Source organism: Microcaecilia unicolor, chromosome 8 (assembly GCF_901765095.1).
Source record: "Microcaecilia unicolor chromosome 8, aMicUni1.1, whole genome shotgun sequence".
In the NCBI taxonomy this organism is placed as follows: Eukaryota; Metazoa; Chordata; class Amphibia; order Gymnophiona; family Siphonopidae; genus Microcaecilia; species Microcaecilia unicolor.
The window spans coordinates 226,281,358-226,352,531 of NC_044038.1; the positions used below are offsets into that span (position 1 = coordinate 226,281,358).

The 71,174-nt window shown below is 46.2% G+C and overlaps 1 protein-coding gene and 1 non-coding gene across 4 annotated transcripts; one reads left to right on the forward strand and one right to left on the reverse strand.

Moving 5' to 3' along the window:
• Positions 1–11,506: 11,506 nt before the first annotated feature.
• On the reverse strand, positions 11,507–36,558 carry SNX21 (sorting nexin family member 21). 3 transcript variants are annotated; one of them, XM_030213616.1, is made up of 4 exons: positions 36,490–36,558; positions 29,411–29,728; positions 22,812–22,966; positions 11,507–13,017 (listed from the first exon to the last, which is right to left on the reverse strand). In XM_030213616.1, the coding sequence occupies exons 2-4, from the start codon at positions 29,709–29,711 to the stop codon at positions 12,343–12,345; spliced, it is 1,131 nt and encodes a 376-aa protein (XP_030069476.1). In that variant the 5' UTR covers positions 29,712–29,728; positions 36,490–36,558; the 3' UTR covers positions 11,507–12,342. The 3 variants fall into 3 exon arrangements, with proteins under 3 accessions (XP_030069476.1, XP_030069477.1, XP_030069475.1); XM_030213617.1 differs by lacking the exon at positions 36,490–36,558 and adding an exon at positions 36,445–36,468; XM_030213615.1 differs by lacking the exon at positions 36,490–36,558 and adding an exon at positions 36,346–36,427.
• Positions 16,942–17,014, forward strand: TRNAK-UUU. Its single transcript has one exon. It is a non-coding gene; the product is annotated as a tRNA-Lys (tRNA).
• Positions 36,559–71,174: the final 34,616 nt, after the last annotated feature.

Below are 71,174 nucleotides of genomic sequence, written 5' to 3' on the forward strand. Positions count from 1 at the left end.
ATATACTTTTCTGTGGTTTTTGAAACTAGATTCAAGGCAGTTTACATAGTATATACAGGTACTTATTTGTACCTGCGGCAACAGAGGATTAAATGACTTGCCACAGGGAGCTGCAGTGGGAATCAATCCCAGTTCCCCAGGATCAAAGTCCACTGCACTAACCACTAGGCTACTCCTCCACTAGGAAGTGGCCTCAAAGGATTCAAACAGGGAGGTTTACTATTTCTGGTTTGGCAATGGGCATACTATAAAATCATCTCCAATGGATGTTACACCTTACCTCTGTAATGGAATTTAAAAGATTGTTTTTCAACCCTGTCTTGAACAACCAGTGCACTCGGGGTCTGTATTGTTGATTAGAAGTAATTCTGTTTAAAAATTATTGTTTAAGTGTTACCTTAAAGGATTGCTTTTCAACCCTGCTTTTGTCCGATAATACACTCTGAAATCTTGTCTTTTACTGAAAGTAACTTTTCTTGTATGCAAAGGGGTGGATGGCACTTATTTCCCAAGCCCAGCTTGGCCACCTGGACTTGGGAAAGCATTCTGTAATTTTCCTTAGCTCTGGACATGAGCTCAGAGCCTATAAAAGGGAGGGCTTGTCACAGTAAGGTGGGGTTCATCTGTGAGTAACGTATGGACTGTGCAGAAGGCTTGTTCCTGGTCCAACGCTCCTAGCTCTCGCTGTGTGAACCGGCCCCCCCCACCCCCAGCTGATGTTAAGAACCTGGTTGATGGAGACCAGTGATGATTGTATATATGTATATTATTGCTTCCTTTCCTGTTCTAAAGAACTCTTTGCATTGCTTAGATGTAGAGACCAGTGATGTAATAATTGTTTATACAGCTAATCATTGTGTGTGTATATATATATATATATATATATATATATATATATTAATCATTGTAGAATTTAGCTTCCCTAATAAAGGTTTCATTTACTTATTACGAATCCAAAAGAATCCACGGTAATTATTGAGCAGTCTGTGTTAGTGAAACAGGCTGTAAATCTGCAGCGTTACAACCTCCCATTTTTAAATTAAAATAATAAAAACAATGTAGTTTCTTTAGTACAAGAACAAGAGAAAGAACCCCTGGATATTTCTACAATTTTAGAACAATCACTATCAGATATAAAGACTAGAAGTTCTGTCCTGGTTTCATTTGTCTTCGAACAGGACTTGAATTCCCTGATGAAAATGTACTTTAAAAATGCTTTGACCTTTTTTTGTGGGGCCAGGATATGGATATATCCTGATGTGACCAAAACAACCCAGGACAGACGAAAATTATTTTTGGCTTTAAGAGAAAAGACTAAAGCTATGGGAGCAAAGTTCATGTTGACATATCCTTGCAAATGTATTGTATATTATATGAATAACAAGTATGTCTTCCTCGAGCCTGATCAGCTCAAATTTTTCCTGGATCAGAAAAGTTTAACCAAATAAATTTCCATCGTAAGTTGTATTAATGAGAAACGATGTGCAATTGACCAGGCCATATTTCTTATAAATAAATGCTTCTTTTGTTCTCCTATTATTTTCACAGCCCTCTACTCTAATTGTGGTCTGAGGCTGAGCTACATTTACTTTAAGTAATACCTGTAATAATTTAGGAAATTCTTTATATTAATTTCTTTCTTTAATTTGTCTAAATAATTATGATTGTAAAAATATTAGCTCGATATTGCTTGATTCAAGTGTATGCTTGTAAAACTGTAAATTCAATAAAAAAAAAAAAAAAAAAAATAATAAAAACTACATCACTGCTATCAATTGGTTTTTAATTGTTGCCCTTTCACTTGGTAAGCCATAGTGAGTTCCATGTAACAAATAAAATTGTTATAATATTCATGCTCTTAAGCTTGAGTAAAACAGGAAGCAATTCAAGGATGACAACAGTGCGGTAGGACTTGACCATTCACAGAAAATGACAGCAAATAAGGGCCACTGCCCATCCACAATCCCTTTGAGAGCACAAGGATCATTTGTGGAAGATACAGCAAGTTAACACTTTAAAAAGGACCTTCAAACCCTTCATCTGTACCTCTAATGTGGTGAAGGCAGTTAGCTTGGCAGAGTTTAAAAAGGGGTTAGACGGTTTCCTAAAGGACAAGTCCATAAACCGCTACTAAATGGACTTGGGAAAAATCCACAATTCCAGGACTAACATGTATAGAATGTTTGTACGTTTGGGAAGCTTGCCAGGTGCCCTTGGCCTGGATTGGCCGCTGTCGTAGACAGGATGCTGGGCTCGATGGACCCTTGGTCTTTTCCCAGTGTGGCATTACTTATGTACTTATCTCAACCAACCTATGATGACGTGAATTGTCACTTTTCATCTCAGCAATTTGGATATCAGTATTCAGCAGGGGAATATGAGGCTTATATCTCACCAACAGTTGCATTTGACCAGGGTTTTTTTCTCACTCCGTTCTCAAGAGCCACAACCATGTCAGTTTTCAGGGTAAGCAAGCTACCTATACTCATAGTAACATAGTAGATGACGGCAGAAAAAGACCTGCATGGTCCAGCCAGTCTGGCCAACAAGATAACTCATATTTGCTGCTTTTTGTGTATACCCTACTTTGATTTGTACCTGTGCTCTTCAGGGCACAGACCGTATAAGTCTGCCCAGCACTATCCCCGCCTCCCAACCACCTGCCCCTCCTCCCAACCACCGGCTCTGGCACAGACCGTATAAGTCTGCCCAGCACTATCCTTACCTCCCAACCACCAGCCCTGCCTCCCAACCACCGGCTCTGGCACAGACCATACAAGTCTGTCCAGCACTATCCCCGCCTCCCAACCACCAGCCCCGCCTCCCACCACCGGCTCTGGCACAGACCGTATAAGTCTGCCCAGCACTATCCCCGCCTCCCAACCTCCAGTCCTGCCTCCTACCACCGGCTCTGGCACAGAGCTTATAAGTCTGCCCAGCACTATCCCCGCCTCCCACCACCGGCTCTGGCACAGACCGTATAAGTCTGCCCAGCACTATCCTCACCTCCCAACCACCAGCCCTGCCTCCCAACCACCAGCTCTGGCACAGACCGTACGTCTGTCCAGCACTATCTCCGCCTCCCAACCACCAGTCCCGCTTCCCACCACCGGCTCTGGCACAGACCGTATAAGTCTGCCCAGCACTATCCCCGCCTCCCAACCACCGGCTCTGGCACAGACCGTATAAGTCTGCCCAGCACTATCCCCGCCTCCCAACCACCAGCCCCGCCTCCCAACCACCAGCCCCGCCTCCCGATCTTGAAAATATATCTGATGAACAGTCATTATAGTTCTAGCTGTCCTAAAAATACAATCCTCTTTTCTTCCTAAAATCTCCTGCTACTGCTTTTACCATCTATGAACCTCATAGCAGTGCTCAAGTTGAGGTACACGCATTTGTCCTAATCCGGCAATTTCTTCCTATTTCCATGGGCTTCCAGCTTGGTCAGAATCTGTGTGGGGATCCTGGGGCCATGAACATTCATTTACAGCAACTGAGGAATTTTTCTCCTATTTAATATCCCCGGCCTAAATTTAGGGGTGTGTTTACTAGGGAGTATTGTGTCTTCACTTAAGGGAGTCATCATCTTTACGCTGATGACTCCCAGATCTACCTCTCCACACCAGAAATCTCAGCCGAAATCCAGGCCAAAGTATCAGCCTGCCTGTCTGACGTTGCTGCCTGGATGTCTCAGCACCATCTGAAACTACACATGACCAAAACTGAGCTTCTCATCTTTCCCCCTAAACCAACCTCTCCTCCTCCCCCATTCTCTAGTTCTGTGGATAACACTCTCATCCTTCCTGTCTCATCAGCTCCTAACCTTGGGGTCATCTTTGACTCCTCCCTCTCTGCACATATTCAGCAGACTGCTAAAACCTGTCGTTTCTTTCTCTATAATATCACCAAAATTTGCCCTTTCCTTTCTGAGCACACTACCAGAACCCTCATCCACACTCTTATCAGATTAACTGGCTGTGCTGCAGCTCTGTCTGTACATTTTAGACTTAGCAGCTCTGTCTCTGAATCTCCCCCACAAATTCAAACTTAGTGGGTGTGACCTGATTCTCTGTTAGAGGGGCAGCCTTCTATACCAGTTTTTCTTGAGAAATCCACCTTTTTTACAGATTAACTGGCTGTGCTGCAGCTCTGTCTGTACATTTTAGACTTAGATCCCTGCCACCCACCCCTAGGGTGATAGTTCTTATATACCCTCCCAAGCAACCTAATCTGCCTGCAGATAACTGCTCTGTCTCTGTGTTCAGGCTCTTCACCTCCTTTCCTCCCACATTTTTCAAACATAGTGGGTGTGACTTGTTCTTACTGGGCAGTGCCTACCTGCCTGCTGCCTACCATTCCAGTTTTAAGCCTCTAATCCAGCTCTGCCGTTCTATCTATCGCTTAACACCTCAGTCACTACATATATACCCGTAACACCTCAGTTACTACTTATGGCCCCTTTACACATTCTCTTCCTTGCCCTGTCCCTTCCTAATCTTTTTCCCCTCCCCCTACCGCTGTCTACCACTGGAACTCACTGCCCACCCATGTCCTCTCCCATCTTGCTCACTACTGCAATACCCTACTCACCCCCGTCCCTCACCACCTCACCATCTCTCCTGTCCCCCTCCTCCTTCCTAGCTCTCAACCTTCAACACTTCCTTCCTGCCATTAACCCATCCCCATTCCTCCTAAGCGCATCCCGCCTTCGTCGCCTTCGTCGCCCTACCTCCCCCACCCTCCTCCGCACTCTCTTGCTCCTCCTCCTGCTATCCGCAGGAGACATCAATCCCAATCCAGGTCCCCCACACCTGTCCTCGTCCTATCCATGCAAACGTTTCCGGGATGTCTCCAATCTCATATCTATTCCCCTCCTCCCCCCCTCTTCCCTCCCCTTCTCATGTGCACTGTGGAATGCCCACTCGGTCTGCAACAAACTTCCCTTCACCCACGATCTCTTCATCTCTCATTCCCTTCACCTGCTTGCCCTAACTGAAACCTGGCTCTCCCCTGACGACTCTGCCTCAGTTGCGGCTCTATGCCATGGAGGCTATCTCTTCTCCCATACTCCCCGCCTAGTTGGCCGTGGAGGAGGCGTCGGGTTACTACTCTCGCCCTCCTGTAGCTTCCAACCCCTCCTCCTACCACAGTCTCACTGCTTCTCATCCTTTGAAGTCCACTCCATCCGTCTATTCTACCCGTTGCCACTCAGAGTGGCAGTCATTTACCGCCCCCCTGATAAATCCCTCCCTTCCTTCCTCACCGACTTCGATGCCTGGCTTTCTGTTTTTATTGAACCCTCATCTCCATCCCTCATTCTCGGAGACTTCAACATACACGTTGATGACCTGTCCAACTCTCACGCTTCTCAGTTCCTCACTCTAACATCCTCCTTCAACCTCCAGCTATGTTCCACCACCCCTACTCACCGTGATGGCCATTGCCTTGACCTCGTCCTCTCCTCTTCCGGCTCACCCTCCAATTTCCACACCTCAGCTCTTCCTGTCTCTGATCATCACCTGATCACCTTCACACTTCTTCACCCTCCCCCTCAGCCCCGCCCAACATTAACCACTACTTCCAGGAATCTCCAGATTATTGACCCTCCCACCTTATCATCTAGTATTTCTAATCTCCTCCCCTCCATCATGTCCTCTGAGTCTGTTGACGAGGCTGTCTCCGCTTACAATGCCACTCTCTCCTCTGCTCTGGACACCCTTGCACCATCCACCTCCCGTCCCACAAGGCGTACTAATCCCCAGCCCTGGCTGACCCCTTGCATCCGTTACCTTCGCTCCTGCGCCCGATCTGCTGAACGCCTCTGGAGGAAATCTCGCACCCATTCAGATTTCCTTCACTACAAATTCATGCTATCCTCCTTCCAGTCCTCACTATTCCTTGCCAAACAGGACTATTACACCCAATTGACTAATTCTCTCAGCTCTAACCCTCGTCGTCTCTTCGCCACCCTTAACTCCCTCCTCAAAGTGCCCTCCGCTCCCACCCCCCCGTCACTCTCTCCTCAATCACTGGCTGACTACTTCCGCGACAAGGTGCAAAAGATCAACCTTGAGTTCACTACCAAGCCACCTCCTCCTCTTCACCCTTCAACCCTCTCCCTCAACCAACCAACCCAGACCTCCTTCTCCTCCTTTCCTGATATCTCCGAGGAGGAAACCGCCCACCTTCTTTCCTCCTCAAAATGCACCACTTGTTCCTCTGATCCCATCCCCACCAACTTACTTAACACCATCTCTCCTACTATCACCCCCTCCATCTGTCATATCCTCAACCTCTCTCTCTCCACTGCAACTGTCCCCGACACCTTCAAGCATGCTGTAGTCACGCCACTCCTCAAAAAACCATCACTAGACCCTACCTGTCCCTCCAACTACCGCCCCATCTCCCTCCTACCCTTCCTCTCCAAGACACTTGAGCGCGCAGTCCACAGCCGCTGCCTTGATTTTCTCTCCTCTCATGCCATCCTTGATCCGCTTCAATCCGGTTTTCGCCCTCTTCACTCGACAGAAACAGCACTTTCTAAAGTCTGTAATGACCTGTTCCTTGCCAAATCCAGAGGCCACTACTCCATCCTCATCCTCCTGGATCTATCCGCCGCTTTTGACACTGTCAATCATGACTTACTTCTTGCCACACTGTCCTCATTTGGGTTCCAGGGCTCTGTCCTCTCCTGGTTCTCCTCCTATCTCTCCCACCGCACCTTCAAAGTTCACTCTCATGGATCTTCCTCCACCCCCATCCCCTTATCTGTTGGTGTTCCCCAGGGATCGGTCCTTGGACCCCTTCTCTTCTCAATCTACACCTCTTCCCTGGGCTCCCTGATCTCATCTCATGGTTTCCAGTATCATCTCTATGCTGATGACACCCAACTGTATCTCTCCACACCAGACATCACCGCGGAGACCCAGGCAAAGGTATCGGCCTGCTTATCCGACATTGCTGCCTGGATGTCCAACCGCCACCTGAAACTGAACATGTCCAAGACCGAGCTTATCGTCTTTCCACCAAAACCCACTTCTCCTCTTCCTCCACTTTCTATCTCAGTTGATAACACCCTCATCCTCCCCGTCTCATCTGCCCGCAACCTCGGAGTCATCTTTGACTCCTCTCTCTCCTTCTCTGCGCATATTCAGCAGATAGCCAAGACCTGTCGCTTCTTCCTCTTTAACATCAGCAAAATTCGCCCTTTCCTCTCTGAACACACCACCCGAACTCTCGTCCACGCTCTCATTACCTCTCGCCTGGACTACTGCAACTTACTCCTCACCGGCCTCCCACTTAGCCATCTATCCCCCCTTCAGTCTGTTCAGAACTCTGCTGCACGTCTCATATTCCGCCAGAACCGATATACTCATATCACCCCTCTCCTCAGGTCACTTCACTGGCTTCCGATCAGATACCGCATTCAAATCAAGCTTCTCCTTCTTACCTACAAATGCACTCAGTCTGCTGCCCCTCACTACCTCTCTACCCTCATCTCCCCTTACGTTCCCGCCCGTAACCTCCGTTCACAGGATAAATCCCTCCTCTCAGTACCCTTCTCCACCACCGCCAACTCCAGGCTCCGCTCATTCTGCCTCGCCTCACCCTATGCTTGGAACAACCTTCCTGAACCCTTACGCCAAGCCCCCTCCCTGCCCGTCTTCAAGTCTTTGCTTAAAGCCCACCTCTTCAATGCTGCGTTCGGCACCTAACCCTTACCGTTCAGTGAATCCAGAATGCCCCAATTTGACTGCCCCTATCGGACCGACCGTTCACTTGTCTATTAGATTGTAAGCTCTTTGAGCAGGGACTGTCTCTCTTTGTTAAATTGTACAGCGCTGCGTAACCCTAGTAGCGCTCTAGAAATGTTAAGTAGTAGTAGTAGTAGTAGTTATCACCTTTCGCTTAGACTATTGCAACTTGCTTCTCACAGGTCTCCCACTTAGCCATCTCTCTCCTCTTCAATCTGTTCAAACTTCTGCTGCACGACTAATATTCCGCCAGTGTCGTTATGCTCATATTAGCCCTCTCCTCAAGTCACTTCACTGGCTTCCTATCCGTTCCCGCATACAGTTCAAACTCCTCTTATTGACCTATAAGTGCATTCACTCTGCAGCTCCTCAGTACCTCTCCACTCTCATCTCTCCCTACATTTCTCCCCGGGAACTCCGTTCACTGGATAAATCTCTCTTATCTGCACCCTTCTCCTCCACTGGTAACTCCAGACTCTGTTCCTTTTATCTTGCTGCACCATATGCCTGGAATCGACTTCCTGAGCCGGTACATCAAGCTCCATCTATGGCCGTCTTCAAATCTAAGCTAAAAGCCCACCTTTTTGATGCAGCTTTTAACTCCTAACCCTTATTCACTTGTTCAGAACTCTTATTATTTGTTTTTTTATAATTCTCGTTTATTAATAAAGATCAATAGGTTCAGAACATTTACAAAACAATTCTTCACCTAATGTACAGTAAAGGTAGTTCATAATTTTATCATCCTCACTTTAATATTCCCTTATCTCTTGTTTGTCCTGTTTGTCTGTCCTAATTAGACTGTAAACTCTGTCGAGCAGTGGCGTAGCCAGAAGTAAATTTTTGGGTGGGCCAACAGGTTGGATGGGTGGGCACTAGACAGTGGTTTGCTGGTAAATGTTTAACAACAGGCTCTCTCCCCGGTCCACCTCTGCGCCCCCCCCCCCCTCAAAATTGCAGAGCTGGCTATAGCCGGGGAGAGAGCCTCGGGGGGGGGGGGGGGGGGGGAGGCAATGCATTACTCTCTCCAGGAAAAAAAAAATTAAATGATCCCAGGTTCCAATCTAATTCATGTTTAATGTGGGATAATATGCCATAAATAAGTAAATAAGTAAATAAATAAATATAAACTTTTAATGTTGAGCACCTGATTCTCAAAGTGGACATATTCCAAACACTATAATGAAAATAAAATGATTTTTTTCTACCTTTGTTGTCTGGTGACTTTCTTTTTCTGATCGTGCTGGCCCAGTATCCGATTCTGCTGCTATCTGTCCTCTTAACTCCGTTTCCAGGCCTTCCTTTCCATTTATTTCTTTACTTTCTGCCTTTCTTCTTCATTTCTTGCCCTACATCTGTAAGTAAAAGCTGGGTCCTCCGCAGACTTGACTGTCCAGTGGATCCAGCTTCTGCCTATTTTCTCCATCCATGAGCTGTTTTTCTCCTCTCTTCCTTTTCCCTCATATATCCTTCCTCTCTCTTCTCTCCCCTCCATCCATGTCAGCATTTCTTCTCTCTCCCTTTCCCTCCATCCATGTGCATCTCCTTCCTCTGTCTTCCCTTCCCTCCATCCATGTCCAGAATTTCTTCTCTCCCCTCCATCCATGTGCATCTCCTTCCTGTCTTCCCTTCCTTCTCCTCTATCCATGTCCAACAATTCTCTCCCTGCCCTCCCCTCCATCCACCTATGTCCAGCAACCATCCTCTCCCCACTGCCCTTCCTTCCATCCATGTCCAGCAACTCTCTTCTACCCTCCCCTCCATCCACCTATGTCCAACAACTCTCCTCTCCCCTGCCCTCCCCTCTATCCACCCATGTCCAGCAACTCCCCTGCCCTCCATTCATCTATCCATCCATATCCAACAATTCTCCTCTCTCCCCTGCCCCCCTCCATCCATCCATACCCAGAAATTCTCCTCTCTCCCCTGCCCTCCCCTCCATGTCCAGCAATTTCTCCTCTCTCCCTGGTCCTTGTCCTCCCATCCATGTCCATCGATGCTCCTCTCTCCCCTTTGACCATCTCCCTCTCATTCCCTCTCCAGCACTCCCATTCCCCCCTCTGTCTCTCCCTTACCCAGTCTCCTAAATTCCTCCCCCATCTTTCACCCACTTCATTAGTCCCCCATTCCCCATACTCTGTACTTACCACCCCTCCCAGTCCCATCCTTCCCTCTGCTCACCACCCTCTGCTGAATAAAGAAGACAACGTGGATGCAGGCAGTGCAGGAGAGTAGAAACAGAGATTATAAATCAATGGCTTCCTTCTGTAGTCGCAGCGGCGAACTGGCAGGCGGCGGCAATAAAAGCATAAAGCAGCGAAGCTCTTCGATTCTGTCCTTCGCTTTCCGTTTCCTGCCCTCTCAGCGTCCCGCCTTCCTTTGATGTCATTTCCTTTCGGGCGGGCGGGACGCTGAGAGGGCAGGAAACGGAAAGCGAAGGACGGAATCGAAGAGCTTCGCTGCTTTATGCTTTTATTGTCGCCGCCCGCCAGTTCGCCGCTGCTGCCAGTCTGCAGAGATCAGCTGGGTGGGCGGGCCTGAGCTGAAATTGGGTGGGCCTGGGCCCACCCAGGCCCACCCATAGCTACGCCCCTGCTGTCGAGTAGGGACTGTCTCTTCATGTTCAAGTGTACACCGCTGCATACGTCTAGTAGCGCTATAGAAATGATAAGTAGTAGTAGTAGTCTTTGGGATTCCGGAATCTTGCTATTATTTGGGTTCCGGAATCTTGCTACTCTTTGGGACTCTGCACAAAAGCTTGCTACTCTTTGGGATTCCAGAATCTTGCTACCCTTTGTCCTTATCCCTTATTTGTCCTGTTTGTCTGTCCTAATTAGATTGTAAGCTCTGTCAAGCAGGGACTGTCTCTTCATGTTCAACTGTACAGCGCTGCGCACGTCTAGTAGCGCTTTAGAAATGATAAGTAGTAGTAATACTACTTATGGCTGCTAACCCACGTTAAGTGCACAGGCTGTGGTTACTGCTGGGGATGTGTCCAGCTTGCCCCCTGCATAGACAAGTTCTTTAATACACATTAACTTCAGCCGCTATGAGCACGGATGTACCTAATGAAACCTGAGGTGGCATTAGATAAACCCTGGTTTCCGACCATGTGCTGACTGCAGTATACAGTCTCCACCCCATCCCGATAAACAGTTAGCGCCAGACTTTTACTGCATCAGTTAATGTGCATTAAGTATTAGTCCAGGCTAGTGCTTTCAGTTACCGCGCACTAAAATCTGCACGAACTGCTTTTACCACCCCACAAGAAACGTGTCCCAAAGTCCGTTCATCGTGGCAGAAATCCTCAGCTTGGACTCATGCACCAGGGCTCTGCCACCCTAGGCCCTAAGTCTGACTTGCCAGGTGCCGCTAGACTTCCTTCCCTCCATCTGGGTCTATGAATGCTGCCTCCGAGACATATCCAACCCTAGTTGACCCCCTGAAATCAGGAATCAAATCCAGCACCCTGCAGCTGGCAGTGCACAAGACCGAGCCAGAAGGTCTGTTTGCGCAGTTGGCAAAAGATGATGATGTGAGTCACTCGATGCACTATTGAGCAATCTTAAAAATTTCCCCACCCATGTGCTAAAGGACACTGACAGGGTTGTGCTCAATTCTGTAGTACAGCTGCCTTCTACAAACATACCTGCTGTAAGGAACATCCATTCGGGCAGTTCTCGTTTTTATCAGCTCAAGTTTGAGAGTGATGTAACCCACGAAAGCACAATTCCATCTATAGCAATTAGGTTCGTTATTTTATTAATATCTCATTTCATAAGAAAACAAAACAAAAAAAAAAGAATCAAACTACATCCTGTCCCTTTTCCCTGCATCATCTCTCAGATCTTGGCAATTCTACACTTCATTTAAAATCTCTGTAAAGAATATGCCCATGATAAAAAAAAAAACCCAATCCTTTTGCAAGATAAAACTATAAATACTTTAACAATTGTTACACATAAAATCAGTTAAGGGTAGAAGGGAAAGGAGAGTAGCTTATATACTACATAGGTGATCATGAAAGGGAGCAGACCCTTCTGTTCTTCGTTGGCTTCTCAGCTACTGATAGGGAGACTGTTCCACTACCTAAACTCAAGTGCCAGGTCTGTACTTAGCCATAACACTTGCATTCGAGGAAACGTCCAGTTTGGGGGCTGTTGAATTACATAGGCATCTCAACCCAACAGCCCTGCCTTCCCAGCCAGTTTCTTGGCATTTGAGTTTTTTGCCTCCAGGGAGGGAGGATGACATTCTCTGTCGAGTCTCATTTACCAATCGACGTCATAACACCAAGGAGCGCAGTTCTTGCGTTACCCTACTGCACTGTGGTTTGTACAAAAAAGCAGGGAGGATACGTCGCCCCATATCAAGGTGCGGATGAGCACTACAGAGGTGGCTGCACAGCAGACAGGTAGTGTGTGTTAAGTGAAAAGCAGCACCAAACAGCCCAGCAAATTAAAAAATAAATTCCCTTTGCAAAGATTCTGGGAGGTAGGTACCAGGTTTGTCTGTCCCAAGGAAAAAAAAATATTCACCCTGCTGCAGTCAAAGCTATTAAGTGCCTTTAGGAGACAAGACAATCTCAGGTGAAAGTTTCTTTGATCAAGCACTCTTTGAGGGAAGGAAACTGCTGGATGTCGATTCTGGCCTCCTGTAGCCGTTGAAGGTGAGCCTCAGACTGGCGCTTGTCCTTACCCACTTTCCAGGACAGGTGGATGTGGGCTTGGAGAAATGGTATTAGCAAAGGGTGAGAGTCCTGCGTTTCCAGCAGCCGGACGGCCTGGTCGCAGTAAAGCTGGGCCTCTTCTAATTTATCCAGCTCCTGGTGACAAACTGTCAATCCTGCCAGTGTCAACAAAGCATGTTTCCCACTGCTACCAGGGTGCAGCTTAGACTGCAATAGCCAGGCGTTGTTCCACATGGCGACGGCATCCTGATAGAGCCCGCTGCAAGTCAGCTGCTGTGCCCCCTGCAGGTCCTGCAGATAGAAAAACTCTAGGAATTCCCGGCACCGCCGGATCTCGGGAAAGGAGTGCACGTGGGACAGGAACTGCTCGAAGGCTCGGCTGCGTTTGGCAATTGTGTCAGCTGTGAAGTTCCTGCGCAGTTTCTTGCGAGGGAAGGAAACGCCATGCATGTCGTAGCGAAAGAGCCTTCGCAGGTGCCGGTTCAGCTTCTCAAAGTCCGAATAGCGGCGGGAAATGATCCCTGGTGTCTTGTCGAACAGGCCGGATTTTATCAGGTAGATGGTATATAACTGTGGGGACAGAAAAATTCAATATGAAGAATTGTTAAAGAAAGCGGTGCAATGTAGCAATGTTTTATTGATCACCCGCAAAGCTGTTTTTCTATGGCTCAATGCTGTAAATCACGTAAGGGAAGGTGACCAGGAGCAGTGGCGTAGGAAGGGGGGGGGGGCGGTGGGGCGGTCCGCCCCGGGTGCACGCCACTGGGGGGGGGGGGGGGTGTCGGCTCGCTGGTTCCCTGCTCTTTCTGCCCCGGAACAGGTTACTTCCTGTTCCGGGGCAGAGAAAGCAGGGAAGCAGCAGAGCCGACGCAGCTCCCAGTGACGTGCACTGGGGGCGGATCGGCCCTCCCGCCTGCCCCCCGCTGCAAAGTAAGGGTGCGTTTCGGGGGAGGGTGCGCTCCAGAGGGGGGGGGGGGTGCGCCGTGCCCGTGCTGCACCGGGGGGGGGGGGGGGAGTGCGCAGCGGCGACCCGCCCCAGGTGTCAGGCACCCTCACTATGGCACTGACCAGGAGAGAGCCACATGGGCACAGTTGGCAGGAAGGTGGTAGGGATGAGGAGGGGACAGGAACAGATATACACACAGAGTCAGAGGTGAGAGGAAGGAAAATAAAGATAAACGATACAGAAACGATTGCTTTAGTCTTACAGCTGTTATAAAAAGAAGCTATAGAAGCATGAACAAAGGTTATAATCTACGATAATAAAACGCACCCTCAACGTTCTGAGGACACTGACGTCACTGCAGGCACTCAGACACCGGTTCGTAAGTTCATGGTGGTGAAGCCAGAACACTCACCATGTCTCCATGCCCCGCCCTCGCGTCACACGTGATGATGTCGAGGGCGGAACATGTACACAACCACGCAAATGAACGAACGGGGAGGAGTACGCGTGTTTCCCTACTCCTCCCCTTCCAACGAATCGCAGCCGCCGAGGACGTGCCCATCACCCCGCCCTTTTTGTGCCATCGCCCCACCCCTTTAACGCTAGCACCCCGCCCCCGGTCGCCCCCTCTTCCCCCCCATCACCTCCCCTCCCCTTACGCTACTATCCCTGGTGGTCTAGAGGTACCTGTTCGCTCGGGGCAGGAAAGAAAGAGCCCCCCGCTTTCCTGCCCGGAGCGCTGCTGCTAGCTGCCCTGCTGCATTCTCTGTGAGTTGGGCTCTTGGCGTTTCAAAATGGCCGCCGAGAGTTGAAGCAGCCTCGAGAGACTTCAACTCTCAGCGGCCATTTTGAAACGCCGAGAGCCGGACTCGCACAGGATGCAGCAGAGCAGCTACCAGCAGCGCTACGGGCAGGAAAGCGGGGGGCTCTTTCTTTCCTGCCCCGAGCGAACAGGTACCTCTACACCACCAGGGATACTAGCGTAAGGGGAGGGGAAGGGAGTCCCGTGCCCGCTAGCGCCCGTTTCATGACAGGCAGAAATGGGCCTTTTTTTTACTAGTAGAATATATTCAGAGGAGCAATTATGTTTGTCATAGCAAACACACCACAGAGGCTGGAGGCAAATTATAGGCCTCGTTTATGATCCCGACTCAAAAGATTTTATTTATCCTTTCACAAGTTCATGTTTTTCTTTTGAACTGGGTCAGGACCTTTTCTTGGTCCAATGAAACCAACAAAAATGTACAACATCCACATTTTAAATAGTCTCTCCAGCAGGGGCGTATCTGAGGGGGGGGGCAGGGGCTAGAGTGAGGGGGCACATTATAACCACCCCCCCCACCGCCGTTAACCCTCCCCCGGAGTCTGACGTCGCAGCACGTTGACGTCCTGCAAGTACAACGTGCTGCGACGTCAAACTTCGTCCAACTGGAAGGATGCATTGCAGGAACAGCACGAGGATGAAGAAGTTAAAGAAGACCTCGGCTGGGCTGGCGGGGGTTGGGGTCCCCCGCCAGCTGAAGTAATATTTTAAAAAACCGGCAGGAGCGGACCTCGGGGGTAGGTGACCGCGGTAGGTGGGGGAGGGTTAACGGCGGTAGGGGGGGGGTCCAGGGCGAAATCTGCGGGGGCCCAGGCCCCTGTGGCCCCACGCAGATACGCCCCTGCTCTCCAGTGGACTGGGGCAGTAGCAGCACTTCAGATTAAAAGGAGAACTGTTCAGAAAGAACCTTGAAATGTTACCTGAGAAAGTTCCTCTGAGGCAGCGAAAGGTGAAGAGAGAGAAAAAGGTCAGAAGATCCAGGCCCTGATGTTCCAGAAGTATCACAGGTATTACAGACTATCTTATAAAGCTTTATCCGTCTGTCAACCTGTTCTACAAGTGGAAAAGGTACAACAAAATCGCACAACCGCATACATATGTGAAAAGTACATGCACAGGAAGCGCGTACCTACTTCGAAGAAATCAGCATAGGAGCATTTCTAGGGGCAGAGCGGAGGTGAAGCAGCAATGTGTGCACCTATTTTATAAAATACACTGGTACATCCACAAATTTACAACTTCAAATCTGTGTATCTCCCCCAGCAACAGCGTTAACCCAAATATATGCCCACATGCTAACCCCTGATGCAGGCGTGGGTAGAGCGTTATAGCTCCAATTCAAAGAAGAGAAACTGTGCCAGACCCTCTATTAATTGAAAAATCAGTATTCTGCATTTACATCGAAAGAAGTAAAATCAGAAGTCCAAGTCTAAGTGGGCCTATATTGATAAGCTCCCCTCCCTGAAACAGAAGTATATCAGGGCATCCCAAACCTGTCCTGCACCCCCACACAAGTCAGTGTTTTGGGATAAATAAGCTTGAGGTAAATCTGCATATATCAAATTTCAAAGCATTAAAATATATTTCTTTTATATTCATTTTAAAATATTTATAAACCACTGGTCCAACTGAACAGTCGCATACAACAATCAATACAAAACCCAAAGACAACTGCAAAACCACCTATACATACTCTAAAAAACTAGAATCTTAAAACTGAATTCACCAACCTATATGTAAGAAGGTGCAACTTACACAATACAGAGCTCTATCTAGCCAACACAATCCCATGTCCGACCAAAACTTCATATGTGACCAAAATATATACCCAATAGAATCACAACTTACAATACTGGCAATAATTCTTGACAAACATAGTAACATAGTAGATGACGGCAGAAAAAGACCTGCACGGTATATACCCTACTTTGATTTGTACCTGTGCTCTTCAGGGCACAGACCATATAAGTCTACCCAGCACTATCCCCGCCTCCCAACCACTGGCTCTGGCACAGACCGTAAAAGTCTGCCCAGCTCTATCCTCGCCTCCCAACCACCAGCCCCACCTCCCAACCACTGGCTCTGGCACAGACCGTACAAGTCTGCCCAGCACTATCCCCGCCTCCCAACCACCAGTCCCGCTTCCCACCACCGGCTCTGGCACAGACCGTAAAAGTCTTCCCCGCACTATCCCCGCCTCCCTACCACCAGCTCCGCCTCCCGATCTTGACAAAGCTCCTGAGGATCCATTCCTTCGGCACAGGATTCCTTTATGCTTATCCCGCGCGTGTTTGAATTCCGTTACTGTTTTCAACACCTATCTCTAGAAAATCAAGTCTCAGCAGTCACAGAGGAAAAACTTTAAAACCCTAAGGAAACTAAGAAGGATCAGAGAATTACTTCCCTAGACGATCCTTCCGTCTAATAGTACAATCAACGATTTTGTCTCAACTAGACTACTGCAATGCGGCATACGTAGGATGCACAGAAAACCTACTAAGATCGCTGCAGACCATCCAGAACACAGCAGCAAAACTGATACTAAAAAATCAAAATATGGAAGAGCTACACCACTGCTTACAACACTACACTGGCTCCCAATTAGGACCACACTGTTTTTCAAAACCAGCACTATCATCTTCACGATATTATTTGGAATGCCTCCTGATTATATGCTAGACTGGATAGAATTATCGAATTATCACCGAGAAATGCGCATCCAGAAGCCCGGATAGCTCAGTTGGTAGAGCATCAGACTTTTAATCTGAGGGTCCAGGGTTCAAGTCCCTGTTCGGGCGCACCTGCTTCTTTGTGGAGGAGTGGCCTAGTGGTTAGGGTGGTGGACTTTGGTCCTGAGGAACTGAGTTGGATTCCCACTTCAGGCACAGGCAGCTCCTTGTGACTCTGGGCAAGTCACTTAACCCTCCATTGCCCCATGCCGCATAGAGCCTGCCATGAGTGGGAAAGCGCGGGGTACAAATGTAACAAAAATAAAATAAATAAAATACTTCACCTGCCCAACTGCAAAAACATGACCTACAAATCAATCTGGATTTAGCTACCTGGGCTCTAAATGGGGGAACTCAACCCCCCAGGCCATAAGAAGCATTAATGAGTACCTAATGTTTAGGAAAGGCCTAAAAACCTATATCTCCTCAAGAAATTTTATGGCTAACTACTCATGATGCAAATATCAAACACTGATTGTAATGTAATGATAATCTCAAAAGAATGTAACATCTTCTAACTGATAATTGTAAGCCACCTTGAACCAAAACTTTGTTTTTGGATAATGTGGGATACAAGAACAAATAAATAAATAAATAACACAGTAAAGTCATTGTACTCGGGCTGCCACAAGTCAAACCATTTGTAAGGGTTTTCACAATGTATTAGGCAGCCCAAGATATTAATTAAAAAAAAAAAAAACAAGGGGCCCCTTTTACCAAGCACGCTAAAAGATTGCTTGCGGTAGCCCAAACACAGGCCTTTCCCGTGTGCAAGGCCACGTAACGCTGCCGGTAAAAAGCAGATTGCTCTATTTTTCCCCCGATAATGACCACACACTAAATTTCCCCGTCACCTATTTTTGTAAGGCGGTTAAGAGCTCACGCACTAACCCTGTGCGATCAGCGCAGCAATGCCCGTGCACTAACCGATTAGCATAGCTGCGCCTGCTCTGCCCCCCAAACATGCCCCAATGCACGCTGATCCTGAAACTACCACAGGACACCTGAGCATGCCCCACATTAATGCTTGCCCCAGCTTAGTAAAAGGACCCTAAGGTTCCAGTAATCAACTGCTGGAAGAATTATTGTTCTAGGTTGTATCTAGACTGTATCATCGTTCTAGAATCATAGGGGTTAAGCAGCAGGAGTGTATAAAATGACATTTTATGTTTAAACATTTTTTATTGAGATTTCAGCATTATACATGTCACGCTTCTCACGGAAACACTGGGTTTGTGAGCCCTTGAGCCACTGCCGAGGAGCGGCAGTGGCAGGCAAAACCACCCCACACAGGGATAAGGCAGAACTCTGACAGGGCCAGCTTCACTTCACCTGCACTTGACCACTGTTCCTCAGGAGTTGAGCCCCTGAGTGCAGGTGGCCGGCAGGACTTACCGGACAGGGCAGGAACTGGAAACCAGCCGGATACACACAGGGTCTAGAATATACAGGGAGGCTATGCAGAATACTAGACTAGGACTCTCAGACAGACAAGGGACAGAACTGAAAGCTGCAAGCAGCCACTGAAACAGGGAACACACACAGACAGACAAGAGACAGAACTGAAAGCTGCCAGGCAGCCACTGAACAAGAAACACAGACAACCTGGAACTAGACAAAGCCATACAAACAAGAAACAAGACTGGGAAACAAGCAATAAAGTACAAGAAGCTACACAAAGACTAAACTAGAATCAGGCAAGAATACAGACTATAAATTGGACTAGGCAGAAGTGCAGCAAGCACCAAGCACCAACAAACCAGGGCCTTAGGCGATGCAAAGGCAAAGCAGAGAGTTTCCAAATGGCTAAATAAGCCCAGCAGCTGAGATTCAAGCTGCAGCAATCACCAGGCAGCTACAGGTGTTGTTCAGGCACAAACAAGAAAAGCAAGTCTGGCAGCCTGGAAGATCCGGACCGGACTCGGCTGAAGTCTGGAACGTGTGACAGTTCATAGCAGCCACCGGTTCTGGCCACCAGAGGGCGAGGTGAGCACAGACAAGGAAACAGTCAAAAACGTGACAATACATCTGTTCAAAACATTGCACTGTATATATATATATATATATATATATATATATATATATATATATATATATATATATATATATATATTCCACAAACAAACCATGCTGTATGCCAACACTTAACATGAATCAACAGCCAAAAGTTTTTTTAACATTTTCTCCCCTATCCTTCCACTAACCCTCCCTCCCCCCCACCCACTCCTAATGTCATTTATGTTTGTTTTATTGATGGTACAATGCATATAACAATTCAAAGTCTTCATGTACAGTCCTTCTAGTCAAAAGAACACAAACTAGTCCATAACGAGAAATGCCGTTCTCCCTCCCCCACCCATCTCTACATCCATAGTACTACTTATATCCTCCTTCTCCACTATATTCCCCTCCTGCCTTCCCCCCCCCCCCCCCCCCTTACCATACTCACCCACCTTCTAGTTCTGCATGCTTGCCCATACTCCTTGCTACCTATATTACCCCACGGTAGCCTATTCAAGACTTGGCTGCGAGCTCGTGGAGATAATAAAATGACATTTTAATGTCTGCCTTTATGTGTGCTTCCATCAAAGTGTGAACCCAAATAGGGCTGGAGCTGGGCGGGGTGACTGGGGTGTTCCTTCGAGTACTCTTATTTTGTAGGGTGCTTCTGGCGCTGCACTGTGAGGAAGGAATGCGTCACGTGGTTACATTTACTGCAGCGATACCCTGGGTGGAACAACAGTTCCAATGCTATGCTCAAATACACACAGAGTTTCCCAAGGGGAGAATTTGCTTGTTAAGTGCAAAGCTAGATTTAGAAAAAGCATTGGGGATACCAGGAAGATAAAAAATCACCATAGTTTCAGTTTTCCCCAAAATGAGGGCTAAGTCATCCACCGAAATATCATTGTGCACTGAGCAGCAAATACTAATTCAGCACGTCCATCTGCAGTGGCGTAGCGAGGGCGGCTGCCACCGGGGCGGTTCGCCGCTGCGCACCCCCCCCCCCCCCGGCGCTTCAACCTTCCCCCCTCGGGGGTGGGGGGGGCGTGTCGGTTCCACTGGTTCCCTGCTCCCTCTGCCCCAGAACAGGAAGTAACCTGTTCCGGGGCAGAGGGAGCAGGGAACCAGCGGAGCAGACACCCACCCAGCGGCGTGCACCCGGGGCGGACCGCCCCCACCGCACTGCCCTTGCTACGCCACTGTCCATCTGCACAACTGAAAAACTGAGTATGATCTACTTGAAGAAGATATTCAAGGACTGCACAACAACACAAAAAGGTTGCAGACAGGTATTTCTATTTCACATTTTTATTTATTTATTTATTTGTTACATTTGTATCCCACATTTTCCCACCTATTTGCAGGCTCAATGTGGCTTACATAGTACCGTAAAGGCGTTCGCCATCTCCGGTAGAGAAACAAATACAATGTGATGTTGAGGTCGAATAAGGTTCATGTGTTATAGACATATTGGGGAATCGTGGAGAGGAAGAGTTATGCAGTGTCCAGGGGGCTCAAAGTGGTCCTACAATTCCAAAAATACAGTCAACATATCAGACCCTAAAGCAAAAAAATTCAAGATGGCATAAATAGTAAATGACTCCATTAAACTGTGCAAATGTCTTCTGGATTTTTACTTGGCCTAACTAAATAACGTTGAGCCTAATATTTAAAGGATTTATGCTCCTAAATTATTCCCTGAAATTTTACTAGGACTGTGTGGATAACTTTATACTGAACATTTTCACTATTAAGTCCTAAATTTAAGAACATACAAAGTGAGTGGGTAACAGGGACAGAATTCAGAAGGGGGAAAATAGTTAGAAGCTTAGATTGTAAGCTCTTTGAGCAGGGACTGTCTTTCTTCTATGTTTGTGCAGCGCTGCGTACGCCTTGTAGCGCTATAGAAATGCTAAATAGTAGTAGTAGTAATCTCAAGGAGTATCAACATTCCATGTAGAACCCCAAAGAATAGCAAGATTCTGGAATCCTAAAGAGTGACAAGATTCCATGCAGAATCTCAAAGAGTAGCAACATTCCATGTAGAACCCCAAAGAACAGCAAGATTCTGGAATCCTAAAGAGTGACAAGATTCCATGCAGAATCTCAAAGAGTAGCAACATTCCATGTAGAACCCCAAAGAACAGCAAGATTCTGGAATCGTAAAGAGTGACAAGATTCCATGCAAGTTTCGTAACCACTTGTAACCACTCGCCTCCACCTACCCTTCTCTCCTCCTTCCTGTACACATTAATTGATTTGATTACTTTATTTTTTGTCTATTAGATTGTAAGCTCTTTGAGCAGGGACTGTCTTTCTTCTATGTTTGTGCAGCGCTGGGTATGCCTTGTAGTGCTATAGAAATGCTAAATAGTAGTGGTAGTAGTCTCTTGTAACCAAAGCTAATATTGTGATGTCATAATGCCTCAGGCCACCAATAAGAGCCAACCTCATCAGTGATGTCACAATGGCTTGATTGCCCTATACTTGGCTTACTTTTATTACATAGCTCTTTGAGCAGGGACTGTCTTTCTTCTATGTTTGTGCAGCGCTGCGTATGCCTTGTAGTGCTATAGAAGTGATAAATAGTAGTAGTAGTAGTCTCTTGTAACCAGAGCTAATATTGTGATGTCATAATGCCTCAGGCCACCAATAAGAGCCAACCTCATCAGTGATGTCACAATGGCTTGATTGTCCTATACTTGGCTTACTTTTATTACATAGCTCTTTGAGCAGGGACTGTCTTTCTTCTATGTTTGTGCAGCGCTGCTTACGCCTTGTAGCGCTATAGAAATGCTAAATAGTAGTGGTAGTAGTAGTTCATAAATTAGACTCATAAATCTAGGTAAATGAATGGCAGGCCTAAAATTTATAAGCGTTTTAACTTTTAAGCTCCTACATTAAGATGAATTTGCAGCTGAAAACATCTCCTCCTGAGAATAGGAACAAATACAGAAGCTCAGCATTTTTTTTTAAATGAGGCCCACTGCTGCTAATACAGAGCCCTGAGATACTCCAGAGGTCAGTGGTCTCCACAGTACGGAGCTCTGTCTAACCAGCACTTTGCTTGTACGGTCAGAGAGAAAAGAGGCAAATCACTGAAAAATAACCAGGCCCAATTCACTAAATCATATCATCGAAGCAGCAACTATGGTGTCAAATGCAGAGGACACTTCAAAGTCAAAATCATCAGAAATGTTTGGTCTTTGTCTAATTTACATTTCAGAAGATCTATAGGGGGGGTCAGAAGCAATGCTTCTGTAATATGGTTATTGTGAAACCCATACTGAAGAGTGAAGAACATAATTCTCTTGACAAAAAATAAATAAATCCTACAAGGTAGGGGTGTGGCCAGACCTCAAAGTGGAGGAGTGGCCTAGTGGTTAGGGTGGTGGACTTTGGTCCTGGGGAACTGAGGAACTGAGTTGGATTCCCACTTGTGACTCTGGGCAAGTCACTTAACCCTCCATTGCCCCATGTAAGCCGCATTGAGCCTGCCATGAGTGGGAAAGCGCGGGGTACAAATGTAACAAAAAAAAAAGTGGAAGTGGGGGGGGGGGGGGGGGGGGGGGGAGTCCAGAACCCAAAGTGCTGCCACAATGCCACATTCCTCGGCTGGTGGGGGTTCCCAACCCAAGCCTCTCTCCAGTGCTGCTCTCCTTACATCGCTATGTGATCACCCTAAGGACGAATCCTACCCAGTATCAGATTTGGGAATCCTACATGAGCAGCACTGGAAGGAGAGCGTTTAGCGAACAGGAGGTGGTGGTCCCTTCTTCAGCTGTTCTTAAATATGGAAGAGTGTGGCCATTCTCAGTACAAGGAGGTGGGCTGCGGAGAAATGTTTCATGCGAGGACTTACCACGTATTTGGAGGAGCCGTCTCGAACAACATTGGCACTGGTCACCTCGAAGAGGAGCCTTTCAGGGACAGTACGCGTTTGCGACTTCCTCCAGAACTCCTGAATTTGCCTTGTTAGCAGGGGACCGTCATGTTGTTTCTCCGGTGAACGTGGCTCTATGAGTGAAGCACACTTGTCAAGTCAGGAACCTCTTCCTACATGCCTTTCACACTCGGTTCTAACACAGCAAACAACAAAAAAAAATGCAGGAACAAATACACAGTACTCAACCAGAAGCAGCTTCCGTCCCAGCAAGAAATGCCTGGAGAACAGGGGCGTCGAACTGCAATGCTGGAGGTCATCAAACCAATCTGGTTTTACAGATATCCCTAATAAATATGCCCAACAAAAATGAGTATCCTAATTTCATTCTAGTTACAGTCAAGTAATATAGCACCACCCTAACCACGTGGAGTGGCCTAGTGGTTAGGGTGGTGCACTTTGGTCCTGGGGAACTGAGTTCGATTCCCACTTCAGGCACAGGCAGCTCCTTGTGACTCTGGGCAAGTCACTTAACCCTCCATTGCCCCAGGTACAAATAAGTACCTGTATATACTATGTAAACCCCACAGAAAGGCAGCATATCAAGTCCCAGTTCCCTATTTCAGAGTCTACATGGAATGTTGCTACTATTGAGATTCTGTTGCTACTATTTGAGATTCTACATGGAATGTTAATGTTGCTATTCCACTAGCAACATTCCATGTAGAAGCCTGCCCTTGCAGATCAGCAACGCGGCCGCGCAGGCTTCTGTTTCTGTGAGTCTGACATGTACATGTACATGCAGGACGTCAGACTCACAGAAACAGAAGCCTGCGCAGCCTAGTGGAATAGCAACATTCCATGTAGAATATCCAATAGTAGCAACATTCCATGTAGAATCTCCAATAGTATCTATTTTATTTTTGTTACATTTGTACCCTGCACTTTCCCACTCATGGCAGGCTCAATGCGGCAGGCAATGGAGGGTTAAGTGACTTGCACAAAGTCACAAGGAGCTGCCTGTGCCGGGAATCGAACTCAGTTCCTCAGTTCCCCAGGACCAAAGTCCACCACCCTAACCACTAGGCCACTCCTCCTCTAAGAAATAATGGCTACTCTTCATATACAGCATCATCCTGTCTTCGATTAAATGCATATTTCTCATCAACTGCCAGCAATAAAAGTCCAATTATTTCTTAATCCTGGCACTTCTGTTCTTTTTTCATTGTTTCTGTTTTTCACCATATGACATAACATAAAGAGTAACTTAAGCGAGCAGCGTGAAGGTGAGCAAAACATTGAAATACAAGGAAAAAAGGCCCGTTTCTGACACAAATGAAACGGGCGCTAGCAAGGTTTTCCTCGGAGTGTGTGTGTTTTACAGAGTGTGTGTGACAGTGAGTGTGTGATAGAGAGAGAGTGAATGTGTGAGTGTGTGTGACAGAGAGAGTGAGACTGGGCGCGAGAGTGTGTGTGTGTGAGAATGAGAGTGTGTGCCAGGGGCCCCCCTCCCTCCCAGTTGCAGGGTCCACCCCCCCTCCCCGTTCCAGGGTTTGCCCCCCCCCCATCTCTCTCGGCCCCGCCCTTGCGCCTCTGATAGGTCCGCCGCCCTCGACGTCATTACGTTTTGACGCGAGGGCGGGGCCGAGAGAGATGGTGACAGACTGATGAATCTGACGAACCTTACGAACCCTTCACTTCAGTGAAGCCACGGAGTCAGCTTCACAACGTAGCAGGTGCGTTTTATTATAGTAGAGAAGATAGTTAAGAGATAAGATTACAGGACAACAAATAGTAAAATCTTGGCTTTATTGTTGTTATAGTCACAACCCCTGAAGACGCATTTCGACGAAACACAATTGCGTAGGGTGTGGCAGGAGTATCGACTCTTACCTCCAGTGGGAGGAGAGTGTTAAGTAAAGGAGACTTGAGGAGAGAGACTGGAAGATATGTGGAATAATGAAAAGATAGAGACGTAATGGATCAGAAGTGCCATTGCCTTTTATTATAAGTTGGGAATGGTGAGGCACAATTTAAGAACACATTGTTGATGGCAGGGCCGTGCCTAAGGTCTCTGGCGCCCCCCTGCAGACTATCAGTTGGCGCGCGCACGCTCCCCCCCCCCGGACTTTTAAATTTACCTCCCTCCGACGTCTGCGCAGCGTCAGTGAAAGCGCTGCCTGTCTGACGTCTCTCCACCAGCCTTCCCTTCGCTCGTTCCCTCTGTGTCCCGCCTTCTTCTGACGTCATTTCCTTGAGGGCGGGACACAGAGGGAACGAACGAGCGAACGTGTTGTCACGGCCCTGGTTGATGGAAAAATAAGAAGGCACTTTGATGGTATTTATGTAATATTGTCATATGGTGAAAAACAGAAACAAAGAAAAAAAGAACAGAAGTGCCAGGGTTAAGAAATAATTGGACTTTTATCGCTGGCAGTTGATGAGAAATATGCATTTAATCGAAGACAGGATGATGCTGTATATGAAGAGTAACCATTATTTCTTAGAAGTACTGCAATGTGTACTTTTATGTTCAGCAACCTAGTACGATTAGAATTACAGGAGTGAATGCAAGCATGAATGAGGCTAAGGATATAGGAAGTTTTAAATGATTGGATTTGTAATCTAAATATAAAGGTTTAATATTGTGAATTTGCAAAGCATTTTGATGTAATATCATCTTTATGTAATTAAGTGAAAATTTGACACAGCAAAACTTTAAAAGTGATTACGTTGGTAAGTTGATATATTTGTAATCAGATTGAAATTAAGTAACTCAATTGGGATATAAAACGAATATTCATTAGGGATATCCTGAAAACCTGCTTTGCAGGATTGCAACTTGACACCCGTACTGTAGAAGAAATCAGGCCGCTAGATGTCTCTGTAGGAGCAGGAGTAAGGTTTTGGGTTCCTTCACTGCAGGAAAAGAGGCAGGGTGAGAAGGGCAACGTGTAGCCTGCAGGTGCCCTTCTTCCAACTTAATGCCAGTGTCCTGGCTTGCATCACTGATATCACTTCTGCCAGTGTATGGGAGACGGCAACATCCGTGGGCTAATGGAAGGGATGTCACTGCTGCAGACCATGGGTCTTACTTTCAAAACAAAACAATAGAAATCAAACAAAATAAAACATGGAAAAGAAAATAAGATGATACCTTTTTTATTGGACATAACTTAATACATTTCTTGATTAGCTTTCGAAGGTCGCCCTTCTTTGTCAGATCGGAAATAAGCAAATGTGCTAGCTGACAGTGTATATAAGTGAAAACATTCAAGCATTACTATGACAGTCTGACAGGGTGGGAGGATGGGGGTGGGTCGGAGGTATGCATGGGGACATCAAAGCATATCATTGATATTCTAACAGGGTGGGTGTGGATAGGTGAGGGGAGGGTGATCAACAGAGACATACAGCTTTATGGTTTATAATGGGCTAGGAACCCCAGATCCTTGTTAAGTCCTTTCTGTTGGGTGTTAAAATATTCAATCATTCTGACTTCAAAGGTCTTACGTTCTTGTATGGTTTTAAAGTTACCTTTCAGGATTCTCACTGTGAAGTCACTGGTACAGTGTCCTGGTCCTGTAAAATGTTGACCAACAGGTCTGAGGAAGAAGGGCAACCTTCGAAAGCTAATCAAGAAATGTATTAAGTTATGTCCAATAAAAAAGGTATCATCTTATTTTCTTTTCCATGTTTTATTTTGTTTGATTTCTATTGATAACCTTAAGAGTGGACTAACACGGCTACCACACTCCTCTACTTAAAACAAAACAAAAATCACAAGGTGGCAGGAGGACATTTTTCTCTCAAAAACGTCCATGTTGCAATTTTCAACATTTTGCTTCACAGTCTGTCAAAATCTCAAGGGGGTGTGTTTTGGGTGGGACACAGTTAGCCCCCAAAGACAGATATTTCTGCAATAATGGAACAAAATGAAAGTGTCTAGGATCAAAATTAAGACATTTTTGGCTAGACCTGTTTCAAATCACGACTAAGTGACCAAAACATGTCCTAAATGCCCACTGGAGAGATTAAGCCATAACCTCCCCCTCCCAGCCCCCTTAGATGTGAGTGACATTACATACCAGGCTCTATGACAGCTTCAGATATGATGCCCAATCCTATTAGAGCAGCAAGCAGGTCCCAGGAGTAGCCTAGTGGTCAGTGCAGTGAACTGTGGAGAAGGGGTCCCGGGCCCATAGCCCACTCGAACTGGTACACTTGTGGTGGAACGTGTGAGCCCTCCAAAAAACACTAAATACCTACTGAACCTACATACAGGCGACACCTGCAAGCTTGAGAGCTATTGTAGTTGTGTATCGAGGTACAGTAGTTTTTCTTTCTGCTCCTGGAGGGCTGACCATACAATATAAGGGGGTAAGGGTGAGATGTGTACTTGGGAGCTTTTACGTGAAGTCCATTGCAGTGCCCCCGAGGCTGCCCCACTGTTCTGCTGGGATGTCTGTGTGGCCAATCTACCAAGAATGATCACCCCCAGACATCCCAATGGCTGGTTTTGGGACGTTTTTATTTTCCAAAATGGTCCCAAAACAAAAACGAAGCAAGCACAAAACGTCAAGGAAAAAGGTGATTTTTGAACCAAAAAGATAGATGTTTTTAAGGTTCTCAAATGTCTATGTTCACTACTCAATTTTTGGATGTTTCTAGCAAAACGTCTAAAAGCAGAGCTAGACATTTTAGCAAAAATGCCCCTCCGTATATCTGGATTAAATCTCCCTTCCTGCAAGTGCGGCTCTAAAAGAGACTTGTGCACTTGAAACTTTGTACCCCCTCCCCCCCACTAATGAAAATAAGGAAGTACAATTTCTCTCTCTCTCCTTTCAATATGAGAGCATCCAAGCTCATAATCCACTCTTTTCTTGGTTTTCAAGGCAGGTTTTCAATTAATACAACAAAACCTTTAAGCAAAGTATTTAAGCAATATATTAAAACCTGTCACCAACCCATCTCTCTGCCCTCCTCAGCATCATTCTAGAGGAATCTTTCTATATAAAAGGCAACCCCAACGTTCTGAAGCCTCCACGGAAGTTGAGGCGCCCAAGATATCCGGTGTGCCCTGGAGTGTCTGCACCGCCCTCGCGTCAAAACGTCATGACGTTGAGGGCGGAGCTATAACACTCGAGGGCCGAAACGCGAGGCGAACGCGGCCCGAACAAGTAACGCAAGTAGCTCCGAGGGACGGAGGGAGGGGGCCCCTTGCTAGCGCCCGTTTCATTGCACTCAGAAACGGGCATTTTTTCCTAGTTATTACATAATACATGAAGTAATTAATAAAAAGAAAGTCACTACAATGTCCATGAAATTTGGAAGATACTTCGGGACAGGGATAAGAAGAAGCTCGGTTGATTAAACACAGTTCATACGTCCTTGGTTTGTTTGAATATGCATATTCAAAATTTGGAAATAATTTTATTTCTCTAATCCAGCTTTCCAAAACAAAATGTTCCACAAACCCATTCTCACTGTCTATAGAGTAAGATGCAGAACTGTGCAGGACTCCATTGTCCTTAATGTAATTAACAACCAGTTAATTTGGGGGTCCTTTTATTAAGGTGCGCTGAAAAATGGCCTGCGGTAGTGTAGGTGCGTGTTTTGGGCGCACACAGATCCACTTTTCAGCGCGCCTGCAAAAAACGCCTTTTTAAATTTTTGCCGAAAATGGACGTGCGGCAAAATAAAAATTGCATTTCACGGAGAGAGTAGTGGATGCTTGGAATGCCCTCCCGCGGGAGGTGGTGGAAATGAAAACGATAACGGAATTCAAACATGCGTGGGATAAGCATAAAGGAATCCTTTGCCGAAGGAATGGATCCTCAGGAGCTTAGTCAAGATCGGGAGGCGGGGCAAACTTATACGGTCTGTACCAGAGCCGGTGGTGGGAAGCGGGACTGGTGGTTGGGAGGTGGGGATAGTGCGGGGCAGACTTATACGGTCTGTGCCCTGAAGAGCACAGGTACAAATCAAAGTAGGGTATACACAAAAAGCAGCAAATATGAGTTATCTTGTTGGGCAGACTGGATGGACCGTGCAGGTCTTTTTCTGCCGTCATCTACTATGTTACTATGTTACTATATGCATCCATTTTGGGTCTGAGACCTTACCGCCAGCCACTGACTTAGCGGTAAGGTCTCATGCATTAACCGGATCTACGCGCATCAAATGCCACTTGGCACGCGCAGTGGACGTGTGCCAGAAAATAAAAAATTATTTTTCGGATGCACGTATTGGACGCGTGCCAAAAATGAAATTACTGCAAGAGCCACGCGGTAGCCGGTCGGCAACTCCAAATTGGCACGCATAGATGCTTACCTGGCTCAGTAAAAGGGCCACTTTGTTCTGGAGAGTTGGGTATTGTTATGCTTTATTTGACTATTACGTTCTTTTCTATTTTATAAAAGGCGTTTCTTTCTCTTAGGCCTTATAAATTTTTTTGTCTTGTGAACTGCTGTAATCTGCTTAAGCCAGGTGGTATTGCAAAACTCAAACTACAAACTCCCTTTTCTCAGACCAGAGAAGCAGACAGTTCACAACGAAACCTCCCAAAGAGAACTTACCCATTTCCTCATTGCTGGACTCTTCTGGGTTGTAAGAAAGCTCCTTGTACCCCTCTACATCACATCTTTCCTCTGGGCTCTCGCAGGCTGCATCCTCCTCTGCATCCTCCTCTTCATCCCCATCGCTGGTGAAACTGAGCGTCCCACCGAGGTGCGTCGACAGCCCGTCCGCATCATCCACCAGTTCCGAAGTCTCTGGAAATTCCTCTACCGCATCCACATCCAGTTCTTCTGCCTCCCTTTCTCTCAGATCCTTTTTGACAATAGTATGCCGAATCCGATGCAGAATCTTTGAAGCCATCGAGGCAAGTTGAGGGCCTGTGGGGAAAATGCCACCAGGATGATTTAGAATGAAGTTGGCGAGGAAGTACTGCATATTCTGACTCGAATAACCAGTTGTTTTTCGCCTCACCCATCCCCATCCCCCCTCTCGATTTCAGGAGCATCAGCACTTTTCATTAACCTGTGTTAAAGGAGGAATACGTTAACCTAGCATAGTGTAGGCAAGAGCAGTCTGTGAGATTGAGTAAGCCATATAATCGCTCCTTTTACTCAGTAGTATAGCCAGACCACTGATGAGTCCAAAGTGGGTAGACACAAATTTTCTCTCCACCTCGGCCTCATCCCCACCCAAAATATAAATTACCTTAGCTGGCGATGATCCCCAAGTTCTGACAATTGGAAGACTTCAACTCCTACCAAGCTTGGCAGTCGGCAGCAAGGTCCAACCCTGCACAGGTGCAAAAACTGAGCGTTCGTGGTGTGCCATCAGCCCCGGGACATTGTTGCCGACTGCTGAGTTTGGCAGGGATGAAGAAAGGCATGCTGAAGAATGAGAGAGATGTAGCCATCAAAGGATAGTTTAGAGTCAAGAATAACCCCAAGCTAATGGAAAAGGCGTGTTGAAGAAGACTGGGACTAGAGATGGTTTGGTTTAAGGGTCCGAGATCCAACCTGTAACACTTTTAACGGAGTTGAGAACAAATTTATGTGAAGATAACCACTGAGAGACAAATGGGCTCATTTTCAAAGCACTTAGACTTACAAAGTTCCATAGTGCTTTGAAAATATGCCTCAGAGTGTGGCATTCGTCTCTCATATTGCCAGCAAAACCTTCATAAGAACCCTTTGCTTTGTTTTGGGACCACTTTAGGGCAAAATCATGCTCCAAACAGACAAGACAAGCCACAACTCTACCAAAGTAATTATTAGCTAATCACCTTACTAGCTCTACACTTTTTCTAAAATACCACTGGAACTGACAGGCCCTTAGACATCTCAACTCCTATGAGACTTCATGTCTTGGAGTAGTTTTCCCCAGTGTAAGTAGAACAGGCAGTGAAGTTGGATTAATCTTGGCCTGCAGATTACTCTAGAACACGGGTTCTCAACCTAGCCCCTGGGAAACCCCTGGCCAGTCAAGTTTTCAGGATATCCACAATAAATATGCATGAGGTATATTTGCATACAGTAAAAGGGAGTGAATGCAAATTTCTCTCATGCATATTCATTGTAGGTATGTTGCAAACCAAAAGAACATTTAAGCGTTGCCATACTGGGGCAGACCAAAGGTCCATCAAGCCCAGTCATAGAAGCCAGCTCTGCGGGTGCTTGAGCACCCCCAATATTAAGCAAACTCCTTGATTGTGTCCAGGGAGAGGTAATTTCTGTTGAGTTTAGCACCCCCCTCCCCCCCCCCATCATTTTGAACAGTTGCCTCCTATGAGCCCAGTTTCCAACAGTGGCCAATCCAGGTCACAAGTACATGGCAAGATCTGCTAGAAATAAGCCGTGGATGTTCCCAAGTCCACCTTAATAATGGCTTATGGACATTTCTTTCAGAATATTATCCAAACCTTTTTTAAACCCTAAGCTAACTGCTTATTCTCTGGCAACAAATTCCAGAGTTTAATTGCACACCGGGTGAAGAAATGTTTTCTCCAGTTTGTTTTTAATTTAGTACTTAGTAGCTTCAATGCGTGCCCCCTAGTCAATATTTTCGGAAAGAGTAAACAAGCAACCTAGCACATAACATCTATAAACTGCACAGACCCAGCCATTTGTCACTCGCCCATCGGTCACATCTGATAGAACAGGGCTGGAGGAACAGACAGTAAAAACAAGTGAAGCTAAAATCCAGGAGTTAGACAAAGGACCTTGTGATCAAATTCTGGTCAGTCCTCAGAGAGATTTAGATTTTCCTAACAACCAACCAATATTAATTGAAATAGCAACATACAATATAGCAACCTACAGTCTAGTAGTAAGTTAGTAGGTAATATCAAAGCATACCATTTTTTTCAAGGTCTCCTAAAGTGGACAGTTTATAACACAACTGAACCGAAAGGGAATCTGCAGAAATAATGTGCGGATTCACTGCTGCCCGCCAGCATCTTCCTCTTCCTCCAACGCTGAGGTTCTCTCAACTAACTTTAACCATTACACTCTGAGATGCTAAAGCTCGGAGCAAGGTTTTAAAAAAATCAAAACCGCATCAAACGCAGTAACCAAATAGCATGCATAAAAGTTGTGTGAAAAAACTATGTGCTAACATGAGATAGAGAGCGCAGTGGACGCATGCACACATGGGTCTACGCTCCCTGCTAGCGGCAGCTAACTTACTGTGCAAATATTATCAGCCCTTAGACTTGCTACCAATCCCAGGGCAAGCAGTACAAGCACATGCATGGAATCCTGCTGCTCTCTGGGATTCCGGAATCCTGCTGCTCTCTGGGATTCCGGAACCCTGCTGCTCTAGGATTCCGGAACCCTACTGCTCTCTGGGATTCCGGAACCCTGCTGCTCTCTGGGATTCCGGAACCCTACTGCTCTCTGGGATTCCGGAATCCTACTGCTCTCTGGGATTCCGGAATCCTGCTGCACTCTGGGATTCTGGAATCCTGCTGCTCTCTAGGATTCTGCCAGGTACTTGTGACCTGGATTGGCCACTGCTGGAAACAGGATACTGGGCTAGGTGGACCATTGGTCTGACCCAGTATGGCTATTCTTATGGAACGCTATCCTGTACGTATAGTTTTTCAGTACCAATATTTATGTGCAGAATAGCATTCCAGCACATGTGCACGCAAGTCTAAGTGCTAAACATTTTTGCAATACCAACTATTGTGTTGCATTTGTCAACAGTCCAGCACGTTACTCGTCGATCAAGCACACCTCCCACTCAGCTCCTTATTCTTGTCTTTTGTGTTGACCTACTTTCTTCAAGGAAACCAGAGAAAAAAAAAAGGTGTGGGTCCTGTACAGCCACAGTAAAGTAAAGAAAAGAAAAGGCATGAAATCCTCACTGCAGGACAAGTCAACTTTTACTCCTTCTCAGACCTTGCCTTAGAACATCCTGCATTCAGCACTCTGTGCACCTCGCTGTATCTGCTTGGAATACGCAATACCTTCATTGCCATGAATTTAAATGAGTCTTTGAACAAAGTTAGCTCTTGCACAAAATTCAGTTTAACACAGAGCACAGACAGCAGTGCACAAAATTCAGCTCAGCTGTACACACAACTTAGTGGTTAGTGCACTATTGCATCTGCCCCTTAGGGGCTGATGAAGAAATCTTGTGTTAGAGCTGTGCGTTAATGTTTAGCCCATGTCTTCCTAAAGTAAGAGCAGCATCAAAGTTTTGCTTCCCAATACAGTAACCATATATTATTGCACGTTTGGGCTCATGTTATTTACATAACATGAAAGCGTGCACCAGACTCATACACAGTACTGTCCCAAAAGAGACGGGGTGCAAAATTGTTCCCTTTCCATTGTCTCCCCTACAGTGGCCACAGTGCAGTGGGTGGGGGGTGGGGTGGGGGTAATAGAGGGTATGTTGCACAGGGCATGATTCCGGCTCAGAACATTCCAGCTCTTATGCACATGAACCTAGCAGTGGCTATATCCTGTAAACAAAATGGCCTCTGGAATCACATATGCACATGGTACTAAGCCATGCAGACTACTGCAATGCAATTTATGCGGGATGCAAAGAACAAATCATAAAGAAACTTCAGACCGCTCAAAACACAGCAGCCGGGCTTATATTTGGAAAAACGCATGTTGAAAGCGCCAAACCCCTTCGAGAAAAACTGCACTGGCTCCCAATCAAAGAACGTATTGCTTTCAAAATCTGCACCCTGGTTCACAAAATTATTTACGGCGAAGCCCCGGGATACGTGACAGACCTCATAGACCTGCCAACCAGAAACACAAGGAGATCAGCACGAACATACCTAAATCTCCACTACCCAAACTGCAAAGGACTCAAATACAAATCAACGTATGCATCCAGCTTCTCCTATTTAAGTGCACCAACTGTGGAACACACTGCCAAAAGCCGTAAAAACAACGTATGACCACCTAAATTTCCAGAAATCACTAAAAGCAATCCTGTTCAAAAAGGCATACCCCACCAACCCAACATAAAAGCATGAATACCTGCAACACAACAAAACCAAAGAAAACGGACATACTAACTCTTCCTCTCTAAGATCCCCCAATATGTGACCGCACCTGAAGTATTGTGTTCAGTTCTGGTCGCCTCATCTCAAAAAAGATATAAAGGAATTGGAGAAGGTGCAGAGAAGGGCGACAAAAATGATAAAATGGATGGGACGACTACCCTATGAGGAGAGGTTAAGACGGCTAGGACTCTTTAGCCTGGAGAAAAGGCGGCTGAGGGGTGATATGATAGAGGTTTACAAAATAATGAGTGGGGTAGAGCGGACAGATGTGAAGCGTTTGTTTACGCTTTCTAACAATAATAGAACCAGGGGACACAAGGTGAAATTAGAATGTGGTAGGTTTAAAATAAATCGGAGAACGTTTTTCTTTACTCAGCACGTAGTTAGACTCTGGAACTCATTGCCGGAGAAGGTAGTGACGGCAGCTGTCCTTGCTGAGTTCAAAGGGGGCCTGGACAGATTCCTGAAGGAAAAGTCCATTGATCGTTATTAAATTTTGGGTTTTTTGCCAGGTTCTTGGGGCCTGGATTGGCCGCTGTCGGAGACAGAGTGCTGGGCTTGATGGACCTTTGGTCTTTTTCCAGCGTGGCGGTGCTTATGTATATCACACATGAACCTTATTCTACCACAAGATCACCTTGTATTTGTTCACACCGCCGATTCCGGTACCATGTAAGCCTCATTGAGCCTGCAAATAGGTGGGAAAATGTGGGATACAAATGTAACAAAAAAATAAATATGCTGGAATGCTATTCTGTGCATAAAAGTTTTGATATCAATATTTATATTCAGAAAGCATTCCAGCACATGTTCAAATGAATGTGCATGCAATTCCAGGTGCCAAAACAAACTTTTGTGCACACAGTCCGGCCCTTATGCTTTTTGTACCAGAACATGACATGTTGCACATGGGAAGGCAGTAGAACTAGAGGGCATGATATGAGATTGAACGGGGGCAGACTCAAGAAAAATGTCAGGAAGTATTTTTTCACGGAGAGAGTGGTGGATGCTTGGAATGCCCTCCCGCGGGAGGTGGTGGAGAGGAAAACGGTAACAGAATTCAAACATGCGTGGGATAAATATAAAGGAATCCTGTTCCGAGGGAATGGATCCTCAGAAGCTTAGCTGATATTGGGTGGCAGAGCCGGTGGTGGGAGGCGGGGCTGGTGGTTGGGAGGCGGGGATAGTGCTGGGCAGACTTATACGGTCTGTGCCCTGAAAATGACAGATACACATCAAGGTAAGGTATATGCAAAAAGAAGCACATATGAGTTTATCTTGTTGGGCAGACTGGATGGACCGTGCAGGTCTTTTTCTGCCGTCATCTACTATGTTACTATGGTCTAAAGAAAAAAAAAAGCTGTGGGTCCTAATGCACATAGTATAGGGCAGAAACAGGCAAGAAATCTTCACTAACACTACCACAGAAGTTCTGTGCTGATCTTTTATGTCTCGCCTGGCACTGGCCTTTTGGTCTACTGCAAACTGCTGTGAATCTGCACTGAATAGCCAATAAATAGCCTTATTACCAACCGTAGATTTAAATGGGCTTTGTGCATGGTTAGATCATGCTTTTTACATGTCACCCACAAAACTGTGCACCAATGGTGAACAAACCAGTGCAGAAAACCCTGCACAAGAACATAAGAATTGCCATACTGGGCCAGACCGAAGGTCCATCAAGCCCATTATTCCATTTCCATCCAATCCAGATCACAAGATCCCAGAACAGTAAAACAGTTTTTCATGCTGCTTAATATAAGCAGAGGATTTTCCCATATCCAACTAAATAATGGCTTATAGACTACATACTTAGGAAATTAGCCAAACCTTTTTTAAACCCTGCTAAGCTAACTGCTTTTACCATATTCTCTGGCAACAAATTCCAGAGTTTAATTACACATTTGAGTGAAAGAATATTTCCAACAGTTTGTTTTAAATGTACTACTTAGTATCTTCATTGTGTACACATCCTATCTCCCTTCAGCCATCTCTTCTCCAAGCAGAAGAGCCCTTGCAGTTTTCGCTTTTCCTCATAGGGAAGTCGTCCCATCCCCTTTATATTGTCACCCTTCTCTGTACCTTCTTTGAGGTGCGGTGACCAGAACTGCAATAGACTGAGGGGGCCATGCATAAAGTATGCAACTGACAGCGCTTCTTTAACCACTTAATGGGTGAACAAACCAATGTATTGGACTGCGCTGCACTTTTTAAGTGGGGAATCTTTTTTTTTTCCACCTAACATGCGCCAGTTGACTAAAAATTCTACTTCTTGGATATGAGGATAGTCTTTACAACTACTAGTTATCATTTCTATAGCGCTACAAGGCATACGCAGCGCTGTACCACCATAGCCAAAAAGACCGTCCCTGCTCAAAGAGCTTACAACGAAACCAACTCCCACGCCTTTGACTGACCTCACACCCTGCCTGCGCACCCCTCTCTCCCTCCGGTCTGGCATCTTACCTTCCCTCTTCCAGACCCCCCCGATCCAGTGCATCTCCTCCCCGGCCCGGGTGCGCTATCTCTTCCTCAGTCTCAAGCTCCCCCACCCCCTCATCCTACCTTCAAAAAATCTTTAAAAGATCGGCAGCAATTCGAGCAAATTACCTGGCTGCGGCCGGAGCTCTTCTTCTCCGAGGTCCCGCCCCCTCTGACGTCACAGCTCTCCTTCGACCGCGTCCCACCCTACAGGAAACAGGAAGGAATTTGCATCAGAAGGGGCGGGTCGCAGGCGAGGGACAGTGCGACGTCAGAGGGGGGTGGGACCACTCCGGAGAAAGTTAATAAGGTCTCTTTTTCTCTAGCTGTCGTTGTCGGGAGCTGCCTGAAGGAAAGAGGCAGCGCAGGATTTATTAAAGCGCCTTGGGGAATCCCTAAGAAGAGAGTTGTAGTCCAGAGCCACAGTTTGCAATAGACCTGGTGTGTGGCCAGTGAAGCAAAAGGAGGAGTAGGATGATCTGGGCTCTTTCAATGACCCAGGGAGACGTATGTAGTTACAAAGCTTTTATTAATGAGCATCCAATGACTTGACACAGCAGCCGTGTTTCGGCACCCATGCATCTGCCTCAGGAGTCTTGTGATTTGACACTTTGTCCTTTAGATTGTAAGATCCTTTGAGCATGGACTGTCTTTCTTTGTTAAACTGTACAGCGCTACGTAACCCTAGTAGTGCTCTAGAAATGTTAAGTAGTAGTGATGTTCCAAAAAGATTTAAAAGAAAACAAATTTTCTTGTATGTGTTCAATTCTGGTTGCCACATCTCAAAAAACATATAGTGCAATTAGAAAAGGTGCAGAGAAGGGCGGCGAAAATGATAAAGGGGATGGGACGACTTCCCTATGAGGAAAGGCTGAAGCGGCTAGGGCTCTTCAGCTTGGAGAAAAGACTGCTGAGGGGAGATATGATAGAGGTCTATAAAATAATGAGTGGAGTTGAACGGGTAGATGTGAAGCGTCTGTTCACGCTTTCCAAAAATACTAGGACTAGGGGGCATGTGATGAAGCTACAATTTAGTAAATTTAAAACAAATCGGAGAAAAATTTTCTTCACTCAACGTGTAATTAAACTCTGGAATTCGTTGCCAGAGAATGTGGTAAAGGCGGTTAGCTTAGCGGAGTTTAAAAAAGGTTTGGACAGCTTCCTAAAGGAAAAGTCCATAGACCTTTATTAAATGGACTTGGGGAAAATCCACTGTTTCTGGCATAAGCAGTATAAAATGTTTTGTACATTTTTAGGATCTTGCCGGGTATTTGTGACCTGGATTGGCCACTGTTGGAAACAGGATGCTGGGCTCGATGGACCTTTGGTCTTTCCCAGTATGGCAACACTTATGTACTTATGTAAAGTAATGGGATGTCACGATCCAAATCAGTCAAAAATGGATACTTCCAAAGCCTGCAGCGGCAAAGCTCATTAATAAAGACTTTGTAACTAGAGAATGACATGGGGACAAAGTTTGTCCCTGCCCATTCCCCGTGGTTTCTGTCCTCGCCCTGTCCCCGCAAGCCCTGTCTCCATCCCTGCCCCATCCCCATAGGTTCTGTCTCTGTCCCCGCAGGCCCTGTCTCCATCCCCGCCCCGTCCCCGTCCCGTGGGCTCTGTCCTCATCTGCAGAAGCCTCGAACACTTATGATTTTATATTTAAATCTTTTTATTAAAATATAAAAAGGAACCATATGCTGTGCAACTGTTGTGTATAAATTACAAATAGAGAACAATAATAACAATGAGCAGCTATAATAACCCTCCTTCCCACCACCACCCTCTACCCTTCCAACCCTAACAATAGCTGATTTCTACTACATCAAGGAATCCTAATTCACACTGTTAAAATGTCCAGGGGTATAAAATACAACCCGTTTTATATACCCTAGAGGGGAAAAATATGCCCTATGAAGCACTGCTATGTTTTTTAAATCTGTGGATGAATAAGAAGTCATCAATAATCTCAGGATTCAGTCTAGCTCTCATGTCTTCCACAGTCCTTCCTGGAATAGAAGTTGTCTTCTTAAAAGATGTGCTGGTAGCAGGATGTACAGGATCCCCCATGCAAACTTTGCTAGTTGTGGCCAGTATGTTTGCTTGTTTTTTCAAAAAATCAAAATATCTTTGTAGGCATCACTCAAACATAAATAACAGTCCGGTTCATTAACAGGCTTCAAAGAAGAAAATGACACGGGGACAAAGTTTGTCCCCATCCCTGTGGGTTCTGTCCCCATTCCCGCCCCATCCCCATCTCCGTGGATACTGCGGTTCCCCGTCCCCGTGTCATTCTCTATTTGTAACTACATACGTCTCCCTGGGTTATTGAAAGAGCCAGATCATCCTGCTCCTCCTTTTGCTGCACTACTGTTAACGTAGGTTTTTGAGGGACCCTCCACCTCCAGTGGTTGCACCTCGTCTTCGCTGTGTCCAGTGAAGAGCATCACGAGCTTGTGAAGATTCCTGCATTGCGCTCAAGTTTACCGCGCGTGCACTGTGCGTTCTGACACTCTCTGCCTTGGAATCTGTAAATGCAGGACCTTTCTAGGCCCTGTAGCTTTATTTTACGGTTGTTGTCATTTTGAAAAAGGATGTTTCCCTTTTTACCAGGGAAAGGGGGGATGGGATTTGATATACTGCCTTTCTGTAGCTGCTGTCAATGTGGTACTTACTTTGTACCTGGGGCAATGGAGGGTTAAGTGACTTACTACTACTACTACTTAACATTTCTAGAGCGCTACTAGAGTTACGCAGCGCTTTACAGTTTAACAAAAAACGACAGTCCCTGCTCAAAAGAGCTTACAATCTAATGGGCGAAATGTCAAGTGGGGGCAGTCTAGATTTCCTGAATAGAGGTATGGTGGTTAGGTGCCGAAGGCGACATTGAAGAGGTGGGCTTTGAGCAAGGCTTTGAAGATGGGCAGGGAGGGGGCCTGGCGTATGGGCTCAGGGAGATTATTCCAGGCATGGGGTGAGGCGAGGCAGAAAGGGCGGAGCCTGGAGATGGCGGTGGTGGAGAAGGGTACTGAGAGGAGGGATTTGTCTTGAGAGCGGAGGTTACAGGTAGGAACGTAAGGGGAGATGAGGGTAGAGAGGTCAGGAGGGGCTGCAGATCGAGTGCATTTGTAGGTTGCCCAGGAGTAGAACCAGGAGAAGAGCACACTGGAGATACTGGGGTCAGTCTTTGAAGAAGTATATGGCTATCTAGGGAGCACAAAAGGACATTCTTCCCACTGCCCTGTATCAGTGAAGTCAGCTCAGTGGAGTGATGTGCACAGAAACCTGCAAGGCAAGGGTGTAACTCGTTATTCTTTTCCAGATAGTTGATGAGTTGAGCTTCCACAACAGGGGCGTAGCCAGACAACAGATTTTGGGTGGGCCCAGGCAAGAATTGGGTGGGCACCAAGTGTTCCCCCCCCCCCCCAAAAAAAAAAAAAAATCTCAGCTGGTGGGAAAACGCTTCTTTCTGCCTTGACAGCAGGAGTGCACTGAAAACTGAGTATGCACAGGTGCTGGTGTCGTGGAGAGTAACGCTTTTGTTACCATCATCAGGGGGAAATCTTCAGCTGGCGGAGCTTGGGATTCCCACCAGTTACCACTAACCACTTGCTACTAGTTGGGTGGGCCTGAGCCATAAATGGGTGGGCCCTGGCTCACCCAAGCCCACCTGTGGCTACGCCACTGTTCCACAATCTTTGGCTACTTTAGACACAAAGGATAAATTATCTTCAACTCTCTGCTTAAAGCCCATCTCTTCAAGGTCGCCTTCGGCACCTAACCTCTACACCTCTACCCAAGAAATCTAGACTGCCCCAACTTGACATTTCGTTCTTTAGATTGTAAGCTCCTTTGAGCAGGGACTGTCCTTCTTTGTTAAACTGTACAGCGCTGCGTAACCCTAGTAGCGCTCTAGAAATGTTAAGTAGTAGTAGTAGTATTACATATAGCAGTGATTTAACCAGAGCTGACATTGTGATGTCATAATGCCTCATTCCACCAATGCCTAAGAGCCAACCTCATCAGTGATGTCACAATGGCTTGATTGTCCTATATTTGTCTCACTCTTATCTATTAGATTGTAAGCTCCTTTGAGCAGGGACTGTCCTTCTTTGTTTATTTTGTATAGCGCTGCGTAACCCTAGTAGCGCTCTAGAAATGTTAAGTAGTAGTAGTAGTAGTAGTAATAAATTAGAGATGGGTTTGAAATTGTTATCAAAAAAAAGTGTGATCTATTTTGGGATTTTTGATTATATGGACGTATCACGGCCTGTTTCCAGAGATCAGGAAACACTCCTATGGTGAGAGTAGTGATCACCATAGAGCGCAGGAAGGCTGGTAGAGCATCATTAGGTGGGGCAGATGGCAACATGGGTTGGAGTTGGAAGGTCAAACCAAGAAAAAAAGCTGTAAGGAGTTGGATGGGGATGGAAGAGACAGGACCAATGAGTTTCACGCTGCAGGAGTTTAGATAAATAGGACTTTTTAGCATAAGAAGTGAAGCTTTATATTGAGATGAAAGCTTTTGAGATCCTGGTTATTTATATTTTGCTCACACCTTAGGAATAGTTAGGACGTGGAGCCCAGGCCCCAGAGCTGTTACATACTGTATGAAGGAGGGGTGGGTAATGCATCAGAAGTGGGTCCAGCAGAGTGCGTGGGACTGGAAGCAAGCTGTGTGAGGCCCATATCAGAAATAAGAGAAATTCATCACATGAATTTTAAGATCACCGAGAAGGACGGGATGGTGAGAGAATAAGACAAAATGAGTGCGAAAACAATACACAGCAGATAGAGAAGAAGATTATTAACTAATGAGACTCAAGCATAATGGGGGAATGGGGGTAAAGGAAAGATATTCCAACGTGGAGGAGTGGCCTAGTGGTTAGGGTGGTGGACTTTGGTCCTGAGGAACTGAGTTGGATTCGCACTTCAGGCACAGGCAGCTCCTTGTGACTCTGGGCAAGTCACTTAACCCTCCATTGCCCCATGTAAGCCGCATTGAGCCTGGGAAAGCGCGGGGTACAAATGTAGAAGGCTGCGCAGGCTTCTGTTTCTGTGAGTACGTGCAGGACGTCAGACTCACAGAAGCAGAAGCCTGCGCGGCCACCTTGGTGATCTGCAAGGGCCGACTTCTAGTGAAATAGCAACATTCCATGTAGAATCTCAAATAGTAGCAACAGTGGAGGAGTGGCCTAGTGGTTAGGGTGGTGGACTTTGGTCCTGGGGAACTGGGTTCGATTCCCACTTCAGGCACAGGTAGCTCCTTGTGACTCGGGGCAAGTCACTTAACCCTCCATTGCCCCATGTAAGCCGCATTGAGCCTGCCATGAGTGGGAAAGCGCAGGGTACAAATGCAACAAAAATAAAATAGATACTATTGGAGATTCTACATGGAATGTTGCTACAATGGAATGTTGCTACTATTGGAGATTCTACATGGAATGTTGCTATTCCACTAGCAACATTCCATGTAGAAGGCTGTGCAGGCTTCTGTTTCTGTGAGTCTGACGTCCTGCACGTACGTGCAGGACGTCAGACTCACAGAAGCAGAAGCCTGCGCGGCCACATTGGTGATCTGCAAGGGCCGACTTCTACATGGAATGTTGCTAGTGGAATAGCAACATTCCATGTAGAATCTCAAATAGTAGCAACAGTGAGTGGCCTAGTGGTTAGGGTGGTGGACTTTGGTCCTGAGGAACTGAGTTCAATTCCCACTTCAGGCACAGGCAGCTCCTTGTGACTCTGGGCAAGTCACTTAACCCTCCATTGCCCCATGTAAGCCGCATTGAGCCTGCCATGAGTGGGAAAGCGCAGGGTACAAATGCAACAAAAATAAAATAGATACTATTGGAGATTCTACATGGAATGTTGCTATTCCCCCCTTCCTCAGTGGTTGGTGATGGGAAAGAAATTGGAATCAGAATCAGTGAGCCAGGATTCCACTGGGCAAAAAATGTTGGGGTGAACCTGATCAATATAAGAATGAAGTAAATGAACTTTACTGCTTAGTGAGCAAATATTCAAACAAGCAATCCTAAAGGGGGAGGAGATGAGGGAAGAAGAGAGGGGTAATACATTTTACATGAGGGGGTGGTGGTGGCGATGAGTTTGAAGCCTAAGACTCCAGTGCACCGGAACATGGTCCAGAGGAATCCGGGGTAGGCTGCTGTGAAGGCTGACAAACAAGGAATATCAGGAGAACTGGAAGGAAGAGGAGTGCCCTCAGGAGACGGACAAAGGAGTAGAATAAAAACTGAACTAGGCACGAGCTAAACTCAAACATGAGATCTTTCAAGGTAGTACTGTGAGGAGTTCCAAGACATAGTAACATAGTAAATGACGGCAGAAAAAGACCTGCACGGTCCATCCAGTCTGCCCAACAAGATAAACTCATATGTGCTACTTTTTGTGTATGCCTTACCTTGATTTGTACCTGTCCTTTTCAGGGCACAGACCGTGTAAGTCTGTCCAGCACTATCCCTGCCTCCCAACCACCGGCTCTGGCACAGACCGTATAAGTCTGCCCAGCACTATCCCCGCCTCCCGCCACCGGCTCTGCCACCCAATCTCGGCTAAGCTCCTGAGGATCCATTCCTTCTGAACAGGATTCCTTTATGTTTATCCCACGCGTGTTTGAATTCTGTTACCGTTTTCATTTCCACCACCTCCCGCGGGAGGGCATTCCAAGCATCCACTACTCTCTCTGTGAAAAAATACTTCCTGACGTTTTTCTTGAGTCTGCTCCCCTTCAATCTCATTTCAAGACATGTGGACCTTACTCTACCTGTTTTCCTACGGTGAAACGAAGATTGGAAACTCGGGTCTACCCGATGGATCTGGGTGTTTCCTCAGTTATAGCAGGGCAGATGGACTCATAGGTGGTTCATAGATCTACCAAACCTTTGGAGAGCATTTTGGCTGGGGGAAGGGTCAGCTTGCCCCCCTCAAAGACATCACTCTGTCTCCCAAAGAGAGGAGTACTGTGACACAACTGCCTGCCTCCGGCATCTTTGTAGCAAAGTCAATATTCCGGAGCCGTGGCAAAAACCAGGCAGAAGAGGAAGCCTCTGTCAGATTTTTCGTGGGAAGAACTGACAGCTGTGTCCGTTACAGGAAGCTCAGTCTTTGGTGTCTGCGAAGCTGCCAAAGGTCACTGGGGGCTCAAACACTGGAACAGCTGTGAGTATTTCCATCAGTGTTGGAGCTGAGATGATTCCCTTGCTGCAGCCTCAGGGATTCAACGTTTAATCTATTTGGGAAGCACTATTTTTATTTTTTTTTTATTACATTTGTACCCCGCGTTTTCCCACTCATGGCAGGCTCAATGCAGCTTACATATTGTATACAGGTACTTATTTGTACATGGGGCAATGGAGGGTTAAGTGACTTGCCCAGAGTCACAAGGAGCTGCCTGTGCCTGAAGTGGGAATCGAACTCAGTTCCTTAGTTCCCCAGGACCAAAGTCCACCACCCTAACCACTAGGCCACTCCTCCACTGTTGCTATTTGAGATTCTACATGGAATGTTGCTATTCCACTAGCAACATTCCATGTAGAAGTCGGCCCTTGCAGATCACCAAGGTGGCCGCGCAGGCTTCTGCTTCTGTGAGTCTGACGTCCTGCACATACGTGCAGGACGTCAGACTCACAGAAACAGAAGCCTGCGCAGCCTTCTACATGGAATGTTGCTAGTGGAATAGCAACATTCCATGTAGAATCTCCAATAGTAGCAACATTCCATGTAGAATCTCCAATAGTATCTATTTTATTTTTGTTACATTTGTACCCTGCGCTTTCCCACTCATGGCAGGCTCAATGCAGCTTACATGGGGCCAATGGAGGGTTAAGTGACTTGCCCCGAGTCACAAGGAGCTGCCTGTGCCTGCAGTGGGAATCGAACCCAAAGTCCACCACTCTAACCACTAGGCCACTCCTCCACTCCTCCAAGTGAATTTGGGTACTCAAATGCAAAAACTCTCTCTAAATGTAGAGTCTTTGCTTTCTGACTCCCTTGAAGACAGAAATTTCTGACCTAGAAAAAAAAAAAGTCTGGGACTTTTGAAGAGAAATTGCAAACTCTAGAATCACATGGAGAAATCTGAATGAAGGATAGTGCGAATTTGAGAAACAAAGTTGAAATGTTAGAGAATGTGGTCAGATGTCAAAATGTGTGTCTGATCAATTTTCCAAAAGTTTTTTTTCTATTTCTCCCTATGATACGTTTAAGAAATTCTCGAATTCTTAAAAGTTCCAGAATCCTCCATTCCTCCAATTTCAAGAGTTTATCTTCTTCCAACTGCAAAAAAGGTAATCAATAGAAATAGAATAAAATAAAACACGGAAAAGAAAATGATACCTTTTTCTATTGGACCAACTTAATACATTATTTGATTAGCTTTCGAAGATAGCCCTTCTTTGTCAGTGCAAAAAAGAAACTGTCCTCTTCTTCAGCTGTCTGGAGTATCTATGGACAGTTTGGATCTTACGAACTTTCTTGAAAGATCAGATATGGAGGTTTTTGGTTCCTGCAACACTTTTGCTGCAATCAGCATTGGATTCCGATGGGGAATGACGTATGAAAATGTTCTTTAAATATAGAGATACTAGCCGTTAAGCCTGTTAAAACGGGCGAGTATTGGTATGGGGGTTTTCCAGGGCCCCCTCCCCCCCCACCTCGCCGCTGCAAGGCCCCCTGCTCTCCCTCCTTCCCTGCCAGCTCCAAGGCCCCCCTCCGTCCCTCCCCCTCAGCTCCAAGGCCCCCTGCCCTCCCTCTCAGTTCCAAGGCCCCATTCCCTCCCAGCTCCAAAGGACCCCCTCCGTTCCTTCCCCCCATCCCAGCTCCAAGGGCCCCTCCCTCCCAGCTCCAAGGCCCCCCTCCTTCCCTGCCAGCTGCAAGGCCCTCTGTCCCTCCCTCCCAGCTCCAAGGCCCCCCTCCTTCTGATACCTCCCATGTCCAGCATTTCTCCTGCCCTCCCCTCCCCCAAGGTCGCCACCCCTGCTGGTCCCCCTCCCAGTCGCCGCCGCCGCCCCCCTCCACCCGGCCCGGGCCCTCTCTTCGCTATTGAACTTACATCGCCAAAAACGCAGCAGGGCAGATCAGCTGAGCTGCCGTTGGCCTTCCTTCTCTGCCTGTGTCCCGCCCTCGTGTGACATAACGTCAGCGAGGGCGGGACACAGGCAGGGAAGGAAGGCCGACGGGAGCTCAGCTGATCTGCCCTGCTGCGTTTTCGGTGATGTAAGTTCAATAGCGAAGAGAGGGCCCGGGCCAGGTGGAGGGGGCGGCGACTCCGGGGGGGGGGGGACCGGTAGCGGTGACCACGGGGGGGGGGGGAGCGTATTGACGCGGGGGCGGGACACAGAGGGAAGTCTCTACTGCGCATTTGCGGGTGAGTACGGTCACTCGCATTTTATATGTTTGATGTTTAAGAACTGTAAGATGCAAGCGTTTCCTGATGTGTCTTGGGTGACCCAGAAGAAGAGAAGACGGTTCTTATTGCTGTTCTCCAATATCCCTGTAAATGTGTTCGTTATGGGTTTTTTTTTGTTTTTTTGGACCCAACACAACTTTCAGCTTTTGTGGCTAATGGGTCTAAAGCAAAACTTAGCACCCCTCAGTAATTGAGCCTTCTGTATCCCGGATATGTTGACTGGAGTAACCTCCACCCTATCTTTACTTTCCTTTAAGTGATTTTTCCCTGGATTCTTAGCTTCTTCCTTTACTACGTGTGGACTAAAAACAACATATGATCACATTGTATATTTCAATTTATTTAGGGCCCTGTTTACCAAGTGGGGGTGTGGACACATGGGTTTTCCACGCACCAAAGCCCCCTTTTACTACCACCTGGTAAAAGGGAATTTCTGAGCTGGTAACAGAAATGGGCCTGCGGTAAGTGAAACACTTGCCGTGCGGCCATTTCCTGGGGGAGCCCACGCGAACCCGGTGATAACCAGGGCGCTACAAAAAAAATTAAAACACCCTGACACGCTGGAAATGGCACATGGTGGGGGCAGGTAGTACCACTGGGCTCCTGAGGTAGCCCGGCGGTAGTGCTGAATTGGCGCACGGCAAGCCCGCAGTGGACTTGCTGTGCCTTTGCAAAAGTGCCCCTTATTGTTCAAAGAATTTTTCTGGATATGTTGTGATTTCGTCGTATTCATATGTTTACTGTATACTATATTTTTGAAACACATAATTGTAAAAAATAATTATCACATTTATATGCTGCTTAAACTAAGTGGATAACAATAAAACAAACATGATAAAACCATCATAAAACACACACACAAAAACCCCACACATACACACACATCAAACACTACCGCCCACATAACACTGTCAACCTGTTATCTCAATTCACATAAAAAGCCTGCAGGAACAAATGCATTTTCAGATACTTCCTAAACTGTCCTAAATAGGCACACAGGGACAAATACCCTTGTAGGTGATTCCACAGCAAAGGGCCGGTTGCAGAAAACACAGCTGCCTTGGTCTCTGCATAATAGATAGTTTACAGCCTGGATATATCCAGCTGTTTGGTATTTTCAGATCTCGATGAACGCATCGGCTGATAAGCTGCAACACCCTGTTATTGTGCACTAAGCATTGGTAAGGAGGGAATGAGGGATGGGATATACAATGCCCTGGTTGTAATTACCTCAAGCTTATGTACATATCAACCTACTAGGCTCCTTAGGTCAGGTACACAAAACCGACTGCATGTTCCTTCTTTTCATTTTGTGAAACTGGATGAGTATCAGAATAATATTTTTTACATTGTGGGCCCCAAATTATGGAACAGTTTACCTGCTAAATATGAGCTCAAAAGCCTAGAAGTTTTTAAGAAATCCCTCAAAGCATTCTTGGTTTTAATGTTTCATATAGTTGACAGTAACAAACAACAAGCTAAATTGAAGTGTTTTGTCTATTCTTTTATTTTTATTGTGTGTGTTTTTCCTGAATGTTTGATTTGATTTAATCGTTTGATGTACTGCGTTACACCACAGGACACCAAGAGGGGCATAATGGAACGCGGACGCCCATCTCCATGGGCGACTATCTCCGAGCATGGGTCCACGAAGGGGCGGGACAGACCGTATTTTCGAAAAAGATGGGCGTCCATCTTTTGTTTCGATATTACGTTTGGTGCCGGGCAAATGCATCGAATTTGGGCGGATTTGAGCTGGGCGGTATCGGTTTTCAGCGATGATGGAAACCGAAGCCGCCCAGCTCAAAAACGAACAACTCCAAGGCATTTGATCGTGGGAGGGGCCAGGATTCGTAATGCACTGGTCCCCCTCACATGCCAGGACACCAACCGGGCACCCTAGGGGGCACTTGTAAAAAGTAAAAAAAAAAATTAAAATACCTCCCAAGTCCATAGCTCCCTTACCTTGTGTGCTGAGCCCCCCAAATCCCCCCAAAACCCACTGCCCACAACTCTACACCATTACCATAGCCCTAAGGGATGAAGGGGGGCACCTAGATGTGGGTACAGTGGGTTTTGGGGGAGGTTTGGAGCGCTCCCATTTAGCAGCACAAGTGTAACAGGTAGGGGGGATGGGCCTGGGTCCACCTGCCTGAAGTCCACTGCACCTACTAACAACTGCTCCAGGGACCTGCATACTACTGTGATGGAGCTGGGTATGACATTTGAGGCTGGCATAAAGGCTCGGAAAAAAAGTTTTTCAAGTTCTTTTTTTTTGGTGGGAGGGGGTTAGTGACCACTGGGGGAGTCAGGGGAGGTCATCCCCGATTCCTTCCGGTGGTCATCTGGGCAGTTGGGGCACTTTTTGGGGACTTGTTCGTGAAAAAAAAGGGTTTTAAAAAAGCGGCCCAAATTCTCGCTACTGCCGCCCTTCTTTTTTCCATTATCGGACGAGGGCACCCAGCTCTCCTCGGCTGATAAACACGCCCCAGTTCCGCCTTCACCAAGCCTCTGATACGCCCCCGTCAACTTTGTTCGTTCCCGTGACAGACTGCAGTTGGAGGTGCCCAAAATCGGCTTTCGATTATACCGATTTGGGCACCCATGAGAGAAAGGCGCCCATCTCCCGATTTGGGTCGGAATATGGGCGTCTTTCTCTTTTGAAAATAAGCTGGCAAAGCGGTTTTACAATCTAACAAATGATAATATAAAACACATCATAACTAAATAAAATAAGATGCTAAATAGTTCAATTTAAACTAACAATACAAGAGAGTGGGTTATGAACTTTTAAAATAAATACATTTTACAAATAATTAACAAAATAATAATAAAGAAAAGTAGCCTGGTTGCTGGAAGGAGACTGGCCCATCCTTGTTTTTGAACTTACAGCCAGTGCATTTTGATATTTATATTCCTTGCAGGTACCAAAACAGCTCAGGAGTGAAAGTGACAAAATCCCAGGACTTAAATGTGCGGATGGTATACTTTCTTTGTACTCACATAAGAGTAGAATTTACTAGACCTATAGAAGAAATACATGTATTTATTTGGATTTTGCTCACACCTTTTTCAGTAGCAGCTCAAGGTGATTTATATTCGGGTACACTGGACATTTCCCTGTCAGGCTCCCAATCTAATTCTGTGCATGAGGTAATGGAGGTTTAAGTGACTTACCCAAGAGCACAAGTACCTGCACCCTGGTTCACAAAATTATTCATGGCGAGGCCCCGATATATATGTCAGACCTCATAGGCCTACCAGCAAGAAACACAAAAAGTTCATCACGCACATTCTTGAACCTCCATTACCCCAATTGTAGGGGAATTAAATATAAATCAATATATGCATCTGGCTTCTCCTACATCTGCACGCGACTTTGGAACGCACTGCCGAATGCCATAAAAACAACGCACGATCTGGCAGCCTTCCGGAAATTACTAAAGACTAACCTGTTCAAAGAGACTTATCAAAAGGATCCTTCATAAATGACCTGACATCTAAACTTTACCAGAACAAGTTAACATTGAACTCTTTTGTTTGATTAATTTAATCACATTATTGATTGATTGATTGATTTATTTGTTGCATTTGTATCCCATCTTTTCCCACCTATTTGCAGGCTCAATGTAGCTTACATTACATTACCCTTGATCTCAAATACCTGAATTGAATTGTATATTTATTTCAGTGGCGTACCAAGGGGAGGGCGGCCCGCCCTGGGTGCACGCCGCTGGGGGGTGCCGCGGCATGCGCCTGCTCCGAGTTCGCTAACTTCGCTCGTTCGCTGCAGCTCCCTCTGCCCCGGAACAGGTTACTGTTCTGGGGCAGAGGGAGCTGCAGCGAACGAGCGACGTTAGCGAACTCGGAGCAGGCGCGCGCCGTGGCACCCCCCCCCCCCAGCGGCGTGCACCCGGGGGGGGGGATGTCATTTCGCCGGAGGGGGGGAGGTGTCATTTAGTGGGGGGGGGGGGGAGCATCGGCGATCCGCCCCGGGTGCCATCCAGGCCAGGAACGCCACTGATTTATTTACTTCTAATTTACTTTATATTTTCTGCACTTTAATTGCAATAATATTCTGTACTTCTCATTCCGGAAATGGCGATCGCCATTACGGCATAATGTAAGCCACATTGAGCCGGCAAAGAGGTGGGAAAATGTGGGATACAAATGCAGCAAATAAATAAATAGCAGTAGTGAGATTTGAACTGGCCACCTCTGGATGTCAAGACTGGTGCTCTAACAAGCAAGGGAGGACGTACAGTTGTTTATTGCAGGAGCAGTTGAACGTCTTTTTGATTGGAGGGGCCAAATGAACCGATTTCCAGCTCCACCCCAAAGCTCACTATTTCTCAATAGTGTACACACCAGTGGTTCGCACTTTTTTCAGAAGAGTGCACGCTATTTATGACGCAGGAAAAAAAAAACCCTGACATTTTGGTTCCCCTCTCCCTCCCCCCCTCATTTAAAACAAATCCACCTCTAAGAACAGAAGCCCTAGCTATTACTCAGGAATGAAACATCCCTAGCTCTTTAAGCAAAACTCCCTTGTGTTGCCTTTCCTAAATGGAAATGCTGGCACTCCCAGACTGGCCCTGTTTCTACTGATTTTTGGCAGGCACTTTCCCCGTGCCAGAGAGTCACCTTTCCTTAGTTAGACTAAAAGAGTAACTCATTTCTTTAAGCGGAGAACCCTGGAAAATTCCAGTGTTACCTGATCTGAGCCTGCCGATGTCATTTCCTCCTCCTGTTGCCCTGTTGTGGGGATTCTGCCCATTCGAGGTTCTGCTCTGGCTGTCTCTAATGTAGATTCAGTCAGCTCTTCTCTGTTCTGGTCTGTCACTATAAATATGAGTTTTCTAACCTGTTGAGTGGTATTCTGCACTATATTAACTTTTCAAAATTATGGAGAGAAAAACTCCTTCAAAAACTTGTCACTTAGCGGCTCTTAAATAGGGACGTAATTGAATACTTTTAGCAGGGTGCAAAGCCAGGGAATTTTCCTACTGTTGTAGCTGTTATTGTACTGCGGAAGAAAAACAGATTATCAACCAACACCTGCTTGAAACTGGTCTGACCTGTCTCTGTGTTGGCCTTGAGTTTCACCCTTCCATGTCTTGCACTGGCCTTCCATCTACTGGTGAGACATGGGGGGGAGACAGAGCAAATAAGAGAATGAATTCTTAAGGAGCAATAGTGCTCAACTGTGTTTCAGAACCAAGGTTACTCAGGTGCTCCTTTTATTATAGACTAGTAAAAAAGGCCCGTTTCTGACACAAATGAAACGGGCGCTAGCAAGGTTTTCCTCGGAGTGTGTATGTTTGAGAGAGTGTATGTGAGAGTGACTGTGTGTGTGAGAGAGAGTGAATGTGCGAGTGTGTGTGTGTGTGAGAGAGAGAGAGAGAGAGAGTGAGTCTGGGTGCGAGTGTGTCTGTGAGAGAGAGAGCGTGTGTGAGAATGAGAGTGTGTGCAAGGGCGTATGTGAGACACAGTGTGAGAGAGAGAGTGTGTGTGAGACCCCTCCTTAACACTCAAATTAGATCTTCTATTTCCTGAATCAGCAAAGGATGGAGATGGACATCGAGTCATGGGCATTTTTCATGGGTGACACCAACAAGGTTCAAAAGGGAGCATTGGTGCAAGGCCCCTAGCGTAGGACTGTGGCTGCAATGAATAAACAAGGTACATTGGGCTGAGCGGGGATATGAAGCAGGGCCAAAATCCCTAGTTATTAATGAAGATTAATAGTTCCAAGAGCCTATTCCTGCTTCCAATTCCACCACAATTACAGAGGAGCAGGAGAGTAAAAAATAAAAAAGAGGAAGTGACAGTACCAAGATCTCAGTGACACAGGGGCCCTTTTACAAAGCCACAATAAAAAGTGGCCTTTGGTGGTGTGAGCACGTCTTTTGGGCTTGCGCTGGGCCATTTTTTTTACCGCATCTAGGAAAAAGGGCCTTTTTTAAGGGGCCGGAAAATGGATGTGCTCTAAAATTGAAACCAGTGTGCGCCCATTTTCGGCCTGAGACTTTACCGCCACCCATTGACCTAGCGGTAAGGTCTCACATGTTACCCGCGGGGTAAGCATACAGCGTGTGCCAACTGCTGTTTACCACTGAGTAAGCAGCCTGCGGTAGAAAGTTTGTTTCTATTGGATTCGGCATGCGCCAAATTCAGAATTAATTGGGTGGCAGTGCTAATTTGGCGCACGCTGTATGCGCTTAGGCCCTTACGCAGCTTAGTAAAAGGGCCCCTCAATCTTCTAAGCTAGCTCTATTGCTTTCAACGTGAATCTAGGACCAGTGCGTCCACCAGAGGGCATAAGGGTCTCACACAGGGTGATGTTATTTTGTTTTATATTCCAAGCTGCATTGCACGTTGGAGTGGTGATGGTGAGGGGATCTGGAGTTTCAGAGGTGATAATTCAGAATCTGAAATCAGAAATGGCACTTTCCAAAATCTAAGAATATTTTAAAACTGGGACTCAGGGTTCAATTAGCTTTTATTTATTTATTATTTAGATTTTGCTCACACCTTTTTCATTAGTAGCTCCGGGTGAGTTACATTCCGGTACACTGGGTATTTCTCTGTCCCATTAAATTTTGATTCTGTACTAAATAAGTTTTTTGATTTTTATAGAAAACAAACTACATCCAACAGAGGAGAAAATCACTTGCAAGATAACGTGTTAGGTACATATTATATAAGAATACTTCTGCAGTACTGGGACGGGGAGGGGGGGGGGGACATGACACTATGCTGGAGCTTCAGGGACTGCAGCAGAAGTGTCAGCCATGCAGACACATGTCAGCCATGGGTTTTCTAACCCATTATAAACCATAAAGCTGTATTTCTCTGTTTATTACCCTCCCATCACCTACCCACACCCATCCTGTTAGAATATCAATGAAATGCTTTGATGTCCCCATGCATACCCCCACCCTCCCACTCTGTCAGACTGTCAAAGTAATGCTTTGATGTTTCTCTTATATATACTATCTGCTACCACATTTGCTTATTTCCGATCTGACGAAGAAGGGCAACCTTCGAAAGCTAATCAAGAAATGTATTAAGTTATGTCCAATAAAAAAGGTATCATCTTATTTTCTTTTCCATGTTTTATTTTGTTTGATTTCTATTGATAGCCATGCAGAGAAAATCAGTCAAGGGCCTGTGAGCTGAAGCATGCTAAATAGCCCTGCAGTGACTCCTCTGCATCCCTAGTAACAGAAGGGAGATGAGATTGAGAAAAAGTGGAATACCTAAGCCAGGGAGAGGGGGGGGGGGGGGGAAAAGAGAGAGAAGGGATGCTATGGGGCAGGGAGTTGGGAAAGAGAAAGGAGGATACTATTCCCTGGATTCTATATATGGTGCCCAAGGCGTGCATGCAAATTAATGAAGAAAGCAAGGTTATCCGGTCTCCAAGGACAGCCTGGTGCCAGGATCTGCCTCTCCTGCTCCTGTGTGTCAGGACCTGTGTGATTGCATTAATGTGATAACCACTACTACTACTACTACTACTACTTAGCATTTCTATAGCGCTGCCAGGGTTACGCAGCGCTGTACAAGTTTAACATGGGGAAGGACAGTCCCTGCTCAAGAGAGCTTACAATCTAGAGGTTACAAACTCTGTAGTCAGTGTAGGTAGCATGAATGGGGAAGGTGGTTAGGCGCCAAAAGCAAGGGAGAAGAGATGGGCTTTGAGTAAGGACTTGAAGATAGGCAGGGAGGGCGCATGGCGTATGGGCTCGGGAAGTCTGTTCCAGGCATAAGGTGATGCAAGGCAGAAGGGGCGAAGTCTGGAGTTAGCTGTGGTAGAGAAGGGCACTGATAGGAGTGATTTGTCTTGAGAGCGGAGGTTACGGGTGGGAACATACGGAGAGAGGAGGGTAGAGAGGTAATGGGGGGCTGCAGATTGAGTGCACTTGAAGGTCAATAGGAGAAGCTTGAACTGTATACGGTAACGGATCGGGAGCCAGTGAAGCGACTTGAGGAGAGGGGTAATATGAGAGTATCGGTTCACGTGGTAGATAAGACGTGCGGTGGAATTTTGGACAGATTGAAGGGGGGATATATGGCTAAGCGGGAGGCCAGCGAGAAGAAGGTTGCAATAGTCAAGACGAGAGGTAACGAGCGAGTGGACGAGGGTTCGGGTGGTCTGTTCAGAGAGGAATGGGCAGAATTTTGCTAATATTATAGAGGAAGAAGCGACAGGTCTTAGCTGTCTGCTGGATATGGGCAGAGAAGGAGAGGGAGGAGTCGAAAATGACTCTGAGATTGCGGGCTGAAGAGACGGGGAGGATGAGGGCGTTGTCAACCAAGACGGAAAGTGGGGGAAGAGGAGAAGAGGGTTTGGGTGGAAAGACAAGGAGCTCAGTCTTTGCCATGTTCAGTTTCAGATGCCGGTTGGACATCCAGACAGCGATGTCTGAGAGGCAGGCCGAAACTTTGGCCTGGGTTTCGACTGTGATGTCGGGAGTGGAGAGATAAAGCTGGGTGTCATCAGCATAGAGATGGTACTGGAAACCATGAGATGAGATCAGCGAGCCCAGGGAAGAGGTGTAGATCGAGAAAAAAAGCGGTCCAAGGACAGATCCTTGAGGAACCCCAACAGAGAGCAGGATGGGGGTGGAAGAAGAGCCATTAGAAAATACTCTGAAGGTGCGTTGGGAAAGGTACGAAGAGAACCAGGAGAGGATGGAGCCCTGGAACCCGAATGAGGATAGTGTGTCAAGAAGTAAATTATGGTTGACGGTGTCAAAGGCGGCCGATAGGTCGAGGAGGATGAGGATGGAATAGTGACCTTTGGATTTGGCAAGGAACAGGTCATTGCAGACTTTAGAGAGTGCTGTTTCTGTCGAGTGTAGTGGGCGAAAGCCGGATTGAAGCGGATCCTGGCAAACAGGGGCAGGGGTGGTAGTGGCCCGAGTGTGGGGGGGGGGGGGGGGGGCGACCATGGTGGCCCGGATCCGGACCCGGCTCTGTCTCTTGGTGTTCCTGTTTCCAAGAGACAAACAGATGGTCTGTTCCTGTTTGTTTTATCTGGGTGTGGCTGGTGTAACGTTTGCTTTTAGTCTGGGATGAGAATAATGTTTCAGCTTGTAACTATCTGCAATATGTTATTGGGGTTTCTAAACTGTTATATGTGTTTCTAACCTGGGAGGAGTTCAGAACTTTCTGGGGAAAAAAAATAGGGATACAAACTTGTTAAAATAAGTAGATACTGCACAGAAAAAAAATACAATTAAAAAACTTGTTGAAAACTCCCTTTGGATTCAGTTTTTAGGAACAAAGGCTAAGCTTTTGCACATGCAACACAGACTTGCAGCCCTTGTAATTGATTGCTTTCAAAGCTACTTGTGAGATGAGAGCATCTGTTTTATTGCTTAACCTGTATAAAATACCCCACCTAAGCTCCTTTGGAAAATGCCCTGTTCTTTTTTTAGGCACATATCACATGTTCCCTTTCCATACACCTGTAATCACATAATATTCCTAAACACCTCTGGGGAATCCCCTTTTCCAGTAAAAAGCCTGTTCTATTGTCGTGGAATCACCAGGGTCTGAATACAGTAACATAGTAACACGGTAAGGTAGAAAATGATGGCAGATAAAGAAAGACCAGCAGGGGCCCATCCAGTCTGCTCAGAAAAGCAACCAGGGTTGTACCTGCGATTCTGTGCGAATTATCCCCCTTTTGCCTTTACGTTTGTAACTGACATTTAGTGTAGTCTGCCTCTGTCTCTTTTCTTTTTTTCCTTTGAAGTGTGAGAGTTATTTTACGTTTTACTGTGAGTAAATGCTCTTTACTTTTATTCCATCTCCATGCCATATAGGGAATCTCTATGTTTATCCCATGCCTTTTTGAATTCCATCATCTTTTGATCCCACCACTTCCCACAGAAGTTCGTTCCAGGTATCCACCACCCTCTTTACATGGTGGGGGGGGGGGGGCAACAGAGCTCTTCATTTGCCAGGGCTTAGACACTCCCACCAGCCATTCAGAGTACTGCAGTTTGGGGGGAGCCCCTAACCCAAAGTAGGGGGGGCTCAGGCCCCTAAGGCCTCACCACTGTCGCGTCTTACACGCCAACCTGCTCTCCTCTCGCTGCGGGGGGCAGGAGTCAGTGGCCACGGCGCAGGAGGACGGCCGACCGGCCTCTGCAGGGGGATCAGCGCCGCCGCGGGACAGGCGGTCCAGGTCGGGATCGGCGGCCGGCGACCGCCGGTCTCGCGGGAAGGAGAGCCGGGACGAGACCCGCGCCGCCCAAAATGGCGGCGCTAGAGCACGGGGCCGATGTCCTCTTCGTCCCAGAGTCGGAGGGCTCTGGAGCTCCGCCTCCCTACACCCGATTGGAGGACCAGGGGAAGTCTCCGCCTGGGAGTTCAGGCAGAGCCTATCCGAAGGGGCCCTGCCGACTCCCAGGGTCGGATTGGAGAGACTCGCCGTCGGAGGCGGGAAGGCGCGATATTTAACTCTGGGGCTGGCGGACATCGGCGCTTCCGGTTTTGTATCCGAAGCAGGCACAGTGGGTTCGTGTTGCGCCTTGCTAGCCGCCCGTGCTAGCCACCATCCAGAGACTGTGCTAATATTCTCACGGATTGCTAGCCGCCCGTGCTAGCCGCCATCCAGAGACTGTGCTGATATTCTTACGGATTGCTAGCCGCCCTTGCTAGCCGCCATCCAGAGACTGTGCTGATATTCTCACGGATTGCTAGCCGCCATCCAGAGACTGTGCTAATATTCTCACGGATTGCTAGCCGCCCGTGCTAGCCGCCATCCAGAGACTGTGCTGATATTCTCACGGATTGCTAGCCGCCCTTGCTAGCCGCCATCCAGAGACTGTGCTGATATTCTCACGGATTGCTAGCTGCCCGTGCTAGCCGCCATCCAGAGACTGTGCTGATATTCTCACGGATTGCTAGCCGCCCTTGCTAGCCGCCATCCAGAGACTGTGCTGATATTCTCACGGATTGCTAGCCACCCTTGCTAGCCGCCATCCAGAGACTGTGCTGATATTCTCACGGATTGTTAGCCGCCCTTGCTAGCCACCATCCAGAGACTGAGCTGATATTCCCACGGATTGCTAGCCGGCCTTGCTAGCCGTCAATCCATAGACTGTGTTTGCTGACTGCCAGCCAGGCCAGCCGTCGACCCCGCGGTTCCAGCAGTCCTGCTGGCCGCCTGCAGCTGGGGGCTCAACCCTTGGTGAACGGCGGCCGCCGCGGGTGAAGATTCGGGGTTGCACGGCTGTCCTCTGAGGTCTTTCGGGGCCTTAGGGAACCTAAGGGCTCACCAACAAAAGAGACAAGACAACCACTGCTTCAAACCATCTCTCGACACCCCTTCAGACATGCTTTCTCCCTTCTCTGTCTCACAAGAGGCTTTTCTTCCTTTGTCCCTCTCTCCTACTCTGTACAAGCTTGTTCCTCTCCCCCACCCATCTCTCTCTGGAGATGTTTCTTTTCCTCTGCTCACCTAGTGCCCCCCTCCCTATGTCCCTCTCCATCTAGAGGCTCTTCCCTCCATGTTTGTTCCCTCCTTTTCTTTCTTTCATCCTCTCCTCACTAAAGACTTCTTTCCCTCCACTAGAGACTACCCACCCTCTCACTCAATTCTCTTCCCCCTAGTCTCAACCCAACTTATCCACTCAATGCTTTTCCACCATTCTCGCCTCACCCTCTCACCTATCCAATGCGCTTCCCCACTCTTATCCCCACTCATCTGATGCTCTTTCTCCTATTCTCATCCTTTACCCACCTAATGCTCTCCCTCCTTCTGAGCCACCAACTAGAGGTACCACCTTTCCTCCCCCTCCATCATCAGCAGGAGACATGTTAATAAAATGGCATTTCCTGCTGCCACCAGGACCAGTCTCAGGATAAGAGCTCCAAAATCTCACAGCTGTTATTGTGAGACTGGTCCCGTGGCAGCAGGAGATGATGTCTTATTAACATATTTCTTGCTTCCAACGGAGAGGAAGCCTGCTGCCAAAAAAAGCAAAAGGAGAATACAAAATCTTCCACAAAGGAGCAGCAAGCAAAAGTGAAAAGGGTGGAATTTCACCAACAACACAAGTTCAAATACCACAAGTTTCAAGGACATGCAGTTGAAATGTTCCAAAATGTTTATTCACCAATAATAGATACAGGCAAAACCCAACATGGGCCGTGTTTCGGCACGCTAGCCTTCGTCAGAGTTCCTCATGGAAAAAAACATGAACATAAATAAACATGAATGAAAAGAAACCTTTGCATATGGCAGAACAGAAAAAAATGACCTGACTTGGCCACAGTTTGAAAAACAGGATACTGGGCTAGATGGACCATTGGTCTGACCCAGTATGGCTACTCTTATGTTCTTACTAGTAAAAAAGGCCCGTTTCTGTAGGCAAGGAAACGGGCCTTAGGCAGGCAATTCCCCCCCAACCGTGCTACGGCCCCCTAGAACCCCCCCCTTCCGCGAACCTGTCGTTCCCCCCCCGTGCGAGCGAAAACTGCCGCCACCGCCGCCGTGTTGTTCTTCCCTTCCCATAGGTTCTTCAATCATCTTGTCTGGAAGTTCCTCTGCGTGCGTCTGACGTCAGACGCACGGAGTTAAACTTTCTGAGAAGATGATTGAGGAACCCACCCGAAGGTAGTGCACAACAGCGGCGGGAGGGGGGGTGCGGTTTTCGGCGTTCCGGGGGGGGATCGACAGGTTCGCGGGAGGGGGTGGGTTTCGAGGGGGCCGTAGCACGGGGGGGGGGGGTGACAGCTGATTCCGAGGCAGTAGGAGGAGTAGGGAAACACGCGATCAGCTGTGTTGACGTCAGTGACGTCCGTGCGTGTCTGCCTCGCAGACCACTTGCAACCAGGGAGCCACTGTCCCAAGCATAGAACGTTGGAGGTGAGAATTATTATATAGGATTTGAGACAGACATGGGAAGCAACTGCTTACCCTGGGATTTTTAGTATGGAATGTTTCTACTCTGAGATTCTGCATGGAATCTTATCACTCTTTAGAATTCTGGAATCTTGCTATTCTTTGAGGTTCTACATGGAATGTTGCTACTCCTTGGGATTCTGAATGGAATCTTGTTACTCTTTAGGATTCCAGAATTTTGCTGTTCTTTGGGGCTCTACATGGAATGTTGCAACTCTTTGAGATTCTGCATGGAATCTTGTCACTCTTTAGGATTACAGAATCTTGCTATTCTTTGGGGTTCAACATGGAATGTTGCCACGATTTGGGTTTCTGCCAGGTACTTGTGACCTGGCTTGGCCACAGTTTGAAAAACAGGATACTGGGCTAGATGGACCATTGGTCTGACCCAGTATGGCTTCTCTTATGTTCTTACGTTCACATAAAGTACTGCACTATACCAGATCAGGAGTTTGTGATCCTTCTGCAGGAGTGTGGGTGATGGCCCACGAAAGTTGGGATCTCCAGCTGAATGTGAGAGACTTGGCAGATCTAGGTTCAAAGAAGGCCTGGAGTCTATCTTTGCAATTTAAACCTAAGAAGAGGAGTGCAATACAGTCTATACGACACAGCCACATCCCATTAAGGATACTCCCTCACAGTTTCAAAACCACCTTAGGGCCTGTAATCCTGCCCAAGGGGGAAGTGATACAGGAGGGGTGGAGCCAGAAGAACAGGAACTAGGAAGTATAAAAGCTAGTGGCACAGCCAGGTTAAGGAGGACCAGAGGGAAGCAGCGACGCCCAACTGCATTTGACTCCACCACCTACATGTGGTCTTCAGCTGCTACAGTCAGCTAGACCAAGTTCAACTTTTGGATTTTGACCCATGTAACTGCTAGAGACTATAGTGGTAACTCTGGGGAACCAGGCCAGACACAAGTAAAGTGCACTGCCATACTGGAAAGAGTGATGTACGCCATGGCCCTACAAGAGCAGGCCACTGGAGAATCTTGTGTCTCCAATCTAGCAACCTGCTTCACATTTTTTGCATTAAATGATATATAGCACACGCTCATCTTCAAATGTGGTATATATCATTCAATGCAAGAAGTGTGAAGACGGGGGCTATATTGGAGAAACAAGCCAGATACTAAAGTCATTTAATATTATGTCTGTGTAAATTCATTCTCAGCACAATGCCATCCAGGATGTCACCTCTGTGGGACAGCACTTTCACAAAACCAGAACACTGCATCAATGATTGTATGGTGAGAATACTAAAAGGAAACTTCAAGAATCCAGGAACGCAAGACCTTTGAAGCCAAAATATTTTCACACCCACCAAACAGGACTTAACAAAGACCTGGGTTTTCTATCCCGTTATAAACCATACAGTTATACTGCTTTGACACCTTCTTATCAGCTATCCATCTCTCCCTGTTTCTCACCCACACAGCTCTCCCTGTTTCTCACTTAACCCACCCCACCCTCTTCCTGTGAGACTGTTATTGCAATGCTTTTGTGTTTCACTTATATATTCTGATATTTGTCAACATTTGCTCATTTCTGATCTGAAGAAGAAGGGGTTACCTTAGAAAGCCAATCAAAAAAATGTATTAAGTTAGTCCAATAAAAAAAGGTATCATCTTATTTTCTTTTCTATGTTTTATTTTATTTCTATTTATTACCTTTTGACATCCTAAAAACGATCGCAGATTTTCTCAGTTCAGAACCCTGGTCTGCATTTTGAGTTTCTACAAGTGTAATAGAAAGGACAGAGGAAGTGATTCAATGAGCCAACAGCCTCCCAACTAAGCTGGTCCTTGATTCCCTATCATACCTCCCTTGTCTCTCTCCTGCTTCAGGCTATATATCATTTACATCCTGAAGGTTCACCTATGGTAGTAACGTTTTGGGCTATTTTGGTATCACTTCTCTGGGCCATCTCTATTCTGTTTCTATCCTTCTGGAACTGGACGGAATACACCAGGTGAGGACATACCGACAACCAGCATGAAACCATAAACGCCTCATTTTTCAGCTACTTAAATGTGAAGGATTAGGGGACATTTTTTGATTTGTTTTAGGTGGGATCAGCAAAGGAGCACAGTCCACAGTGCTTTCAGTGAGGAAGTCTATTGAGCATCGAAGCTGGTGAAAACTTATTTGAATCTCCCAAAGGAGAATCTACCGCGGTTGGCTGCTCTAACGCTCTATGAGTTGCAATCGCCCTCATGTTCCTGGTGAAAACCCATTATTGTTATTACATTTCTAAGTGCTTTTAAGCCCAGGCACTATGCATAATTAATGATTGGTTAAAACAATACAGAAAATGCACCTCCAGTGCATGAATCTGTGGAGCAGGATCCTGCAAGAGCATCGGTGGGGGGGGGGGGGGGGGGGGGGGGGGGGGGGGGGAAGGAACTCAGCAGAGATCATCTCCACACGTTGTCCATATATGCTTCATCCTATGAACTCCAGAAGGAAACTCTCTTTGGCACAACCCAAACACCAGGAAGAAAAGTAGCAGTAAATCTGAAGGACTAAAGATCGTACCAGTGCACCCTGATTTAATTGGGTTGGAGAGGATGTTCTGGAAGGGGAACACATATGCAAAACAAATTTAAAACGAACCGGAGAAAAGGTTTCTTCACTCAACGTGTAATTAAACTCTGGAATTGTTGCCAGAGAATGTGGTAAAGGCGGTTAGCTTAGCGGAGTTTTAAAAAAGGTTTGGACGGCTTCCTAAAAGAAAAGTCCATAGACCGTTATTAAATGGACTTGGGGAAAATCCACTATTTCTGGGATAAGCAGTATAAAATGTTTTGTACATTTTTGGGATCTTGCCGGGTATTTGTGACCTGGATTGGCCACTGTTGGAAACAGGATCGTGGGCTTGATGGACCTTTGATCTGTCCCAGTGTGGCAACACTTATATACTTATGTCCTTGGGATTCTACATGGAATGTTGCTACACTTTGGGGTTCTGCATGGAATGTTGCTACACTTTGGGGTTCTACATGGAATGTTGCTATTCTTAAGAATTCTAGAATCTTGCTATTCCTTGCAGTTCTACATGGAATGTTGCTACTCTTTGGGTTTCTGCCAGGTCCTTGTGACCTGGATTGGCCACTGTTGGAAACAGGATGCTGGGCTCGATGGACCTTTGGTCTTTCCCAGTATGGCAATACTTATGTACTTATCTTTTCAAGAAAATTTATGGTTAATATCATACGCCTCTAATGTTCCATAATGCATGTAATCTCTCTTGTTAATTGTAAGCCACATTGAACCGAAATTTGTTTCTGGCTAATTGTGGGATAAAAGAATAAATAAATAACTAAATAAAAAAAATATATGGTGGCACAGTCCTACGGTTAAGACCTTTTGGGTTACAGAGGTTCAGCACCGACTCTTTATCTCACCCGTTCGGAGTATTCACCTTTGGTTTCTAACATCATCGTTTTCACACAGTGCATTGGTTAATGTATGCAAGGTCTTTTTAAAGACCACTTTGTCTTTTTCACCTAACAGTACAATCCGCACTCCATTTTCTTATTGTCAGACTCCTGAGGCAGTCACGTCACATGCCGAAACACGGTGCTGTGTAGAGTCTTGAGCACTGACATTACTTTATTGTGTGCTGTTGAGTTTGAGTACTGATATTAGTTTATTGTGTATTGTTTTATACATATTCAAGCTCATTTTCAAAGCACTTAGCCTCCCAAAGTTCCATAGAAGCCTACGGAACTTAGCCTCCCAAAGTGCTTTGAAAATATGCCTCATTGTATCTTGAGCACTGATTTTATGTTGTTTTTGTAGTGTTTTATACACACCATAGCAATAAACGTTTATTTATTTATTTTGTTACATTTGTACCCCGCGCTTTCCCACTCATGGCAGGCTCAATGCGGCTTACATGGGGCAATGGAGGGTTAAGTGACTTGCCCAGAGTCACAAGGAGCTGCCCGTGCCAGAAGTGGGAATCGAACTCAGTTCCTCAGTTCCCCAGGACCAGAGTCCACCACCCTAACCACTAGGCCACTCCTCTTTATTGTTCCTGGGGTTTGTCTAGCCTTCCTCTGTTCCCACTTCCCTGTGCATTGCTGTTTTACTTGTGGGACATTTCTGTTCAGTTATCCTCTGGTTACTGTTCTTATAAGTAATAAAGAAAAAAGTGAGGTGGATTCAAGGAAGATATCAAGAAACGACCCGACACAGCCGTGTTTCGGCACAAGGTCTGCCTCAGGCGTCTGGTAGATCTCTAATAGTATGGCAAAGCATTTAACGTGAGAATATTGTCAACAAGCAAGCCGTTGAATCCTAAGCCCCGGAGAAGGTACGGAGAAGCCCCGACCTACATGCTGAACCTCGTTGACCTACCACCCAGAAATGCTAAAAGATCATCCCGCACCTTTCTTAACCTACACTTCCCCAGCTGTAAAGGATTGAAATACAAACTAGCACACGCGACCAGCTTCTCCTACATGAGTACGCAATTATGGAATGCACTCCCCACTCACTTGAAAACGATCAAAGAATTAACTAATTTCCGCAAATCTGAAAACCTATCTCTTTAACAAGGCCTACCTCGAGAACCCTTAACTAACGTTAACACAAAACCTCTCCACATGTATCCAGAATGTATCTTTCAATAACTGCTTGACCAGATCCTCTTGTCTTCTTTGACTTCTTTGTAACACCAATTGTACTCTTTACCCTGGTATGGCAATGCCATAACAGTTCTTTGTAAGCCACATTGAGCCTGCAAAAAGGTGGGAAAATGTGGGATACAAGTGCAATAAATAATAATAATAATAAGCCAGTGTTTCCCAAGTCCAGTCCTGGGGTACCCCTTGCCAGCCAGGTTTTCAGGATATCCACGATGAATATGCATTAACTTGATCTGCGTACACTGCCTCTATTATATGCAAATCTGTTTCATGCATATTCATCGTGGATATCCTGAAAATCTGACTGGCAAGGGGTACTCTAGGACCAGTGGCGTCCCGAAGGTGGGGCAGTGGGGGGCAGTCCCTTGCCTCTTAGTTGTTCTGTCTGTTTACCTGTCTTATTTAGATTGTAAGCTCTTTGAGCAGGGACTGTCTTTTCGTGTATGGTGTACAGCGCTACGTGCAGGACGTCAGACTCACAGAAACAGAAGCCTGCGCGGCTGCGTTGCTGATCTGCAAGGGCAGGCTTCTAGATGAAATGTTGCTAGTGGAGGAGTAGCCTAGTGGTTAGTGCAGTGGAACATGGGATGTTGTTACTATTTGAGATTCTGGAATGTTGCTATTACTTGAGGTTCTACATGGAATGTTGCTACTATTGGAGATTCTGTTGCTACTATTTGAGATTCTACATGGAATGTTGCTACTATTGGAGATTCTGTTGCTACTGTTTGAGATTCTACATGGAATGTTGCTACTATTGGAGATTCTGTTGCTACTGTTTGAGATTCTACATGGAATGTCGCTATTCCACTAGCTGAAACCACTCAAATCTACAAACTATAAGATCTTTGGTGAATATAATCACGCTCTTCACAAATCCAAAGATAAGAACTATGTGTGTGCAAACAGCTTATCTATAAAATGATTTTGTTATATATTTAATTTTTTCATATATATAATGATTTATATAATTATATATTGATTTGGGAGCCCTCGGTAGATACCACTTTAAGGCAACTTCATTGTTTCTTGCCTGGTGGCATAGTCTCTCTTCATTGGGTCGTCCCTTAATTGACTATTTATAAATGCTGTTGCAAACACACTCCACAAAAGTGCTCAAAAATATACGTGCTCTGAATACAAAAATAATTGAAAAACTTAAACTTATCTTAAATGCCACAACATATCTCTCGCTGTTGGAGTCCACTTAGGCTTCCCCTAAATTGCGCCCGACGCCGCGGGTTTCACTGCTTTCATCAGGGACTCGGGTTAAAATTGCCCGCTTTAAATTCCCAACAGTCTGTGCACGCAGCCTCTCGTAGTTCACTCTATTGTTCTTCATAGGCACTATTTAATGACTGCAAGGTACTGACGCATCGCGTCGACGTCACTGTGAAAACAAAAATCTGGCATTGATGAATGAACTCCCCTCAGTGCCTGTTACAAAGACCTAAAATGAGAAATATATATATATGTACATCTCTCTGTATATACAAATTTATGACACTCAACTAGTCCAGCTTCACACTACTTTGATCTGACATGAAAAATTGAAGAGCTTAAAAAAAGTTAGTGTCAAGAATATAGGATGATGACATGTTATGAGTCAAGTTAAATCATGGAATTCCATTCCACAGATTCGTTCAACCCATGGGGATTGATTGTATGTAACCTGTGTATCCACCACTGTTCTCTTCTCGTTAACATTGTACTCCGGTCACGTCCTCCGCTCGACTCTGAAACCTGTTCTATAATGAACCATCTAAGGTCCATAAAAGTATGGTGATATTGCAAACAGTGAGATACTAGAGGGGCCGATAACGTTTTAGTTTTCAGCTTGCTTTTGTGTTCTATGAGTCTTACTCTCATAGTCCTCATGGTACGCCCAACATACTGTAAAGAGCACGGACAGTATATTATGTACACCACATAAAATGAAAGGCAAGTGGTGTGTTGTTCCATTTTGTACGTGCGTTGGGTATTAGCATGAATCCACTGAGTCATCGTGCTAGTTTGAGCACAAAATTGGCACTGTCCACATGGTTGATGACATCCCGATGTTATTGTTTGAAGCTCCGAGGGCTCCCAAATCAATATATAATTATATAAATCATTATATATATGAAAAAATTAAAAATATAACAAAATCATTTTATAGATAAGCTGTTTGCACACACATAGTTCCTATCTTTGGATTTGTGAAGAGAGCTATTCCACTAGCAACATTCCATATTTAGATTGTGAGCTCTTTGAGCAGGAACTTTCTTTTCGTGTATGGTGTACAACGCTGCGTATGCCTTGTAGCACTATAGAAGTGATAAGTAGATAGATAGAGATAGATAGATTTTGTGGAATTTACAAGACTGGTTTGATCCTCATAAGGAGAGCCATTACCATTGCAGTCCCAGTGCTTGCAGGAGCCCACGGTTACTCATGTGAGAAAAGCATTCAGCATAAGCAGCCCCTAATGAGTTTGCTTCTCTAATGTACTATATATTATTTCATAGAGAAAATGTGAAGAGGAAGCTAGGTTGGTGACACAGACCAGAAGTTAAAGACAAGAATAAACTTATACAGGCACAAGATCTGTGGCAGATTTATACCCTTCCTCGCCCCCCCCCCCCTGCTTTAGGCATGCGAACAGCTGTTTCTGCCCCAATGGCAGAAGTTCCAATTAAGGGTCCCCAAGCAGAATATCAGAAAGGACCTTTGGAATTGGGGGGGGGGGGGGAGGAGGAACCACCTCAGAAGATAGTGGAGTGGTTACAAGTGGGCCCCCTACCTCCTCTGGTCCCTCTGCACAACAGGAGATGCTTGGGTGAAATTTACACCACTGCCTCCTCCTCCTCCCCACCCCCCCAGCACATACACAAGATAGCACAACGAAGCAGCTGATGATATAAAACAAACTTATCGCATAGAAAGACAGCTGCCCCACTCGGGAGACTGCCCAGAGGAACTTGTCTACTCTGCCTACTACTTTACCTAGTCTACCCCCACATAAGATCGTACATCAGAAAGAAGAGTAGGACCGTCAGGGGCAATATTATTTGGGACCTTGTCACTGCATCTATTACCTTATTTATGATCAAGATACTAGAATGGGAAATTCAGAATTAGCAAGGCACATGACACATTAGCAGTTAAAATGAACAAGCACCTCAAAACTAATATAATGAAGTTCAGCCCTACTGGTCATAATTCTGTTGGCTTCGGATCATTCTACCTCATCAATCCGCCATCTCCATCCTCCTTCCCCTTCACACCAAATGTTGCTTCCTGTCCATTGTCTTCCTTGCAGTGGCCACGGTGCAGTGGGCTAAGAGGGGACGAGTACATAGCATCTCTGAGGGAGAGGAAGGGAGAGTAGATGGCATGGATGGGCAAACTGGATATGCCCTACGGTCTTTATCTGCCTACATTTTTCTATGCTTCTTTGGAGCTCATTTTCAAAAGAGAAAAACATCCAAAAAGTGGCATAAATCTGCATTTGGACATTTTGCTGTGTTTAAAGATAATCTCATTCCACTCAGCACATAGACGTAGATAGAAAAAAAAAACCAATTGAAGCTGTACAATTTCACTTTGACATTCCAAGTTGTTACTGAAAAAACAGCAAAAAAAAAAAAAAAACCTCTGGGGGGTTACTTTTTTTTGGTCTCACCCTGTATATCTACATCTATATCTATATTATCGATCTATGTATATTTTATTTATTTATTTAGATCATTTATACCCCGCTTTTTGCCACGTAAAGCAGCCCCAGATCGACTTACAATGAACTAATGAAAACAATTACAATGACAGTAGAGAGGGCAGAAGGGAAGGGAATATAAATACAATATTTAAACAAATAAGCAGGCAGGGAATAGAAAGCAAAAAGAAGAGAAAGTACATAAGTACATAAGTAGTGCCATACTGGGAAAGACCAAAGGTCCATCTAGCCCAGCATCCTGTCACCGACAGTGGCCAATCCAGGTCAAGGGCACCTGGCACGCTCCCCAAACGTAAAAACATTCCAGACAAGTTATACCTAAAAATGTGGAATTTTTCCAAGTCCATTTAATAGCGGTCTATGGACTTGTCCTTTAGGAATCTATCTAACCCCTTTTTAAACTCCGTCAAGCTAACCGCCCGTACCACGTTCTCCGGCAACGAATTCCAGAGTCTAATTACACGTTGGGTGGAGAAAAATTTTCTCCGATTCGTTTTAAATTTACCACACTGTAGCTTCAACTCATGCCCTCTAGTCCTAGTATTTTTGGATAGCGTGAACAGTCGCTTCACATCCACCCGATCCATTCCACTCATTATTTTATACACTTCTATCATATCTCCCCTCAGCCGTCTCTTCTCCAAGCTGAAAAGCCCTAGCCTTCTCAGCCTCTCTTCATAGGAAAGTCGTCCCATCCCCACTATCATTTTCGTCGCCCTTCGCTGTACCTTTTCCAATTCTACTATATCTTTTTTGAGATACGGAGACCAGTACCATGGAGCGATACAACGGCATTATAACATCCGCACACCTGGACTCCATACCCTTCCTAATAACACCCAACATTCTATTCGCTTTCCTAGCCGCAGCAGCACACTGAGCAGAAGGTTTCAGCGTATCATCGACGACGACACCCAGATCCCTTTCTTGATCCGTAACTCCTAACGCGGAACCTTGCAAGACGTAGCTATAATTCGGGTTCCTCTTACCCACATGCATCACTTTGCACTTGTCAACATTGAACTTCATCTGCCACTTGCACGCCCATTCTCCCAGTCTCGCAAAAAGTCCAGAATCAGATCTTGACTCGCTGAGACACATTAAGGCAGGTAATCAGATCCTGCGAACAGGACAGGGATGCAGGCAGTAGCCAACGACTGGAATCGGCGATCCAAGAGGAAGCAGGGCCCCTTCAACGTGTAGCACTCTCCAAGCACAAAGCAGCCGCAGATGACCAGCGGCCAACATCGCCGAGGACGACCACCAACATCGCCGAGGACGACCACCCCGGTCCAGCAGCAAAGCCGAGGAGGTGTTGACTCGTAGTGACAGATGCCAGGAACAAGCAGCGTAGATGACGACCCGGAGGCTGAGCAGAGCGAAAATCGTCGCTGGCGGAGCACACCGAAAGAGGACCCAGTGACCCGTTGAAAGGCTGGTGAAAAATTGGGGCATATGTATAGTATATCAAGAAATGGATCCTCAGAAGCTTAGCGGAGATTGGGTGGCAGATCTGGTGGGGGGGCGGGGGGCGGGGCTGGTGGTTGGGAAGCGGGGCTAGTGCTGGGCAGACTTCTACGGTCTGTGCCGTGAAAATGGCAGATACTAATCAAGGTCAGGTGTACACAAAAAGTAGCATATATGAGTTATCTTGTTGGGCAGACTGGATGGACCGTGCAGGCCTTTCTCTGCCATCATCTACCTATATCTATATCTCTATTTACATATCTTAGGGGCCTTTTACTAAGCTGCGTAAGCACCTATATGCACCCAACGCATGCCAAAATGGAGTTATCGCATGACTACTGTGTGGCTCTTGCAGTAATTTCATTTTTGGCATGCGTCCCAAAAATATTTTTTATTTTCGGTCGCGTGCCAAGTGGCACTTGACGCACGTAGGTCATTACCGCCCGGTTACTGCATGAATCTTTACCTCTAGGTCAATGGCTGGCGGTAAGGTCGCAGACCCAAAATGGATGCACGGTAATCTTCATTTTGACGCATGTCCATTTTTGGCAAAAAATTTTTAAAAAGGCCTTTTTTACAGGTGCGTGAAAAATGGATCAGCGTGCACCCAAAACCTGCGCTTACACTACTGCTAGCCATTTTTCAGCACGCCTTTGTAAAAGGACCATTTTATGTGTGTGTGTGTGTGTATGTGTGTGTGTGTGTATCCTACCTAAACTACATGCTCCAACAAGGTCTTTTCCCTGAAGAACATGGCAACATCCTACTCACCCCTTTACCAAAGGACACAAAGAAAAAAAACAAATGATCTCACCAAAAAACGCCCAGTAGCATCTATATCACTAGTAGTCAAACTAATGGAGAGCATGGTGACCAAACAGCTCTTTGACTATATGGATAAGTTCTCATTACTACGCGAATCTCAATCAGGATTTCGCCCATCCCATAGTACCGAAACTGTATTGGTCACTCTCCTGGCCAAATTCAAGAATGAAATAGCCATAGGTAAAAGCATACTTCTCCTCCAATTCAATATGTCGAGTGCATTTGATATGGTAAACCACAATATACTTTTTTGACTTCTAAACCACTTTGGGATTGGTGGAAATATACTTAGTTGGATCAAGAGTTTTCTAATTACCAGAACATACCAAGTAAAATCTAACACAAACTTATCACCAATGTGAAAATCAGACTGTGGAGTACCTCAAGGTTCACCAATGTCACCAATACTTTTCAATATATTGATGATTCCTTTGGCCAAGTCCATATCCAACCAAGGTCTCCACCTGTTCATCTATGCTGATGATGTCACAATCTACATTGCAAACAGACACGATCTATTAGAAATCACCAATGAAATCAAGCGTGGTTTTTGAACACCTTGGACTCATGGGCAAACTCATTTCAACTGAAACTGAACGCTGATAAAACACACTGCCTTATCCTCTCATCCCAACACAATAATTACAAACCCACAGCCATAACCACCTCAGATCATACCCTCCCCATTTCAGATAGTCTCAAAATACTAGGCGTTATAATTGACCGCAATCTTACACTTGAGACCCAAGTAAACTCCACTGTAAAGAAAATGTTTCATTCAATGTGGAAACTTAAACGTGTAAAACCTTTCTTCCAGAGAGAAATTTTCCGTAACCTAATACAATCAATGGTACTAAGCCACGCTGACTATTGCAATGGAATCTATGCGGGATGTAAAGAACAACTCATAAAGAAACTCCAGACAGCCCAAAACACAGCAGCCAGGTTGATATTTGGTAAAACACGATTCCAAAGTGCCACACCCCTCCATGAAAAACTGCACTGGCTTCCGATCAAAGAACGTATCACCTTCAAAACCTGCACCCTGATCCACAAGATCATCTACGGTGAAGTCCCAGGTTACATGACTGACTTGATTGATCTCCCAACCAGAAATCGAACCAGTTCATGTCGGACTTACCTGAATCTCCACTACCCAATTTGCAAAGGACTCAAATACAAAACAACCTATCCGTCCAACTTCTCCTACATAAGCACACGACTATGGAAAGCACTGCCAAAGCTGTGAAAACAATCTACGGCCATCTAAACTTCAGAAATCACTAAGACCTACCTGTTCAGAAAGGCATACCCTACCAACCCAACATAAATGCCTCAACTCTGCAACACATCAATACCAATGATCGTATTGGACATTATCTACCCCTTCCTATCTTCAACCCCTAATGTGCCAGAATCTTACCTACCCTATTGACCCTAACATTTAATTGTATTTGTTCCTCTACCAGACTTGGCGAATGCCTTTACGGTACTATGTAAGCCACATTGAGCCTGCAAATAGATGGGAAAATGTGGGATACAAATGTAACAAATAAATAAATAAATAAATACGTGGAGGGGCATAATTGAAAGGGGCGCCCAAGTTTTCCTCGCAGGACATCCTGGCGAAGGGGCAGGAAAACCTGTATTATCAAAACAAGATGGGCGTCCATCTTTCGTTTTGATAATACAGTCAGGGATGCCCAAATCGAGAAATTTAGGTCGATCTTAGAGATGGTCATCCTTAGAGATGGTCGTCCCCGGTTTTCCGGCGATAATAGAAACCGAGGACGCCCCA

Excerpts from the sequence above, each read along its gene's own strand:
- SNX21 (XM_030213615.1), bottom strand. The coding sequence starts at position 36,379 with ATGCACTGGATCGGGGGGGTCTGGAAGAGGGAAG. Across the intron at positions 22,967-29,410 it reads GTCCAGCAATGAGGAAATGG|AGCCACGTTCACCGGAGAAA; the intron begins GTAAGTTCTCTT and ends CTTCACTCATAG. Across the intron at positions 13,018-22,811 it reads ACGGCTCCTCCAAATACGTG|TTATATACCATCTACCTGAT; the intron begins GTAAGTCCTCGC and ends CTGTCCCCACAG.